This window comes from Alexandromys fortis, unplaced genomic scaffold (assembly GCF_014885135.2).
Source record: "Alexandromys fortis isolate MF-2015 unplaced genomic scaffold, M_Fortis_MF-2015_v1.1 scaffold_30, whole genome shotgun sequence".
Taxonomy (NCBI): Eukaryota; Metazoa; Chordata; class Mammalia; order Rodentia; family Cricetidae; genus Alexandromys; species Alexandromys fortis.
In genome coordinates, this window is record NW_026067922.1 from 12,168,486 (window position 1) to 12,239,655 (window position 71,170).

General features: G+C 48.9%; 2 protein-coding genes across 4 annotated transcripts in view; both read right to left on the minus strand.

Annotated features, from left to right (window-relative positions):
• Positions 1-7,417: 7,417 nt before the first annotated feature.
• Grhl1 (grainyhead like transcription factor 1) lies at positions 7,418-53,712 on the minus strand. Of its 2 annotated transcripts, none has more exons than XM_050141914.1 (16): positions 53,530-53,712; positions 49,867-50,053; positions 48,217-48,287; positions 45,059-45,449; positions 43,804-43,880; positions 41,895-42,051; positions 41,364-41,475; positions 39,899-39,993; positions 21,260-21,418; positions 16,617-16,668; positions 16,123-16,262; positions 15,086-15,123; positions 12,950-13,041; positions 12,608-12,693; positions 10,205-10,269; positions 7,418-8,969 (listed from the first exon to the last, which is right to left on the minus strand). In XM_050141914.1, the coding sequence occupies exons 1-16, from the start codon at positions 53,547-53,549 to the stop codon at positions 8,855-8,857; spliced, it is 1,857 nt and encodes a 618-aa protein (XP_049997871.1). In that variant the 5' UTR covers positions 53,550-53,712; the 3' UTR covers positions 7,418-8,854. The 2 variants fall into 2 exon arrangements, with proteins under 2 accessions (XP_049997871.1, XP_049997872.1); XM_050141915.1 differs by lacking the exon at positions 53,530-53,712 and adding an exon at positions 53,196-53,302.
• Positions 53,713-64,317: 10,605 nt separating this feature from the next.
• Positions 64,318-71,170, minus strand: part of Taf1b (TATA-box binding protein associated factor, RNA polymerase I subunit B) — an 80,088-nt gene continuing 73,235 nt past the window's right edge. For both annotated transcript variants that reach the window (XM_050141917.1, XM_050141916.1), the window contains 3 exons: positions 69,915-69,985; positions 69,183-69,405; positions 64,318-68,015 (listed from right to left, as the gene is read on the minus strand). In XM_050141917.1, coding sequence (XP_049997874.1) covers positions 67,814-68,015; positions 69,183-69,405; positions 69,915-69,985 — 496 coding nt within the window. In that variant the 3' untranslated portion in view covers positions 64,318-67,813. The remainder of the gene's footprint in view (positions 68,016-69,182; positions 69,406-69,914; positions 69,986-71,170) is intronic.

Sequence of the window (71,170 nt, forward strand, 5' to 3'; positions counted from 1 at the left end):
CACCCAAACAGCACACTCTAGATACAAGGTGGAGAGCAACTGATACAGACATATGTTATCAACTTCTAGCCGCTACATAGACAGGACACAGATGCACATGTACCACCCTCACATGTGTGCTTCCATACATGTAAACACCCCCCCCAACACACACACCATATTCATGTGTAAAAAACAGAAGCTGCAAAGGGAAAAGTGGACAATGAATGGGGAATGGATAGGACATAAGTGCTTTGCAAAGCTCGACCATGGTCTGGGAACCTGGAAAGCCACACGCGGTCACAAAGGCACAGGCTCAGGAAAGGACCCTGGGAGGCCCTGGGATCCGACCTCCAGCTGACCTCCAGGCCCCGAGCATGGAGAAAACCAAGGCTAAGCAGAGTTGGCCACGGCTTGCCTGTGTGAGATGGAGCTCTGCTTCCCACAGAGCCCTGCAGCAAAGACCGGGGGACTTTGGTGTCTAACTGAAGTTCACCACCAAGAGAGGGAGCTGGGTCCGGTACACGGAATGTGGGCTACACAGACACAGGTTGAGAAGCCACTTGGTGATGAGATGTGGCGGGGATAGAATAGACAGGCAGGGGTCTCATTTCAGAGGCATCACACCATGTTACTATCTAAAGGCTCAGCATTAAAAAAAAAAAGACAAAATATGGAAAGACATGAGAAAGCATAGCCCACACCTGTAGCGAGCAGCATGGAGCCACACCTGGTAATCAGCTCCTAATATTGGCTGGGGCCTGATAACACAATGATTATCAGCTGCTTGCATATGCGTGAACCTATGGGCAGTGCCCACCTGGCAATCAGGGATTGGCAGCCCATGCCTACTTAAGGGCTGGGAGAGGTTTGCCCGGGGAGAGAGGGGAAGAGAGAGGGAGAGAGAGAAAGTGAATAAAGTCCTGGAATAAACTGCAGTGAGAAGAGCTCCGGTGTGTCACACGTCATCCTTGCGGGACGAGGGTGGCCGTGACACACACCCAGGTTGGAAACAGGGACTGATGGGGGCCATCCCAAGCAGAGCTAATTAGACAATGCTCTAAGTAACTAAAAGAATCCAGAGAGGGCCAGTGAGGAGACACAGTGGGCTAAAAGCGCTCACTACACAAACTTGACGACCTGAGTTCGATTCCAGATCCCACAGTAGGAGAGGCTCGGCTCCTGCAAGTTGTCCTCTGACCTCTATGCATGCACTGCGGCACACGGACACCCACATTCACACACGTACATACATAAAGACAAAGAAGTTCTTTAAGACTTAATGTCCAGGTCCAAAGAAACACATCAACAGCAGCGTGTGTTCTTGTGGTATGCAGGGTGTGCATGTATATGTGTGAGCACAGAGGCCAGAGCCAGACATCAGGTATCTTTCCCCATTGCCCCCCACCTTCCTTTTAGAGACAGGGTTTCGCTGAATCAGGAGATCGCTCGTGCAGCTAGCCTGGTTGGCCAGCAAGCCCCAGGGTCCTCGAGTCTCTGCCTTCCCAGTGCTGGGATGATAGGCACAGGGGGCAGAACTCCTGAGCATCCAATCTCGGGCCCCCGTGTTTACAAGGTAAACGTACTTCACCAACTTAGCCGCCTCCCTGGCCTCCCTAGCAGCCTGTCCAGATGCCCGAGCTCCTAACTGTTCACCCTTTGAAAGCTGCTTGAACATGGCTGCCAGGTTGAGAGGCAGGCTGGGGAGGCTCCATCAGACTCCTTAACAACTAGCCCAGGCTCGAGGGAGCTATGGCAGCAGCGACGGAGCAGCGATGGGACCCAGAGGGATGCTGGGGAGTATTTGTCAGGCTGGGCACCTGCTGCTGGGAGGGTGGGCTCCCAGAGAATAAAAATGGATAAGGAGCCATTTACTGGGAGAGGACAGACATTGAGAAGGGCGCTGTGTCTTCACATCCTTGGGGATGGCGAGGAGATGACGGCTACGTCTGTGGCTGTGTGACAAGTACAAGCCCTGGGGACAACAGATTGCCTCTCGGTGAAACGGAGATGACCTTGTCCAACCACGCACGGTTTTTAGACTCTAAGGCGGAGTTGATAATGGACACAGGCTTCTCTCTCTCCCCTGGGGACTTCCTGGATAGAGGCTGCTGGCCCCTGGAGCACTGCCATCCTCCGGAGTCAGAATCCAGCCTGCGGATGTTAGCTTAGCCTTATCACCGGCAGCCGTGCAAACAGAATGAAGTGCTCCATGTAGGCCCCTGGTAACAGCGCCAGAGGAGGCTGCTGGGCACACCATGTGCTCACCTGCACCTGCAGGGCCAAAAGTCGGCTCTCTCGCGATGCCCCCGTATCACGCCGACATGTGAGTCAGGCCAGGGAAGAGCCCAGCCTGTTGTGAGCGGGAGTGACCTGAGGCTCCAGGAGGCAGGATGAGGGCTGTGGCTATCGGGGCTTCCACCTGGGCCACCTCCCTGCTCTGCTGAGTCAAGCCCCTGCTAGGATGAGCACACACAGCATTTAACTAGGGCATATAGCACCACCTATAGGCACTTTCTAGGCTAGGAAGTAGGAAGGTGGGCTGTTCGTCTGGAAATGAGATCTTTGTGAATTCCAGCGCTCCAGAGAAACAAAATGAGAATGAGTTAGATAGTAGATCAACTGATAGGCAGACTATTTATCTGTACACATGTATAGGCAATCTTTTGTAGCGAAAAAGTCCCTCTACAGGGGGGATAGAAACAACGTCTACCCTTTCTTCTAAGGTCCCAATCATAAAGCAAGGTGTGAGTCTGCTGAAGTTCACTCAGTGAGTTTATTGGGCTTCCTCACAGGGCATTGGGGAGGGGCTACACATAGGAGTGAGGTGCCTCTCTGACTTGATGGCACAGCAGAAAGTCTCCACCCAGCAGAGACGCAGCATAGGTGGAGCCCCCTCCCACTGTATCCTCTAGCTGTGCCCTGAGACCATGTGATAAGAAGCAGCTGGGTACTCGGGTGAGGGTCCGTGACCTCCCTACCTCTCTGTGAGGGGAAATAAACAGGCAATTATCTCACCTGGGTGGGGGTTTGAGAGTGGGCACAGCTGAACTCAGGATGACGGCACAGGTATGCCTGCACACGCGCGCGCGCGCGCGCACACACACACACACACACACACACACACACACACACAGAGGAAATAAGGCTGGGACCACAGAATTATTCAGGCAGAGAAGTTCTACCAACACTCATTTGCTTACTGGAGACCCAGGGGAACTAATTCAGTCTCAGTCTGGAGACCTGAGGCTGTGTATGGGGGCTGGGATGAGGAGGAGGAGGAAAAGGCCGTGCAGTGGAGTAGGTGTGTCTGAGGGCAGGAAGAAAGCCTAAGAAGAGAGAATGGATCACCCCTTCCTTTACCTCGTTCTAATTAGGATCCCAAAGGGCTGAATGGCGCAGGCCCAGGCTAGTGAGTGGTATCGTCTTTACTGGCCCACTGATTTAAGCACTACAGTAAGAGTATTTCCTGTTGTAGTTCAGTGAAGGGCTCACCTAGCCCAGGCTGGCCTGAACAAAAAAAACAAGTAAAAAAAAAAAAAGAAGAAGATCCAGCTGTAGGGTATTTTCTTAATTAGTGATTGATGATTGATGGGCCAGGTCCATTGTGGATGGTGCCATCCATGAACTGGTGGTTCTGAGTTCTATGAGTGTAAGTACCTGCAGAAGCCAGATGGGAACATGGGATTCTATGGAGCTCAAATTACAAGTGGTTGTAAGATGCCAGTGGGTGTTGGGAACCGAACTTGTGTCCTCAGGAAGAGCAGTGCACATTCNTCTCTCTCTCTCTCTCTCTCTCTCTCTCTCTCTCTCTCTCTCTCTCTCTCTCTCTCTCTCTCTCTCTCTCTCTCTCTCTCTCCCTCTCTCTCTCTCTCATTTAGTTTTTCAAGACAGGGTTTCTTTGTAGCTTTGGAGCCTGTCCTGGGACTAGCTTTTGTAGATCAGGCTGGCCTCAAACTCAGAGATCCACCTGCCCCTGCCTCCCGAGTGCTGAGTGCTGGGATTAAAGGCGTGCGCCACCACTGCCCAGCTCCTTGTTCTCTTTTTTGAGATAGGGTCTTGTAACATAGGCTTGACTATCTATGTAGCTGAGGCTGATGGACTCCTGACCCTCCCACTCCCCAAGTGTTGTGATTACAGGCATGTGCCACCACCACAGGACAGAAAGCAGTTTTTCTGGTGGTGTGTGTGTGTGGGGGGTGTCAGAATGGTGCCATTGCCACTTCACCTTCTTGTCAACTGAGTTTTCTGTCCTGCCTCATTCCCACAGTCCTTATGTCCAAAGAAATCTCACAGAGGTCTACATTAGTTGTTAACTGGCCCATTAGCTCAGGCTTCTTATTAACTCTTATAAATTATATTAGCCCATTATTCTAGTATATGTTAGCTACATGGCTCAGTACTTTTTTCAGCGAGGCAGTCACATCTTGCTTCTTCTGTGGCAGGGTCACAACTGCAGAGGAATGGGCTTCCTCCTTCCCAGAATTCTGTTTTCATTGACCCGCCTATACTTCCTGCCTGGCTACTGGCCAATCAATGTTTATTTAAAATATAATTGACAGAATACAGACCATTCTCTCACACCACCTTCTGGCTCCTGGATGGGAAGGGTCAAGCTGGAGCTGAACCCTCAGCACCTGTTCCACGCTGATGACCCTCAAGTGTAGCTTTCTGGGGACTCTTGCCTTAGCCTCATAAGGACCAGGTGGCCTTGTAACTGAGTCACCAAGGGGACAGCCGATCCATGGTTCTATTAAGATAGCCCTGGGAACAGCGAGGAACATGGCGAGACCTGGGACATTTACGAGCGTGCGCTCACTGGAAGGCTGATGTGGGAGTGTCATATATCAATCTGTTGATTTCATTGGTTAAGTTATAATAAACCAACTGCTTGGCCTCAGCTTGGAACATAGATGGGAGGAGTAAACAGAATAGAATTCTGGGCGGAAGAGGAAGTGAGGTCAGACTCTGCTCTGCTTCCAGAGAGACCCAACAGCTCTGCTGGAGCAGAGACGCCATGCTCAGCTCTCCCAGGCAACTCCAACCCACGATGGACTTAGGCTAGAATCTTCCCGGTAAGCGCACCTTGGGGTGCTTACACACATCATTAGAAATGGGCTAGTCCAGGTGCCAGAATTAGCCTGTAAGGGCTAGAGTTCATGAGCCAAGCAGTTCTTTAAATGAATACAGTTTGTGTTGTTATTTCAGGCATAAGCTAGCCAAGCGGCCGGGGTGTTGGGGACGCAGCCCCGCAGCTGCTCCATATTTCAACAGAAGGCTTCCTTGGCCGTGAACTGTGTGGAGCATCACGGTCATTGATAGGGTACTGTGCAAGTGTGCAGGTGGGAGTTTTAGCGGGATCATTAATCAAGCAAGGAAGGCAAAGCAAACTCAATGTTTATTCCAGGAAGAGCCAAGCACTGTCCCTTCTATGATTGAAGATGTGCTGTAGCATGGTTTAGTGCTGGCCTCTGCTCATGGTTGGCTGGGCACTCAACAGTAGCCACAGCCACATCAGCCTTGGAGTGGGGAAGGCTGCTGCTGAGCTAATGTATAACCTCCATTCCCGCCATGGAGTACTTTCTTTAAGGCAGATAGATACCATTGTGGGTGAGAAGGCCATGGTCACTGGGATTGGGGAGGCCATGGCCACTGGGGATGGAGAAGCCACGGCCACTGTGGGTGGGGAGGCCATGGCTACTGGAGATGGAGGGGGCCATGACCACTAGGGATGGAGAAGCCACGGCCACTGGGGATGGGGAAGCCATGGCCACTGGGGATGGAGAAGCCATGACCACTAGGGATGGAAAGTCACTTTTCTCTAGCTTAGTCAATCTTCACACATGTCCTCATTCCAAAGTCCAGAGTCCCGTGTCCCCAAGGCAATCGCCTTACATTAATATAGACCCCCTGCAGGGCTGTAACCAAATCACAGGATGAGGTTCTCCATCTGATGTCCAGCCAGTGGCTCTGCTGCTGGAGGAGGCATGGCTCCTTCCAGCCCAGACCTAGGAGCTCTGGGTCCACATGGCACCTGAACTAGGTCTCTGAATCCCAGAACACATCTTTTCCTTCCATCATCTTGTCCCTTAAAGCCAAACAAACACCATCCTATTTTTTTTTTTTTTTTTTGGCTTTGCAGATCGTCTAGAAGATCCGTAGTCAGAGCTGCAGCTCTCCGATTAGTTGCATTTAACTAGGAGTGCCCAGACGTGAGATTTCACACATCCCTATTGACAGTCCATGCCTCCACCAGTGTTCATTACTACATGGACGGTGGAGTCAGAAGTATCTTGACTCCATTAGACAACCCACTCCAGAAACTTTCCTGCCTTGGAGGAGGACTGGGGGCAGGGTAGTGGTGGGGAGAGGCATTAAATCTCCAGTCACCTTCTCATAGAGCTATGGTGTTCATTCTGGTAGCTGATGGGATTGTCTTTTTTTTTTCAATTTTTTTTTTTTTTGTATTTTGGTTCAGAGATTTGAAGGGTAGTTGCTATAGGAGTTCAGGACCGGGGGTCATGGGCTTAGAGTTTGGATCAGGAGTCATGTGCTTAAGACAGAGGAGACCTGAGCACAATCTGGGATCCCCAGGAGGCAGAGGCCAGGGATCAAAGCCTAGCTGCACTGCTGGTGACACCAGCAGGATGACAACCACACACTCCTTTCCTGGAGCACATGGAGTCACAGACATGAACAAGGTGCATCCTTCCCACCCTTCCCCGAGCCCCTCTCAGAGCTGAGTGAGGAGGGAGCCAAAGGCAGCCCTAGGGGCTGGGAGGAAGGGCTCCCACAGGGCAGTTGCCATCAACTCTGGCTCCATGCTGGCCCTGAGCCATTGAGTCATCAGTAAACCCCGCTGTGGGCACAGGCTGGACTCGGGCCTAAGGACGAAGGTGGGAAAATGTGCACAATGGGAAATCTTCCAGGGGAGTTGGAGTCATTAATTGCATCACGTTCATTAAAGGTGTATTTTACACATGGTGGTGCATGCATGCGATCCTGGGGCTGGGAGGCTGTGGTGGTGCATGCATGCGATCCCAGGGCTGGAAGGCTGTGGTGGTGCATGCATGCGATCCCAGGGCTGGGAGGCTGTGGTGGTGCATGCATGCGATCCCGGGGCTGGGAGGCTGTGGTGGTGCATGCATGCAATCCCAGGGCTGGGAGGCTGTGGTGGTGCATGCATGCAATCCCGGGGCTGGGAGGTTATGGTAGTGCATGCATGCAATCCTGGGTCTGGGAGGCTGTGGGGGTGCATGCATGCGATCCCGGGGCTGGGAGGCTATGGTGGTGCATGCCTATAATCCCTGCACCTGGGAAGCAGAACTCTGAGTCTTGAGCTATGGGCTACATAGCAAGTTCCAGGTTAGTCAGGCAATGGAAAAGGATGGAGTAAAGGAGTCGCACGGAGTAACAGGAGCTGACATCTTGTGAATCAGACATATAAAATTCAATCCCTTTAGTTTAAAACACATTCAATGATACAATTAAAACAAGTAAAATTGATTTCATAAAACAAAATATAAAATAGTGTTATATGACCCGTATCCCGTAGCTTAGAAAACCAGATATTTTGTTCACATACTTCATTAGAATATTTTTACCTAAGTATACAGCTAACATTTCTACTCATACAAATGACCTATTCTAGTTCCCTGAACCTAAAGAGACCCGCAATTGTATTTCTGTTACAGGATTTGTTATAAAATTACATTGCAAAGTTTCTTCTTAAATATTTAAGTGTGTACAAAACATTCCCCTGCCACAGTAATGTAAATCCATTAGAGCTTTCTAGTTAGCGCATGGTAGCCCCGGTTTGAAGTTCTGAAACACGGTGCTCGCAGAAGTAGGCCCGTTTTGGGGTGCATCGCTGGCTCACGATGACAGCTGTGATCCGCATGGGCACAGCTTTGCTGGCACTGCACACGCACCCCATACGGTAGCTGCAGCTGAGTCTTCCATTAGCTCCACTTAGGGTATAGAAACCCACATGGTGACGGCACTCTCAAGAGCAGGTGGCTCCGCTACTTGAGATGGTTTTTTGCTATGCTAGGGAACACTTGCTTGTGTTTAGGAAAACGCATTCCACCTGCTTGGTCCACGTTATCAAAAATAGCTTACCCTCTTCTCTGGGGAGGGTTTGCAAAGTAGATCTTCCTGCTTGCCTCCACTATCTGTACACAGAACTGTATTTATATATTATATATTTATATCAGACACGTATGTACACATTTACAGGCAGACCTTCAAAAAGATATTGCACTTATATACAACGCAGCTTTAACTGAACTAACTTCACGCTGCCACCACGTAAGTTCTTCATAAGAAAGGTAGTAGGTATGTCCAAGGAAGTCGCAAGGAGGGTTCCAGGAATGCACCCTAATAAGTAAACATCAGAAGAGGAGAAGTGGAGGGAGAGGGCTCAATTCTTTACTGCTCAGGGCTGGGCCCACTCTCCAAGGCAGCTGGAGTTAGACTGAGGTCAGGCAAGAACACAAGATCCTCAAAGACAAGCTATTCCCTTCCTGACCCTTGGCCGCCAGCAGCCCACCGCTATCACGGACAGAGGCAGATCTCCCGAGATTTGGTAAGTAATGTAGCAGACCCCAAGGTTCCCATAGTCTGTTAGAGCCGGTACAAAGTTCTCATGTTTTGCTTTCTAAGCATATGAGAAATTTAAACACAACAACGCATGGATTTCTATCACATGGGAAACACCAACACAGCATGATATACATAGCGTCATCTCCTACATGAAAAGTTCCTTCCCTGATAGTCAAGATGTTGGTGGGTGCCAGAGCTCCTCAGCTGGCCGAACTGTAAGTTCTGGAACACTCTCACTGAACTCCCACACCTGGGGGCTGAGCCCCACACCTTAAATCTCTGTTAGGGTGAGCTTGTACGACCCGCCAGCTTCTTCAATCTGTAGCTGGAAGGTGTCTTCATTGGAGTAGTGCTTCACGATGTTGTCATCCATGTTCACCAGGATCCTGGACAAAGACAGGGCGTCAGTTCCCACTGTCCTACTTGGCTCTGGTGCAAGGCTTGGATTTTCTTGTTAGTTGGGCATCGACTGTGACTTGTGGGGACACTGTCGTACCCTCCCATGAGGTGGCTGCCTCCTTCAGGAGACAGAGTGCCCCACAGTGCCTATGGTGGGGACCAGTGAGGACCACGCAGGAAGGGAACTGAGTTAAGGCTCCCAGTGGTAGAAACACTGGTGGTGTGATGGACAGGAAACGCTGCCCTAAATGGTACCCGATGTGGGTGGCTCTACGTTAGAATCAGTACAACTCAAATCCTGATGGATTACCCTTCCTGGCAAGCCACCCCCAAAGTTTAAACAAAGTGGTTAAGTTTAATCCTTCCTGTTAGAGTCATCTAGAAAATTCCTTAGCATTTGGTTTAGAAATAAGACAAAAGGTCTTATACTATGTACTCTGCTTATTCATGCTAAAGAGAACTAAAAATCACAGCTTCTGGGGCCAGCAAGATGGCTCAGCAGGTGGCGGCCAAGCCTGACTACCTGTGTTCCATCCTCGGTATCCAGGGGTAGAAGGAGAGAACTGACTCCATGAACACACACACAGACACACACACATACATACACACACATAATATACTAAAAATTAATTCCTTGACAAGAAGCATTTTTCTATAGCTGGAAAATACAACCAAGGGTGGGGTGTTCAAGAAGGAAGGGAAAAGGCTTTGGGGTCAGTCAAAACTGGTTTGAGTCACAGCTCCACATTGCCAGACCACACAGGAGAGTGGTGTGAGGTGTGTCCAGTCTCACACCTGGAGGGTGATGGGAAAGGAGGGTCCCGACACCCTTGTCAGCTTCAGCACACACCCCAAGAGTGGAGCCGCTTCAGGGCTGCCAGGCACGGGAAGTGCAAATACAGATTTGTTTTTTTAGCCCTTGAAAAGACCGATCTTCAAATTTAATAAGGAAGAGAAAGTGAGGCATGGTTTTCAACGCCTACACTCCCTGCACTGAGGAGCCTAGGACAGGAGGACTGTTCAGGGGTAGCCTGGGCTACAGAGCGTGACCATGATTCACTCTTCCACTTTCTCCCCCACAAACAAACAAGAGCAGAAAGCCCAGATTTATTTAACACTTGCATTTTCTGGCTGCTTCTGGGCTGTGTGTCGCTGACAGTGTGTTACGTCAGTGCTGAGGACAGCTGTCTTCAGGGGCACACAGAATGCGGCCATTACTCACCCTTTCTTGCACTTCTTAAATATTTTCCCAATCTTGTCATGGGGGACATCATACTTGTCTGAGATCTAAAAGAACAGAGAATAAGAATATTGTCAAAGTTTTTTTTTTTTTTAAAAAACCACACAATTATACTGTTTTCTGTTTTATCTTTTTTTTTTTAAGATTTTACTTATATGTGTACACATTTACCAATTTTGAATTTTTGTGTATGAGTGTTTTGTCTGCATGGGTGTCTGTTGTACCACACTATGCCTGGTACCAATGGATCCTCTAGGATTACGGACAGCTGTGTGCCATCATATGGGTGCTGGGAACTGAACCCACATCCTCTGAAGAGTAGCCAGTGCTCTTAACCACTGAATTATCTTTTCATCCGTGTGTGTGTGTGTGTGTGTGTGTGTGTGTTTTGAGACAAGGTCTTACCATAGCCAAAGCTGTCCTCAAATGTGTAATTCCTCCTGTCCTGCACTACCTCCCCTCCCCCCAATACTGGGTTTCTCTGTAGCCCAGGTTGTCCTGGAACTCTGCTGTAGACCAGGCTGGCCTCGAACTCAGAGATCCGCCTGCCTCTGCCTCCTTATTACTGGGATTAAAGGCAGCGTGCATCACCACAGCCTGGTTGTCAGCCTCCTGTTTTTAAAAGATGCTTAAACAAAGGGACTATGTCCTGGGGAGAGGGAGCTGGTGATTCCCCTAATTAATTCAGATGTCAACAAGTCAACTGACTGAAAGAACCATCCACAGCTAGGACCCTGTGACCAGGGTTGGCTTTGTCATCTAGAGGCCCTGTGTCAGAGTGGCTCTAGCTCCCTGTGACAGCTCCTTGACTTGTTCTGCCACCTCTGCTCCATCTAGGAGCCAATCAGCTTTACCCACTGAAGCCGGGTGCATGCCGGGCCTACCCTGTGCAGTTCATGCTGCTAGTTTGACAAATGGCACATATTCATCTTTGAGTGTTGCGGACAAGTCACACAGGTATAATCAAAAGCCAACATGGTGGGTATGCCTGTGATCCCAGCACTCAGGAGGCTAATGCAGGAAGGGTCGCACTGAGGGATGTGGGGATTACCATCACCTCGTTTGATTTATGCACCTTCATTACACTTTCTGTATCTGAGCATTTCCCTGTGGATCTCTGGCTTATCTCATTGTCCTCTGTCTTCCTGTCTGGGCAGACCACTCTATTTGGCTTATGTCATTTAGTCTGGTGGCTCCAGTGCCTACAGTGCACCTGGATAAAGCTGTGAGTGGTAGCCCACGCCTGAAATCCCAGCAATGGGGAGTCGGAGGCCAGACTGGGCTATATAAGTGAGTTCCAGACCAGCCTGGACTACACAGCAGGACCAAGGTTTTGTGTTTGTTTTAAAAAGACTTTTCAAGTGGGTTCAGCACGCTGCAGCTGTTAAGGGAGCTAAGGGGCATTTCAAATATGCATCACTTTGAGATCAAAATTTCTGTGATTTGCATGAGCTTATGGTTGGAAAGTGTCAGGAGCCATCACTGGTGCTAGGATATTGGCCAAGACAAACGAGAAAGGGGAGTCAGCATGCAGCCATCCTCCCATGCTTCTCCTGACACCCCACGGGGACATGAGCTCAGCTCCGGGGGTTGGTGGTCATCACAGGTCACACCTATACATCCTCCCAGATGTACTCTGGATAAGGTCTACCATGGTTAGCAAAGACAAGGAAGGCACAGAGGCAGGCGAGAGTCACAGGGAGGAGCAGAGAAAGACCGGGTACCCAATGAGGAGCAGAGAAAGACAGGGTCCCCAATGAGGAGCAGAGAAAGACCGGGTACCCAATGAGGAGCAGAGAAAGACAGGGTCCCAATGAGGAGCAGAGAAAGACTGGGGCCCCAGTGAGGAGCAGAGAAAGACAGGGTCCCCAATGAGGAGCAGAGAAAGACCGGGTACCCAATGAGGAGCAGAGATAGACCAGGAGCTCGAGTTTTTGTTTGGGGACATGTTTGTCTCAAATTCTCAATGTTTCTGCCCTAGCTTCTAGAGTTTTGGAAATTACAGATGCTGTATCAAGTCTGACTGAACCACTAGTTTATGGATGATGGTTTTAAATCTTCACTATTGTCAACTTCTAAGCGGTTTGCTATGTGAATTTTCTCTTCAATCAAGAGTATAAAAGTTAAACTGTCCCCTAGGCCATCACAAATGGAATTCAGTACACCTATCAATTCCTGGCTGGTCACAAGGGACAGACAGAGCTACAGTCAAGCGAGGATGCCCAGGATGGGTCAGAGGCACGCAGTGCTATACACAAAGGATGGCTGGGAAAAGAGGTCACGGCTCCAGCGCGACAGAGGAATCAGGTTGTCTAACAACGTTTGACTGGGACTGTGAGGCTCCCCCCATTTCTACAGAGGGACTGAGCTGTGCGTCCTACTTACCGCCTCCATCAAGCCCTTCAGAGACGGGGTCTTGAGCATCAGGGCGTCGAAGACTTCTTCAGCCTCCTTTCGGACATAGAGCAGCACTGGGTGGGACAGGGGAGAAAAGCAGTTAATTCACACGAGTGAAACTCACGACAACGGATCACAGGTGCTAGTTAAGATGGCCAGACACAGCCCCAGAGGGAGAGCAACACAGGCCACCTCAGTGTGAGCCCCAGGACCCAACGGCAGTTTCCCACCAACTCTCAGGGGAGGTGGAAGTCTGAAGGGTGGACATGCAGGGGGTGAGACCATGAGCTGACTGCTAAGAATTCTCATCACCACTGGGACCCAACACACCTCTCTTCGGTTCTTCTGTCCGGGTTAGCTTAGCTGGTGGAGGAACTAGAAAGTCATCTTCGGTTCCAAACGGCCCCCTTTTCAAGACAGACCTGTGGGGAAGCCAAAGCACTGTTAGGTCACCCGCTTCAACTCCGCTGGACTGCGTGAGCAGGAGAGAGGTTCTTTAGAGCTGCTTTACTTTACACTCAAACTCTTTCCATTTATTATGAGGTCCAAGCCAGACGACAACCTGGGCAGGGCTCGTCAGGCCTAGCCCACCCAAGTGACATGCTGGGAGGGCTCCACGGCTGGGCATCCCTTCCACTAACTCAGCACTGAGCGCGGGAAGGCAGAGCCACGCTCGCTGTGACATGATACACACTAGACAGGCCACTGCTGCCTTCGTTCAGCTGTAAGGAATTGTGGGTTTTATGTCTCGGGTCAGGGGGAACTCTGAAAGTTGTGTCAGGTGGACAGTTGTGGCCAAAAGGTGTGTGGTCTATGCTGCAGGAAATTCCAGGCCCACAGGTAGGACAGTCTAGCAGAAGGCTTGTGACCACAGTGTAGCTTCTAAAGGCTTCCATGGAAATAGCAGGGGAGAGTGGACAAGGAGCCTGAGAGGAAAGTGCAGGGGTCTGAGCCACTGCTGGCAAAGGCATGTGTTCTGAGAAGGGTCTGTGGGGTGAATGAAGAGACAGATGACCAGAAATAAGGACAACACAGGCCTGAAAGGATCAGTCCATCTCAGCTCCTTAGTTGCAACATGTACTTGGTGAAGGTGCCCGCAGGAGGCCATGTCTGAGACACCATGAGTGGAACCATGGCACGGGCTTAGTGGCGACAAATGCAGGCTGGGAGAGGGCCAGAGTGGAGGGAAAGCAAAAACAGGACCCAGAAAATCAGGTACAGGGGCTTGGACCTGAGATCACAACACTCAGAAACCTGAGGTGGGAACTGCTTCTGAGCCGGATGCCAGGCTGGGCCACACAGTGAGTCCTAGGCCAGCCTGGGCCAGGGTACAGCCCCATCTCAAAAAACAAACCCAAAACCGAGATGCAGGGAGAGAGGGCCAAGGAAGCCACCAAGGGCTGGGTGTTCATCTCTAGGCACTCCTGTGTGGGTAGGAAAAGGGATGCCCAAAGCAGACTCCACTATGTCTTTAAAATTCAGTCCCAAAGCCATCTTAAGGACAAGCCAGGCTGGGGTCTGTGTAGGCTGTGGCTGTACTAATAGCAGGGGACTTCTGGGCACGGAGCCCACAGAAATGAGCAGGCTCCCTACAGAGAGGAGCATCAAGACTTCAGAGGGACATCTGGGGCCCCAGTCCTGGATTCTACACACTGCCTCCTTTATGGGAAATCAGCATTTCTTGGACAAGAGACTGGTTCTGTAGGCTAGACAAGGAAGACACCAGCACTGAATACAAGTCAAAAGGACCAGGGGCGGCACCAAGGGCTAGGAGCCTCATGTCAACAGCGGCAGTCGGTGAATTCCTGTGAGTGGACGGGATGGTTTACAGCTTAAAGTGAGAAACAGAGCCCTATACTGACAGAGATCAGTGAGCAGGTTGAAGTTTGGAGGTGAATGAGGGATTTACGGGGTACAGCGTACTGTCTCCGTAGCACATGAGAAAAGGAGACATCTAAGAAGAGGCTTAGTCATACGGGCACTGTGGGCACAGGGATGAGATAAAGTGAGGGAGGACACATCTGGGGTGCACAGAGAGGCCTCACTGCAGATGTCCCCCAAGTTAAAGACACACCACACGAAGGCTCTGAACTGGATCTAGCCTTGCACGACCGTGTTACTGCACAATCATTGTGACTGCACAATCAGTGTTCCCATCCACACCGTGGATACAAGCGAGGTCCTCGTTAGCAGGAAACAGACCTGATACTCAGAACAGGAGGGCTCTGGGTCAGCTCTCTATTCTCTGACGCCCTGGCCTGGGACTCACTGTACAGCCCAGGATGGCCGCAAATCACATCTTCCTGCCTGGTCTTGGCAGTGCTAGGATGGCAGGTGGGTGTCACCACGCCTGGCTGAGAAACTATGCTTAAGTAGCTCAGAGAGGAAAAGCAAGTTCTTTGTTTTCTAGCTCTACATTTTTGGTGAGTTTGAGTGTATTAGAGTGAAACAAAATGTAAACCTTACCCTTCACCTTCCAGCTCTTCCGAGGGCATGGAGAGAACCTAAGGCCAAAGACATAGACTCAGATCACTTTCCAAACTTGTGCAGATGCTTCAAACCACACGTAAATCAGTCCCAAATGGAAATTATTTTGAATGCGACCAGCCAAACACCAAACCCTTCTAAAAGACACAATCTTGGAGCCATATTTTTCAACACCCAGAGTTTTTAGAGCTCTCTCTGACTTTGCTGACCCAGGGGGCTGGTCTTTGTGATGGAGGCTGGCTGATGTAAACATTTAGATGCCCCTACTCGGTCAGTCACTCACTGTGTGTGGCTCCTTCTGCAACAGAATGCAGAGTGGGAACAGCCGATGGGGGACGACACAGACTGAAAAAGTCGGAAATATTCACTGGCACCAGCCCCTTCACAGAAAAACCTGGCAGCCTCTAGTTCGCTCTGAGGAATTTCAATAGAACTGGAGGATTGGCCAACACCTCTGACCACTCATTAGTCCCTTAGAAATCTGTCTACTAAGTGCATGGCAGGGTCTCCTTTGTGAATTTACCCGACCTCAGTATAAAAAGGAAAGGTACACTCTCCCGAAATGCCTGTCCCACGAGGCAGGGTGTGGCTGGATTTTAAATTTAGCATGGGTAGCTAAGATATGGCTGTAGAGCACGCGGCACATGTCAATGACACCCAGTAACGGGAACTACAAGAAGGGGCCTCCAGACACAGGTATCACCCAAGCCAAACTTACAAGGCCACAGACTCAAACCCCAAATGTGAGGCCACTCTCGACACTTTTTTTTTTCACTCTCGACACTTTTAAATGAGCTACAACAGGAAAGAATACGCATGGACCTGGGGTGAAAGGTCAGCACTGCATCTCTGGGTCAGAATCATTCACCATTTGGTTGTAATCGGTATCATGTCACCTGACTGAAAGTTCCAGAGAGCTCACTAACTGGTCAAGGGGCCACTGCGATCTGACTGTGAAAACCGCCAGGGAGTCTTATGCCAGGTCGCGCAGCCTCTCTGGGCAGACTGGTACCTACATGGCTGCCGCGCTGCAGGTTAGTAAAGTGCACGTCCGGGATGAAGAGGACAGGATGGGTATCCAGATCCAGGAAGGGCTTGAACACCGTGATGTCCGTCCGTTTGTGTGAGGGAAGCAGCTGTACTTTAACGTCAGAAACTGGGGAGCAAAACCACAAGTCACCAAGAGATGATGGTTATGGCTGCCTCTGTGCCGGCGCACGTCTGTTATCCCAGCACTCGGGAGGCAGAGTCTGCTCCCTCTCTATGACTTGGAGGCCAGCCTGATCTATGGTCTGCAGCATCCGAAAAGGCCTGAGCCCACCCAAGACATGGCCTGCAGTTCTGTGAGGAAGCCCCTGCCCTCCTCCACAGCTGCTGGGGAAGGCCTTGGTGCTGGCCCTAGCATGCCAGTCTCTCCCCATCCAGCCCGCACTCTGCAGGGTCTGGGCTGCGGCTGGCAGGACACAGCTGCAGCCAGGCATTCTCTGGGAACTCCAGGCAGCGCACTTACCTTTTCTCTTGCTTTGCTTTCGTTCTTCATCCCTGATTTTCCGTTCAGCTCCCTGTAGACAGAGGAGACAAGAGCGCAGATCAGGGCTCTGGGAACTACTAGGATCTCTGGAAGTGAGTGCCAGCATAGGGTTTGCCACGTCTGCTTCCTCTTACAAGCCCACTCCTCTCACTGACTACATCATAGGCGCGTATGCAAATGTCACATGGAAACCCCTTTCTACAATTAACATATGGGGATACTTTCACAGCTTCTTCAATCATTTCTAGCTACATGAAGTCACCCATGGGGAACATTTTAGAGACAAATAAAGCAGAATTCTTCTTGATAACAGATGTAACAAGGTAAAGGCGAACCGGAGAGAACCTGCTATCACATCACACTGCCTGCTGGGGTGTGGGTACCTTTCCCCCATTTCATAGGAAAGGACCATGAAAGAAAAAGGATAAAACTTGGCCCTGTGAATGTTCTGTGTGGCTAATGTCATCACAGAGAGCAGTGGCTCTGACCGAAGACATGGTACCCATGAGCAGCAGAAACAATCAGGTATCAATCACAAGAAACAAAGCCGTCACTAGTGGTCTTTGTGCTGTGCCCTGTATTTGTGCCATGCATATCCACTGCAGCATCATGCAACTGAACCCACACAAATATTCACAAGAACTTTACTAGTAAAAAGCATGACCATTCGACACATTACAATGAAACACGGACTCGTTCTCCTTTGTCTAGTGATAATGTCTCTGGATTGTGCAGATGGATGGCTTTATAGTTAGTTGCCCAGCGAGGTAGGAACTGTTGGCTTATGTTTCTGTTAAATATCCTCCCTGACAGGAAGCAGGAAGTGAAGGGCCTCTCGCTGATCTTTGGCATCATTACACGATAAGGATCAGGTTTGAAAGCAGAGCACAAAACCTTCTGCTTGCTCTAAAAGGTGCCAACACCTTGTACATGGATGGTTCACGGTAGATGTGCAGCCTGTGTGTAAGAACGGCTATATGTGAGCCCAGGGAGACGTCTCGGCAGGTAAAATGCTTGCAGTACAATGGTAAGGACTAGAGTTCAATCCCCAATACCCATGCAGACTGCGGGTGGGCACCGCAGCCCTGCCTACTATCCCAGAGAGCAAGAGACAGCGATCATACAACCCTGGAGTATGCTGGCTAGCAGGAGCTGCCAAACTGGCGATTTGGGTTCAAATGAGAGATCCTGCCCCAATACAGGCCATAGAAAGTGTTCAAGGGAGACACAATACATCAAGTTCTGGCCTCCTCAGGCACAGACTCCCTGATAGAGAAGCAGGCCCTAGCCAATCCTGGATAGTGCTGCATGTCTCCCAGTGCCTCCAAAGAGCCCTACAATAACCTTGTCAGACGAGAAGCTCCACATCCACCCCAAAGGTGGTCTCACAGACTGATCATCACCATATCCAGAAAGAATAACAAGGAACTCAGGCTGCTGCCAAGACAAAGACTCACACTCTATTCTGAAATGACAGAACTCATCAGCTTCCAGGTACACGGGTTCAAAGAGGTTACTCCAAACACAGCCCAGACAGAGAAACATCCCCCGACATACACACAGGGTAAACTACTGTCTGTTCCCACCAAGTGGACTGGAAAGAACTTCCCCCTCACAGGGCCCTGAGTAATACCCAGGAAAACCCTGCTCAGTAGAGCAGAATAATGAGCCTGACACAGTGTGGCCCCCAGAGTCACCTATCAGATCATACGATGACATCTGAACCAATCTGTTTCCAAGAGACTTAATGAGGTCTCAGGCAAACTTGAAGAAGAGTCCTAGGAATAAAACTACCCAGCCCAGCAAGGCCAAATGCACAAGGCCAGATACCCAGCAAGACATCCAGGTTTCCACCCAAACAGAAAGGAAGTCAAATCATGGAAGTGAACCCAGACATGGGTACCAGGCACAGATATTAAGTCGGTAATGTCATTTTATTCTATATGTTCAAAAGCTATCAAAAAACTAAGCCTGGACTGAGGGGTGGCTCAGTGGGACAGCGACTACCTGGTGGGCACAAGACCCCATGTTTGCTGCCCAGGACCACAACAGAAACTGCCCAAAACAACCACCACCACCAACATCACTACCAACAACAAAACCAAACCCACCACTTGCTAGGTAGAGTCATGACCTAAAATGAGTCCAGCTTAAACTTTCTGAGATGAAAAAATCACCAGATGGAACTCAGTCATCGGCTCAGCCCTGGCAAAGGATCAGCGAACCTAGCACACAATGATGGGAACTCTCTGGAAAGAAGTAAGAAAAACCAAACGACAACAACAGGCCATTAGCGAAACTCAAAGCACTTCACGGATGTAACTGGAGAACCTGAGTGGAAGGAGCAGGCATGTCTGAAGACACAACGGCCTGACATGTTCCAAATCCAACGAAAGCCGTAAACACACAGATGCTTAGCAAACTCAAGGACACGGAGCCTCATCAGACTCAGGTGCCCACCAGCGGTGGAAAAGAAGAATCTCCCTAAGGTCACAGACAGGAAGATCTTACACACAAAATGCAGTGTGTAATGGGATGGCTGCAGCTACATCAGCAGTGCTGGCTGCAAGTCTGTACACACCTGTGAAGAGACAGACGGACCTTACAGACAGACAGACCAGAGACCCAGCACAAGAGCTGAGCAGAAGCGCTGAAGGGCTCACTCCAGTTCAGATGCAGAAAGATGTGAAAGGAAGTCCTGGGACGGTATGGGGACCACAAGCTCTTAGGACTCTCCTCATAACCCTCCAGAAATGTGCTCGGGCACAGCAGGGCTTGTCCCAAAACGTTAGCCTCAAGAACCTGCTGCCTGTTTGGGCGAAGATGACTAAGAATGCCGAGGAGACTGACTTCTGCGGGAGTGTCAGGGAGATGGTGGCTGAGTGAAGCCCAGCACTGGGGGAAATAAGCAGAAGGCTCAGGAGGTCAAGGTCATTCTTGCTTCTATATTGGGCACAGGCTACATAAGACGGCGCGTCAGAAACCAAAAGGACGAGCCAATGGGATGAGAGAAAAAGCAGTGACCCAAGTTCCGTTGGTTAGAAATCCAAACTTTGCCCACATTTCCTCTGAAAATGTGTTGAATGGCTGTTACTCCGGAAAGATGAGAAACTCATTTATCAAACCAGCTAAGCAACTCTAACAAGAGATGACACAACTTCCTTAGGAAGGAAATACATTGCCAATACAGCGAAGGACACCCAAAGCGCCTTAGTTCTAGTTCCTCTCTAGACAGAGACCAGACTCATAAGTGAGAGCTGAGAGCCAGCAGAAGGCAATCACCAGCCAGCAAATAGCAAGTGGGGCAGGATCACAGCGGACGGAGTAGAGAGTCAGGCAGCTCTGCTAAGCAGAGGCCTTATGAAGAAACCAGCACCTTCATGGCACTCAAAAATGAACCCATGAATTCCCAAGAATGCCCAGGGAAATTATTAGTCAGGAAAGACTGAATATAAACATCAGATGTGAAAAGAAAAAGGTTTGAATAAAACTGCAACTTCTCTAGTTTTATAAAAATAACACAAATACCCTGATAGCTCTTCCTACGGGTTTTTGCTTTGTCTTTGAGACTCTATGTGTGTGTGTATGTGTGTGTGCATGTGTGTGTGTGTGTGTGTGTGTGTGTGTGTGTGTGTGCATGCACATGCCCCATATACCCCACACTGGACCTCTGTCTCCCAATTCTCTTGGTCTTTCAGGTGCTGGTGCCACACATCTGGATCGTGCTGTTTTCTCTGGGCTACGGAGGAATGTGGTCAGGTGGGAAGAGCCTGACCTGGGTCACAAGTCCTCGTGCCCACCAGCTGTGACTCACTGCTTCCAGTGCATCCCACGGAAGCACCTGTGTCCATTATCTCCACACCTGATCCCGGGGCTGGGCAGGAGGTTACATGGCAAAGGAGAGGGGAAGCTGGAAGATGGGAAATGATCCTAGGTCAGCTGTGGAAGCCCAAGGTGCTCACGAGGGATCAGAGAGCAGAACAATCAGAGAGAGGCATAATGAAGATGCAGAGGGGGTCTGAGCGATCCCGTGTGAGCCACTGCAGGCTTGAGACAGACATGGTCACAAGCTGCATCCAGCAGGTGGAAAAGGCGTGGAGACAGACTGGAGCTAGTCTAGAAAGGAATGCAGACCTGCTCACACCTTGAGTCAGCTCAGTAAGAGGGAGCTACCAACAGATAATAATGATGTTGCTTTAAACCGCTGAATTTGTAATCATTTGTTAACGGTAAAGACCCTGCTCTGCAGCTGTGCCCAATCTGGCAGGCTCTGGGAGACAGCTCTGAAGGCGAAGGTCCCAGGCGCCCTCCAGTGGTCAGATGCAACAGGCCTGCCAGAGTCTGACTCAACACAGGTGTGTTTCCCTGGAGACGCAGCTGCAGGAAGCGGCTGCAGAAATCTTGGGCATGGCCTGCCTAACAGCCTCCAGGGAAGCGAGTCAGTAAAGGAGTTATTGACCTGGGCCCAGGACCGGGGCACAACGACAAAGCTTCACATTATATCATCTTCCCCTTCCTTCTACACTTTAGCTTCTTTGCCCAGTTAAGGCTAGCGGCTCTACGGAAGGAAGCCTGGGAAGGATGGGTGCATCCGCTCTTCCCCAAGCCTGCCGCTCACTCACCTTGTCACAGAAGACCTTTATCTGGCAATAGGCCCGGTGTACTGGCTTGTTGCTGCGGTTGTTATAGCTGTAGGTGTCAATTTGGATATTAAGGGGCAAGCCCTTCACGCCCTTCTGGGAAGAGAAATCGGTGCTTAAGCAGTTCACGGAGATGAACACCTGTGAAGGAAGAGAAGCCTCCGTGAGTGGCAGCTCCCGCAGCCAGTCCAGCCCGGCCTTTGCAAATGATGGACACTCAAGATGCTTGGGATTCTTTTTTTTCCTTTCCCCACATTACAGTTTATCATCATGAATGGAAGTCAGCGCAGGAACTGAGGCAGAGACCAAGGAAGAACAATGCTTACTACCTTGCTTTCTATGGCTTGCTCAAACTGCGCTCTCTGACTACCCAGGGTCACCTATCTAGGGGTGGCACTACTTGCCAGTGGGCTGGCACTCTCAGGAACCTTAGAGGCGGCGGAGGATGCATCTCCAGAGCAGTCTGAGCACAGGTGTGAGAGGAAGAGGGGGTGCATGGAAGCTGTTTATTCCCAGGATGGCTCTAGGACAAGCAGACAGTGTGGCCCTCATGGCCAAGGCCATCTGCCAGGGACACTGCAGTGTGTATTCTGGCTGCTGGGGGACAGTTGTGCGTCCTCTCTGGAGCCACCTGTGCCTCTGCTGTCACCTCAGGATGTCCGCAGCAGGCTATGCCCTAGATATCAGGACTGAACAAAAGCTGGCTTTTCCCAGTCTGTAGTTTGATTATAAAATTTACTTGCAGCTGGGTGGTGGTGGTGCAGACCTTTAATCCCAGCACTCGGGAGGCAGAGGCAGGCGGATCTCTGTGAGTTTGAGGCCAGCCTGGTCTTCAGAGTCAGTTCCAGGACAGGCTCCAAAGCTACACAGAGAAACTCTGTCTCGAAAAACAAACAAACAACAACAACAACACTCACTTGCGTCCCAGCCCACGCGCATATTCGTTTCTTTTTCTTGTGGATGTTTGGTAACAGAACCACATTGGGTCAAGTCCTCAGAGAATAGTTCAAAATCCCAATGATGTCCAAGAGTCTTTTTAGGCAGCCTTCCATAATTTAAATATAATTTGGATTCATCACGGGCCTGGGTAGATACTACCATTGGCAAGGTTTTCCACGGGTTTTAATTCTTATGCTGCCTCCTGAGCAGTCACAAACACTATGTTCTTCACTGAAGAAGGCCCCACAGAATGTGGTTAAGACATACAGAAGCTCTGAAGACATTATGGGCTGGGAGAGCCTTTGGACATGGGAGAAAATAACTCCGTAGGCCACTGGAGGACATGTCCCCTCCAGGCCGTCACAAGGCACTGGGGAGAGGGGCAGACGGCACCAAGGTCACACCTGCCCCTTCGTTACCTTTCACCAGCTTCTGAAGAGCCACTGACCCACATGGACAGTTTTTACAGGCTGTGTCACTAAGCCCAATAGGGTCAGCTCCACGGAAGAGCTGGCATGTCCTTGAGTCACGCATCAATTGGCAGTGAAGCTTCCCAGCCCAGATGCCCTCTTTCAAGGAGGAAGTCAGAGAGTGGCACACCTAGGCTCGCCTCCCTCTTGGTCACCCCATGTTCATTTTCTCAAAGTTAAAGCAAATGGAGACACTCAGTGCAGTACAGAAAACTTACTCAGAAAAGCTGGTGGAGCTCTGCACAGCTAGTGAGCATGCTCTGTTCCCCCTTTCATGGCTCTACACAGCTAGTGAGCATGCTCTGTTCCCCCTTTCATGGCTCTACACAGCTAGTGAGCATGCTCTGTTCCCCTTTCATGGCTCTACACAGCTAGTGAGCATGCTCTGTTCCCCTTTCATGGCTCTACACAGCTAGTGAGCATGCTCTGTTCCCCCTTTCATGGATCTGGGTTTGAATCTGTCTGAGGTCAAATGCTTTTCATTTCCCTAGAATCATAGGAGTGTTTTTTTTTTTTTGTTACTATTTTGTTTTTAAATGGGCAATTTCAGAGATGCAAAAGACCCTTATGCCACACAACCAGGATTTCTTCCAGTGCCTAGGCCCCAACAGTCAAGAACAGCTGTCCAGCTCAGCTAAGACACAGGCAGGGATGGCCTTGGGTTGTAAATGGGTATGTGACAGGGACTGTGTGCTACTCAGGCATTGGATGGAAGAGAAGAGGACAGAAAGAGAAGCTGGGGAGAAAGAGACTCAGAGCCACAGTAACAAGGAGCCAGTTCCAGGCAGGGTTCAAAGTGGGCTAGAAGGTTATTCTACTCTGCCTACTGGGAAAAGACCCAACACCCTAAAAAGACTGGGGACATATACAATTAGAAGCTCTGAAGATAACCCCTTATCTGTTCCTTCACCAGCGTTCCCCAGACCTTTCTCACTGTCCCTGGGCACTGACAGTCCCACCTCATGCTGGCCCTGGCAGCCTCCTTACTGATCTGGTCGGGTCCACCCGCAGCCCTCCTCTGCCTGTCCGGCCAGATCCTGCCCTCCACAGAAAACTTGTCTCTCCATACAGGCTCAGTTAGACAACCTACAGAGCTATTCCTGTGCCCACAAGAGGGCGCTGTCCTCCCATGTTTGAAGGCCCGGGAGCCATTAAGGCTGTTCTACCATGGTGAAGCGCCCTCCTTTTCCACACGACCTAATCCCACAGACATTATCCTTTGGTGGGAGATCTCGATGGAGGGTGCTCAGATGTCTCCCTCTGTCCAAACTGTTCACACTCCGGCAATATGGTATCTTGCTTCTAAAAGTTTTCTAATGATTTTCAGTAAACAAAATTACTCAATTTTAAAAAAGCAAAAACAACTTGTGTGTGTGTGTGTGTGTGTGTGTGTGTGTGTGTGTGTGCGCGCGTGCGCGTGCACATACCAGACAACAGCCCTAGGTTTCATCCTTTAAACACATCTACCACCTTTGAGACAGGCCTCTCATTGGCTGAAGCTCAGCAATGAGGCTAGGATGGTCAGGGGATCCCAGCCATCACCCTCTTCTCTGCTTCCCCAGCACTGGGGTGACAAAGGCGGAGCAGCACGCTACCACACCCAGCCTTGCCCGTGGGTGCAGGAGACCAGACTCAGGCCTGCGCACTTGCAAGACAAGCACTTTACTGACTGAGTCACTTTCCCAGCCCTACTTTCTTTGTGTTTAAAGACTAGATGCGCAAGTGGGAAGTGGCTCGTGGGATTTATGAACTGCTTTACCAAAAAAAAAAAAAAAAAAAAATCCGTGCTTTGACTTTTGACTTGATGCCTTCTCCTACATATTTAAAACATTTATATGCAAACGGGATATAGGAGGCATATATGGAACAGGGGTTGGTGAGATGATTCAGCCCGTAAAGAAAGACACTTGCCACCACCTTCCAACCTGGGGTCAGCACACAGAATCCTCATGGTGAAAGTTAAGAACTGGCTCCCTGACCTCTGACCTCTACATGTATGCTGCGATACATGCACATCCATGTGTGTTCACACACACACACACACACACAAATAAATGTGAGAAAAAAGAAATCTGAAAGGGAAAAATAATGTTAATAAGAAAAAAGGGTGAAAAAAGAAGGCAGTCTTTGTAAACAATAAAAGTTACTAAACCACTGTACATTTCAGCTCCCAGCCAAATGGAAAAATCTAAACTTCTGTCACCCTGGGCCATGTGGCACAATTCCTAACTCAGAAGTGGCTGCCTTGGAAAGCTACACTCTAGTTCCCTAATTCCAGGAAGCTTCTGACTCAAAGGGCCATTCCCATGACAAGAGGATTTCACAGTAATCCAACCCAAACCTGGCCTCCCTGCTTCCCAGCTTCAAGCCTCTATTCAAATTAGCCAGATCCCAGGATCAGGCTGAAGGCAGAGCCTCTGGGAAACAGCTCCCAGTCTTGCTTCCAAGTTCTTTCTCAGACGCATCTGCTTCCTATTTATGAACATTCTTTTCAACTTAGACTTCAAAAGTTATCACAAAGGGCTGACGCATCCTAACGCCTCCTTCCTCAGATAAAACAGCCATACCAGTAGGTAGGATGAGTCGGGAAACAGTCATACGCTCTCTGAAGGACAGCGACCTGAAGACCCCAGAGCTTACTACGCCTCACACAGTAGCATCATGGAAGAATATGCCAGGCCATCAAGGACATCCTGGGCCAGACCAAGTGATACCCACGCTGGTTTAGGCATTCACCAAAGGTCAGAAAAAAAAAAAAAATCAATACCTCCCCCCCCCATGTTTTCACTGGGGGAGGGGTAAAGTGCTCAACAGAGGTAGATTTGATCGGAAAAATCAAAGCAACTAAATTTGGCCCCACTCTGTCCTTAACTAGCGCTGTAACCCTGGTCCCTGCTGTCACGCAACCAGCCAAGGCACGGGATCTCCAAGTCACTTTCAACTCCAGACCCTTGTGATGTTCTGTCTACGGTGGATGAGAAGGATGAGCCCCAAATCTTACTGTCATTACACTGCAGATAAAATGACTGAGTCAAACAGAGGAGTCTGGGGCCACACTCATGAAGACCTGTGTTTGGTCCAGCACCCACCTAAAACCTGGACATGGCAGCTATAATCCCAGCGCTGGGGAGACAGAGACAGGAGGATCACTGGGAGGATCATTTACCGATATCAACTTTCTATAAGCACTGCTACATTAAAGGTGCCATGTAACTTCATCCCATTTGGCCTGGGAACTTGGTAGACACAAGGTCTCTTGTCTCCTCCCTCCTCCGACAAGCACTCTAGGGGAGCCACTGCACCCCAAAACCCCAGGGAGCCCATCTCTCAAACACTGCTCCACACCACAGCCATGCTGGAATCCTTCAAGTCCCAAAGCCCATTAGGGTAGGTCACATGGCTGAGTATTTGGAACACCTCTGCTTGGGTGGGTCTGACACCAGAACCGCCCTCTGGTGCTACCGGGTAGTCACATGATAGACCAGGATCACACCACCCTGTGAAGGGGATGGTCTCCTACACACTGGCATACTTCAAAGCATCAAAGGCCTCCTTCGGCTCCGAAACTCTGAGACTATGAAACCGCCTTATCCATGATGTACCTGAAAGCGTGTTTTACAGAGGTACACGCCTATCAGGCACATTCGCTATCCACAGAGCCTGCTATTCTCTACAGTCATACGCCAATCCTCAGCTACCCAAAGTTGGAAAGAACTTTTCTCAGGACGAACACCTCTGTATGAAGCAGTGTGCCCAGGCTGAGATTCTAGCAATGACTCTGAACTGCATGCCATGTGCGACCCCTGATCACACCACAGATGCGTCTGTTCCTGGCATCAGAGACATGCGTATACTCAATGCATATGTTATTATTATTATTATTATCATCATCATTTTCTTGGTTTTTTTTTAAGACAGGGTTTCTCTGCATAGCTCTGGCTGTCCTGGAACTTATTCTATAGACCAGGCTGGTCTCGACCTCAGAGATCCACCTGCCTCTGCCTCCACGTCCTGGGATTAAAGGCGTGCACCACTATTGCCCAGCTCATGTGTTTTAATAAAAGACAAAGCAGAAGGAGTGTTTTCATAGTCCAACATTTCCACTGTCTACGAAGCTGTCCAACCCAGGCTTGACGACGTTTCACTGAGTCTTAGAGCCACACTGGCTGGCTATACTCAGGGCTGAGGGGGAGCTGAAGAAGATCAACCTCCAGGTTTCTCTGCACTTAGGGAAGTAGTAAGACACCCAAACACATAAAGTAATTTAAAGAGCGATTGATTGATTGATTGATTCCGCATCTTGAACAAATAAAAGCAAAGCAAGGCAATCAAGTCTGTATAAGATAAACACTGCTCCATTCTTCCCGGCAGGTGATCAAATCGCCTTGATAGCATCACAGGGCAAACTCCAGTCTCTCAGAGAAGTCATAGGAGTCAAAGAGGGAGACAGATGGGTACATACTCAACTTCCTCTCCATGAAACACACGTGAACGCATGAGTGTACAGATACAAGCACACACACACACATGCACCACTTCCAATTCTATAGCTAACATCTGCAAAAAGGCTGCCTGACACACACAGTCCCTTCTTCAGAGAGCTGGGAAGGTCTCTACTGTGGAAGGAGCCTTCAAGGCTGACTTTTGTTTTTACACTTCCTTGTTGCTTATTTTGAGGAAAATGTGATGTTATTCAACCAATCAAAACAGTAATCTCAAAAGATCACAACTAAAGCTCCTACCCAAAATCGTTACAAGGGAAATAAAACCTAAAAAACAAACAAACAAAACCAAACCCCTAATCACAAAATCCAACTACTGAACAGGCCAAAGATGTTCTGCAAGATTCTTTTTAAACGTCCAGCCCATTTTTCTAGGACAGTTCCTCATTCCTGGTTGAGAATTCATACACTCAGAATATTTAAAAAGATCTCCAATGGTTTTGCAAAATGCAGCTTGAAATGAGGGATGTACGTTAGCCGAGGATTGACCAATCAGGGGTTTTGTCCATATGCTCTTCCACACCTCAAACTGCTGTGCAAGGACTCTCCCAGAAGCATCACGGCAGCCCCTTGATACTGTCCACAGCCCCTCCCATGTCCACCCTCCAAGGAAGAAGAGGGCAGAAGAGACACAAGGAGGCAGGACATGCACTCAGAAATGACTGCCCAGGAGCCACCTCCCAGCGGGCAAAGCAGAGGAGACTAAAAGTAAAGTTCCTAAGCCTCCAGTCCGCTAGGGGCTTTTCTTCCTAACTGCGAGCTGAGTGTAATCACGGCAAAACCCACGGGCTGTGAAGAGACTAGCCTGGCATGTAAGTTAGCAAGTGCATTAATCTGTAGGGAGAAACCTGGGAACTCTGAACCAGATATCAAATTCACGGAAAAGGGCACATCCACAAACACCTGGAATTCAAGGCTGGCCGTGGCTCACAGGTGTAGTGCTTGCCTGGCACCTGGGCCCCTGGCCTTCGAAAACCAAAACATTAGGACTCCATCAGCCAAACGTTATGAAACTTCCATGGAGTTGAGCCAGATCCTGCATGGCAGTATCGATTAATGTGGGGTTCACTACCCCTTGGTGTTCCCCATGAATAACAAAAAGGCTGGCCTTACTGCACCACGGTGACAGTGGTGACGGCCACTCCGTGTTTCTGTACAAGTACAAGGAGTATGACCACTGACTGGCACCGCTTTGACTTTTATCCCACTGAGAGATTCGAGTAGAAGGTTGCATGCTGCGGTACGCTCCTGCTGTGGGAGTGAAAACACTCTCTTCTGGCTTTTATGACGCAGTGTGCTCTAACGGTAGTAAGGATGTCACTGTCACAGAGTGGGTGACCCAGTCAACAATAGGAATCACACCTTGACAACTGGACTGACTTTCTTCTTTTTCATTTTTTTCTTTTTTGGTTTTTCGAGACAGGGTCTCCCTGTGTAACAGTCCTGGAACTAGCTCTGTAGACCAGGCTGGCCTCGAACTCACAGAGATCCACTGCCTCCGCTTCCCGAGTGCTGGGATTAAAGGTGTGTGCCACCACCCGGCCCGACTAGCTTTCTTAAGGGGCGAAGATTTTGTTTCAGGGGCCCAATTCTCAAACAGAGAAATAGTAGAACACACTGCCAGAACTGGCTCTTGGTGAGACCTGAGTGGGACAGAAGGGACCGTGACAGCAAGCCCAGGGCCCAGACCTGGGGTGTGCCTGCAGACACCAAGCGTTCTCTGTGGCAGGTGGGGATGTAGGCCAGAGGCAGGAACATAAAGAGCTGTCTCTTGCCGGGTCTGAGGGCACACACCTTTTACATGGGCTCTGGGGATGGAACACAGGCCTTCACACCTGCATAGCAAACGCGCTATCCACTGTGCTGGTGAGACCAACTTAGACATGCCTGGGAAAAAATAAACCTCAATAAGGAGTTGCCTCCACCAGAGAGGCCTGTGAGCATGCCATTTTCTTAAGTACTAATCACTGCAGGAGGGTTGTCTCAGGGTTTCTATTGCTGTGCAGAGACACCATGACCACAGCAACTCCTATAAAGAAAATATTTCTTTGGAGTGGCTCGCTTACAGTTTCAGAACTTGAGTCCATTATCATCATTGTGGGGAGCATGGCAGAGTGACGGCAGAGGTGGTGCTGGAGCGGAGAGTGCTACATCTTGCAGGCAATAAGAAGTCACTGACTCACGCTTAGTGAAGTCTGAGGAAAGAGAACTCAGAGTCCGCCCCCACAGAGACACACTTCCTCCAACAAGGCCACACCTCCCAACAGTGTCACTCCCTTTGGGGGTCATTTCCTTTCAAACCAGGAGCCCTAGCCCACCATAGGTGGTGCCATCCCTAGGCAGGTGAGCCTGGGAGCCAGGGGAAAAGCCAGGGGCCACTGCTCCTCCACAGTCTCTGTGTTAGTTCCCACCCCTAGGTTCCTGCCCTTATTTCTCTCAATGACAGAATGGAACCTACAGGTGAAATAAACCCTTTCCTTCCCAAGCTGCACTTGTTCATGGTGCTTCTTGACAGCGTGGACTGGGTCACCCAGTGCATCATCTTTTCAGCCCCAGCTTTCATTTGCTACTGGTGCTGGCTGGTTTTATATCAACCTGATAAGCGCGAGAGTCATCCAGAAGGAGGGAACCTCAACTGAGAAAATGCCTCTCCACCATCAGGCTATAGGCGTTTTCTTAATTAGTGATCGGGAAAGGGCCCAGCCCATGGTGGCTGTAAGAAAGCAGACTGAGCAAGCCATGAGGAGTAAACCAGCACCTTCTGTGGCCTCTGCATCAGTTCCTGTCTCCAGGTTCCTGCCTTGCTTGAGTTCCTGTTCTGACTTCCTTCAGTGATGTACTGTGATGGTGAAATAGAAGACTAGTAAACCCGCTCCTCCCCACATTGCTCCTGACCACGGTGTTTCACCACAGTGCAGAAACCCTAAGACGGGGATTACGTCAACGACCATTTGCGGCTTTACAGCGCAGTTAGACAGGGAGGACTACGGCCGGCTTAGTCTCCAGTGTGACTAAGTGTGGGCTCTGGAGCTGCAGAGCCCAAGTCCACCACTGCTTCTCCCGTCCCTGGGCCATGCTAAGTCCTCACATGGCGGCTCCTCTTCAGATCAGGCTGCCTCAAGTGCTTCTTTCCCACCTACATTCACAGCAGCTGCCCAGAAAGCTGCTGAAAAGCTGAAAACGCGCCTTCCCTGAACTCCCGAGAACACGGAGCTTGCCTCACTGATGACAGACCCGAGAGCAGCCCTGGCTATACCAATGGTGAGCATCATAGTTTGGAGGATCCTCAGGTCAGGCTGCCTGCTCCAATCATGCCTGGCCCCTCCCAGAGCTGCACAGGTGATTGGCTGGCTGGCTGATCAGGCAGGGACGCCAGCATTTTGCAAAGTGGCCTCTCAAGCCAGTTTTTCTGCCCTAGTGGCAAAGCACTGATTTCTGTGTGTAGAACTCCCTGGAAGGAAGTTAGAAATGAGTCACACTAGTCCAGAGAAGTTCAAGGGTGAACCAGTGACTTTGTACTCCTATACTGCGGACTGACTTCTGGGGAAGGACTTGTTACTTGTGCATTAAGACACAGTTAAAAAGTTCTAACTGCCCAATACACATCACAAGAAAAGCTCCGATGGAGGCGAAAGGAAAAAGCAGGTGGGTTCAACTGGGGCAGATGCTTTGGTCAGGTTACCACGGTAACTGAGGACAATTTGACATTCTCCATATGCACTGATCCTCGATGTCCGTGCTTCTCTCTCACGCCACACTTCCCATGGTCTCTGGCTCTCAGAGCCTCTTCACTAGAGACAGACAGGGCCAAGCTGTGAGGTTCAGGGTTAGAGGACCCTGATGGAGAAGGATAGAGACATCAGCCCTAGTAAGACCCAGCTCTCAGGACCCCAGAGCCAATCAATGCCTTCCCACGGAGAGGCACCAATGGAACACTGGAGAAGCAGGAAAGCGGGGGAACGTGAACACCCAGACGGAAAATGGAGTGGAAGGTCACCTTGATCATGAGGCATGAAGTTAAAGGTCTCTGTGTTTCAAATCAAACTGCTCCTCGCTGCCAAACTTCCTACTTGTTGCAGATAAGTCACAGGACTTAGCTGATGGCCACACGGCTCCAGGAGACACAGAGACAGCCATCTTGGATATAGTCCCAGTGGCCTCTGGGAATCCAACTCAATTTTTTTTTTCAATATCAAAACTCAACTTAGTCAAACACATAAAATATCTATAAGGTCCTTTCTAGAATGTAATCTATCTTCTAAAAGAAAGTGGAAACTATAGAGTAAGTTCAAACTTAATTATCCAAATCAGTGTAAAGATGCAAGCAGCTCCTCCTGGGGAGAAACTGCCCGACAGTCGAAATGAAAATATTGGTCACATTCCTGCCTCGCTTCCAACAGCACTAGACAGGGAAATCACTCTTTCTCTAGTACAGTTCAGTGAGGCTAAAGACTTGGATCGAAGCTGATAGGGTAGGCAAGATTTTAACTATACATCGCGACCCAGTTCTTGGCCGAGATATAATTAAAAGGGAACATTTATTGGCCTTTACACAGCTCCCCCCCAACCCTGAGCAGAACAAACAAACAAACCCGCCTCTCTCTCGGTTCTGGGCCGCCTCCACCCCCAGGCTGCGCGGTCCACGTGCAGTTAATGAGTGTGTGGAGCTGAGACGGTATCGAGACTGAGTCACCCACCGAGCAGCATCCAGTTCCACTACTGATGGGCCAGATAACCCGGTGCGTCACACCTGCTCCCTGCTCTGACGGGAGGTGACTGCACTGTCCTAATCGAGCTACGACGACAAGGACACTGTCACCAACTGCTGTCCAGCTCAGAGGGCTTCAAGGGCAGCTGAACACTTGGGTTGCTTCTCAGACTATCAAATGACCATCAAAAGAAAAGAGACAAATGGGCAGGAAGGGGTGGGGCAGGAGGGACGTGGGAGGGGAAAAAGTACTGACTAGCAGTCTTCCCACGGCCAGGAGGGGCGTTCCCTGAAGGGGAAACAAGCTCCGAGTCAGCAAGGCTGTTGCCTCAGCCCGCTTCCCACAACGCCCACACAGTGTCTCGGTTTCTGTGCCACGCAGAGAGCCAGGGGAAAAGTCACCGAGATAAAAGAGAGGCATGGAGGAGAAAACATTTAGAGGGACCTGCCTGCTCCCCTTTTCTCTGTTATGTTCGTAGGCAAGACCCGCTGAACCTAAGGACACTTGGCAGGTGCAGTGATCTGGCACTTGTTGTCCCAAATAAGCAGAGTGTGTGCTCTGAGACCTGCAGAACCGTATGGGGGCGTGACTCAAGGCAAACACAGGCCACATTCCATCCCCGCAGCACAGAACAGGACAGGTGAGAGAGCCCATGGGTCACAAAGGGGACCCGGCAGGCAAGCTGACTGCCGACCAAAAGAGTTTTCACTAAAGAAAACGGGCTAAGGGTGGAGAGTCTGTGGATTAAGGCGGAGAGGCCAAGGGGCCTGTGGGAAGGCTGCTACTCATAAGACCCCTCACTCCAAGGCTCTGTCAGTACAGAGCCCCAACTGTTCTGCTTTGGGTTAAAAGCAGCAAACCTACAAAAAAAAATTAAAACCACGACAAAACATAGGAGTGGCAGACCTGACTGAGAAGACAGAGAAAGCCACAGATGGGATTTCCAGGAAGAAACACGAGACGGCAGGTTAGGTTGACAAGTTGTCAAATGAGAAGTCTCTACAGAAGAAGCTCATTGTTTCCGAGAGTGGCAGAGTGGAGGAAGGGTAAAAATTCGCTCCACCTCCCCCGAGAAAAAGAAAACACGCAACTCAAGCAACAACACAAACGGTGTCTAAATAGACAGGGGTGCCTGAAACTCGTTCCACAGGATAAAGGTTTCACTACCAAACGGAGGCTTTCTTCAGCTGCCAAGTGTCTCCACGGCAGTCAGAGACACCTTCAGCCAGCCCTCACCCTCAGGCACACGCTGAATAAATGCTCATATTGTTATCCGTGGGTTCTAAAGCCCTGCCATGACTCGGAGTGTTTCAGTTTACAGTTAGACGGAACTTCTCCCTTAGACACTGCAGAGCACACACACTCTGAAATAACGTGGCGGCAAAGCCCCAACCCCAGCTTTTAAAGAAAGACTCTCAAAGGTAAATTGTTCCTGCGATGGCACCCAGGGCAGCGGCCTCCAGGAAATAAACGATCTTTGCATTTTAAATACAGATTGGCTCTCAGACGCCTCACTCGCTGCAGGCATGCGGCTCTCTCTTTGGCGGATGTTTTCAAATTTTTACTTTAATGAGTGTTTTAGCTTTACTTATTTACTTAGTGTGTGTTCTGTTCTGTTCTGTCAACACTCTCTCTTATTCCCTGGAGACAGGGTCTTTCTCAGAACCCAAACCCTGGCAACTCTCCCGTCTCTGCCGTCCACAACAGTGTTACAGGTGTGCATAGCCACCCCCTCTAGCAATCCTCCTGTCTCTACCATCCACAGCAGAGTTAAGATGGGCGCAGCCACAGAAGGCTTTTGCCATGGTGCTTGAATTCAGATCCTAGAGCCACCTCCTCAACCCCAACTATGTGTTTTCAACTACATATGAGAAAACCTTCGTCGTCAAATAAATGCCACACAGGTAGCTGCTACCCTGAGTGTTCCTGGAGGTGGGAGGCGAGGTGTCTGTGTAGAGACAACCATGGTCTGCCTGCCTAGACTCTGAAAATTTCTTTGCTGAAATTTATGTGGGAGACAGGGTGTCAAAGGAGAAATATGGGGGTGTGTCATCTCCTTCCACCATGTAAATCCAGGTGGTTGAGCTCAGATGGCTAGGCTCTGTAGCAAGCCATCTGCCCACGAAGCCGCCATGCTGGCCCTAGTCCTTCCCGTTAAGAGTAACAATGCTTCCTGATGGGTCTCCACTTAGGCAGCCCAGCGAGCGGACTTGAGCTGTGAGTCCCCGGCCCATCATTTCTCTGCAGTTACAAGGATGACGTGTGACTCATTTCTTTCTCCCCTCCTGCCCTCCCATTCACACTGGAGATTTCAAGTTGTGAAACAAACCAAACCTGTCCCAGCTTAATGCACCCAAACATGGCACCGCCTTATTTTAATATCACCCGATGGATGCTTCACTAGAATGGAATCCCTTTAAATGCAAGCAATGTGTTCAGTCCAAGCACATTAAAAAAAAAAAAAAACCACTCTCACAATGAATTCCAAACATTATGCTTAGACAAAACAACAATCTCAGAAGCCATGCATTACACACACATGCAAAACATCAAGTTCAAGTGACAGGGTGGCCACACCCTTTTACAGCCTCTGGCCTGGATAGTCCCTCCCCAGGAACTCCACCGCTCTTGTGGAGACCAGGAGACAAAAGGAAAGGTGTCACTCCACCCAACACAAGAACCTTCCTGGTAAAGCTCAAGGTAGGCGTCAAGTCATTGTAATCCTCTCTCTTCTGTAACATGGCCTTTCTATGACAAACACCTGTGCTCCAGAACAACCGTCCAGAGTCCTGGGAGCCCCTTCTCAGAGTAGCCGATTACAGCAAACAGTGAGGCCTACAGTCGGACCCCACAGCTTTCCTAGGGACAGGCTACTGTGCCGCTGGAAACCTTAGGCAGCTCGTGCCCCTGCCCTCTCCCTCAGCCTAGGCCCTGCATGGGAGGAAGCTAACTGGAAAGAGTTGAGCCGTGTGTCAACTGAGCTGTCACACCACAGTTGGGTCAGCCCCTTCTGGAGGTCTGATGGCATGTCACAGAGAACCAAGGGCCTTGCAGGCGCGTGGTGTAGGAAGACCCAGGGCCCAGGCAGCCTCAAGCCGTGGCAGGCACAACACGCAAAGCGTACCAGGCTCTGTGCAAGCATTCCCTGCTGTCACCCCACCCCCTACGCACAGGGGCCTGGCCCACGACGCACAGGAGCTAGCTCTTAGGTATGGGTAGTTTCTGGGCAGGACACGTGAATGCAGCCATGACATACTCTACCGCGTAGGCTGGCCATTTAGATTAGCACTAGAGAAACGTACTGGCTAGATTTTGTCCATCACATCCTTAAACCGTTTGTTTAACATTCATAAAGATCGCGTCTCCAGCAAACAACAAAGAGATCTGGAGCTACGCTCTGAACCGCTGCCATCTTCCTCTTTGCCATTCTGTCTGGTTGGTTGTGACCAGAGCCACTCCCAGGCTGCCGCTAGATGACCTTCCGTGGTGCTGCTGTCCAGGGCCAGTTGCTTTTCAGTTTATAATTTCCATTTCTCTGTAGCTGACTAGCATCCAAAGTAAACTTATTTCTCAGCAGTGAAAGTGTTCTCTAGAGTAATTTCTATTAGTGAGTCTGCAATGCTTGTCCTACCAGCGACAAGAGCTTCAGACAATAATACCCAGCCTGAAGGACTTGCTATCCACTTCAGGGTCTAGTATTGCTCCTCAGGTGCCTGGCTTCACCAAGCTGCAGCAAGATCCTGAGAGGCTAAGCTCTGCTGCATGGCACCGGATAGAGCGCGAGCATGGCAAGGCACCCAAGCACAGCACAGCCCGCGAGTGACGGCACAGCCCCTGAGTGACGGCACAGCCCCTGAGTGTCGGCACAGCCCTGAGTGACGGCACAGCCCTGAGTGACGGCACAGCCCCTGAGTGTCGGCACAGCCCTGAGTGACGGCACAGCCCCTGAGTGACAGTTAAGTACAGGACTTAGTTCTCCCCCTCACTTCTCACTATTTCTTATCTCTTGGCTTCTCCCTCCCTATCACTAACTGAATCTCAGTGCTGCAGTAAACACTCAAGGTTTATGACCCAAGCCAGATAAAAGCAGACTCCACGAGCTCAGCAGATCCACAGTTCTTCCCTCTTGCTCTAACTAATGCAGAATAGAGACCCGGCTGAAACTTCTGTCTCCAAACTTCATGTGTAAAGTAAACGCACACAATTTTCCCTCGACATGGCGATGTTATATTTATACTTAAGGTAGTAAGCTACTTCCCTAAAGTCCATTTAACGCTTGACCTATGATAAGCTGTGGTCGTAGGGGTACAGTCTGGTACCCCAGACCTGGAGTTAGGAGTCTGAGGCAAGCTTGCTAGTAGCGCCAGGCACTAGCTGGATGAAGCCTGGCTCCTGTAGGGCAGAAGGAGCCTGCGGGCCCAGGGGGAATGTTCAAGCAGCTGAGCGCACCCACTCTGTTGTATGCCTGCTCCTCATCTCCTTCCTCTTCTTCTTCTCTGGGTGAGAGAGCCCTCTGCCTTTCCCACAAATCCTACACTTCAGCACCTCGCCAACATTTGAAGGTCCAAATGCAGATGCTGCCGCTTCCTGCTGAACTATGTTCAGGAGCCCAGCTTGGCTACACGGAGTTAGGGAAGAAATCGGAAAGGCTGCCTAGAGAAAGGTCAAGGGCTGAATTGTAACCTGTCTATAGACTTCTAAGTCTTTAAAAAGACAAAGACATCTGGCTGCCAAAGAAGTCTATCACTAAGCGGCACTGACTGGCCTTGGACTTGCTCTGTAAACCCTGGTAGATTTGCCTGCCTCAGCCTCCTGAGTGCTGCTATAAAAGGCGTGTGCCACCACACCCAGACATTCCTAGTTTTCAAACTTCACATTCTAAGTCTGCTTTAGAAACAAATGGCTTCTCCCTTAAGGCTTCCATGGCACCAGGAGGTTCCTGCTTACATCCATGAGTTGCGCGCGCACAGGCACACTGAGTGGAGCCCAGCCAGACTGGAGCTGTGTCTTCCTCAGCAGTGCATGAGTCGAGACGTTCAGGATTTACCTGTTTGTTCTCAAAACAGTGACATCAAATGAAGAGGCAGAAGCCCATGAACAGGCAGGACTACTGGGTCAGAATTCTGGATTTACTCATGCTGGCATGCCGGAGAGTGTATATTACCATTAGAAGTCAGAGTAAAGCAATGCCATACATCTCCCACCAGCCTGCTGTCTGCGTGGGAGAATCGGGAATTAACATATACTGGGCTGGAGCATAGCTCCCTGGAAGAGCGCTTGCCTAGCAAGCATGAAGCCCTGGGTTTATTCCTCAGCACTACTAAGAAAACAATGAGTTAATTAAAAGAGGAACATACCTCAGTGAGAACAAGAAAGGGAGCCATTTAAGAAGGTAGATACTTCCATAAAATAAGTAAGTAAACAAAGCATCCCAGCTCTACAGGATTCTGCACGCACACCTACTCACTCCAGCTACCTCAAGGCATTAATTACCTTAAGTATGAAAACAGAAGCACAGACTTGGCTGGGGAGAGCAAAGAATCGACTTGCTAGATTCAAGCATACGCTTGAAACTGATGTCTGGTATCAGCTTCAAAAGGGAGCAGCCTCATTAAGAAATGGCACACCACCATGTCCCGGGAGTAGGAGAGGGCTGTGCGCAGACTCTGAGTGGATAAGAGGAGGAAGCCAGCTCTGACTCTATGTTAGCGCATTAGCGGGGCTAAGACTCTCCAGGAGCACTTCTCTCTGGTGCAGGCCCCTGTCAGCCTGCAGCACAAGGCCTGCTGGCCCTGTTTTCTCAGTCTTCCTTGAGTGACACATCAAAAAAAAAAAAAAAAAAAAAAAAAAAAAACAAAACAAAACCAGAGCTCCCTGCCCTTACGCAGGTCCTTCCAGCCCAGATCTCCAAGGCCCTGACAAGTGCTTATTAATGCCAGCCACACCCAACAGACAGCAGAACTGGCCTCAGCAGCCTTTTGCTTTTTCAAAGGTAGTAAAGGTGCAAAAAACAAACACAAACAAACAAAAAACAAAACCAAACTCCCTTGAGCTAGGGACTGACAGATCACTGCAGTCAGAAAAGAGAACTCAGGCCAGTATTTCTTTGCTGCTGCTCCACAGGTTCCCCGTGTGAAGCAGGAAGAACTCAGGAGCCTGAGACCAGAAGCACCCAGAGGGCAGGGCCAGCTCCTCTTACCTGGCTTCTTAGAAACCACACACTAAAGGTAAGTCCTATTGTAGTTTTAAATTCAAAATAACTGAGATAAACATACAGGAAGTGGTGGGCTTGCTTCCCCCAGCAGTCCCTCTAAAACTGAACCCAGTACCCAGCTCTGGATGAAGCAGCCAACTGACATTTGGATATTGTGGTGGGGGCCGGCCGGAGAGCAGTCACAGCCCCAAGAGTTTCTATTTTTTTTTTTGTTTGTTTGTTTTGTTTTTAAGACAGGGTTTCTCTGTAGCTTTGGAGCCAGTCCTGGAACTAGCTCTTGTTGTAGATCAGGCTGACCTCGAACTCACAGAGACCTGCCTGCCTCTGCCTCCAGAGTGCTGGGATGAAAGGCGTGCACCACCACTACCGCCCAGCACACCCAGAGTTCCTTGCAGACCATCTCATACAGTGGAAGGATGTCCTTTGCCTTAGATACAACCACCATGGCACAGCGGGACAGTAGAATTAGCTTCACGTGACTCCCAAGAACCTCATTATTTGATTCCTTTTTTCTTTCTTCCTTCTTTTGTTTTCTTCCTCTCGAGATAAGGTCTCGTTATGTAGTTCTGGTTCTGGCCTGGAACTCACTATGTAGACCAGGCTGTCTTGGAAATCACAGAAATCCATTTGCCTCTGGCTCCTACGTGCTGGAGTAAAGGCGTGAGCCACTATACCCAGCCACATGATTTGATCTTTAAAAGAAACTTTAAACAACAGAAGCCGAAGCCCTGGTGACCCTAAGCTTCTAATGTCATATCTTGTTGCATGAATTAAAAAAAAATCTTGTTTTGAGGGGGAGCAGGCATGAGATGCTGGGGATCAAGCCAGAATCTCAGGCATGCTTTATAAGGACTACGCTCTCACTAAGGACTAAAATTCTTGCTGAATAAATAGAAGAATAAAAAGGTGAGGGTGAAAAACGGAAGAAAGGTGATCAAACTGTGCACGGGAACCCTGGGAGAAAAGCATGACTAATCTTGCAACAAAAGCATGAGATGGATCTTGCCCAGCACCTGTCCAAGAGTTTCTGGGGCTCAGTCTGATTTTTAAAGGAACCAGATACCAGAACTCTATATTTTTTATTTTTGTTTTTCCAAGACAGGGTTTGCCTGTGTAGCCCTGGCTTTCCTGGAACTCACACTGTAGACCAAGTTGACCCCAAATTCAGAGATCAGACTGCCTCTGCCTCCCAAGTACTAAGATTAAAGATGTGCACCACCACTACCCGGCAAAACTCTAATAATTTAATGAAGCAAATGGAGAGAGTGCCATGGGAAGGGAGACACAGCTTAAGAATATGCTTCCTTGTCCCTAAGAATCCCCTGAAAAACCCCAGAAAATCGCCCAAGGGACCGTCTGAATCAGAGGCGACTGAGCACTATAAAAGCATGAGGCAGAAGAATCGTTCGGCTGTGTTTGTTAAAATGGGAAATGGACACCGCTGGTAACTTGGATTTACTCTTTCTGCAGGAACCCCACCTGGCTGACGGGATGCTGTTGTACTGATCCCTATGTCACTGTGGACAGAGGGCAGGGTGTGTGCCACTCTGCAAATGAGGAAGTGGGGCCAAGTGAGGGCCAGACAAGAGGCACCTGCGGATGACAGCTCCACACACCGGAGCCTGTGCTGAGGGACGGCGAGAGAAACGGCTTTGGAGGAGGGTGGGGACTGGAAGGACAGTTTCATAACTACAGCTACAACACAGAGCAGAGCAGCTGTGAAATCGTGACGCTCCACCCCCTTTTCACACAGCTGGAGGGGATGTGCCCTGGACATTATGAAATACCTTCGCTTCATCGCTTATGTCCCAGGTGAAGGAGATGGCGTTGTAAGCGATCTCTTCGATGTTGCTAATGGTGTTGAAGCTTTCTTTGTAGTCGGCTACATGAAGCAGTGGACAAAAAAAAAAGAAAGTCATAGCTGTTAGTGTCAATGTGAGATCAGAGCAGGCCAAGAAATGCTCAGTTTTCGGCATTAGCCTCTGGACAATTTAAATAAGCATTTTGTTGGGTTGAAAGAAATGCTGAAATAAAGGAGGAAAAAATAATTCCAGGACTCTGTTTTTTTTTTAAAAAAAAAAAAAGAGATAAGCTTAGATATAGTTATTTCCATATCATTGGGTCAAAATTAGGAAGTGTAAGTCTAAAAAGCTTAAGCAATGGTCTTAAGGCCCCAAAACTGATCTGCAGAACCAAGGTTAGAACTCAGTTCTTCTAAGCTGGGTGTGGAGGCACATGCCTATCATCCTAGAAACTAGGAGGTGAAACAGGAAGATTTTGGTGTGAATTCAAGGGCAGTTTGGGATGTGCAATGAGTTTAAGACCAGCATGAACTAGACTGAAAGACCTTGTCCCAACGAAGAGAGAACTCGGCTCTTCCGATTCTTTCTTTTTTAATTATTTATTTATATTTCATGTCATTCTTTTTTTTGTTAGCATGTATATTTGTATGAGGGTGTTGAATACCCTGGAACTGGAGTTACAGGCAGTTGTGAGCTGTCATGCGGGTGCTGGGAATTGAACCCGGGTCCTCTGGAAGTGCTTTTAAAAGCAAGTGCTTTTAACCACTGAGCCATGTCCCCAGCCCCAGCTCTTCTGGTCCTTACAGAAAAGAGAGCTCAAGAACTCCAGAAGATAAGGAAACAGGAGCCACAGGTGGATGGTGGCATTGTGTGAGACTGGAAACGGGAAGGGGACAAACGCTTTGTAGGGCCATACCCTGGGTATCTACCACTGGGTTATCACAGACCAGCGAGATCAGCAACCTAGCTCAGGGCATAGCTGGAGAAGTGATTTCCTTTTGCACATTTGGAAATCTTATCATTATCTCTATATAAACCCCAGCAACTCCTAAAGAAGGCATCACTGCTCCCCAAATGTGCAGACAGAGTGGGGGGCTATCGCTCGGCAGCTGGGTGCTTGTCTAACATGTGTACAGTCCTGGGTTTCATGCCCAGCACAGCAGAGAAGGGGACATACAGAAAGAGAGGCTGAAAGCAGACACTGTGTTAGCTGACTAAAGTGCCTGGTTCCAGTCACATGGCAAACCATTGCCTGGGCACAGACCCCGAGCAGGAAGTGAGGACGGAGTCCTAATTCCAGGAGGCACAGGACACTGCCTGGAACACATCTGTGGCTGGCATCAAAATTCAAATGCTTTCGGCAGGAAGTTCATCACTGCCAAAAATAACTGGACTTGGCAGGCGGGGTACTCGAGCCTCCGAGAGCGAAGGTGGGTTTCTGGTCACTCACCGATGTCAATGCACCTCTGCTTGGCCGTGTGCTGCCGGGAGTGCCAATACTTCCAGTGTCTTAGTTGGTCTTCCCTGCTTTTGTCTTCAGCAAAAACCACCATGATCACGCTCTGGGAATGAGAATATAGCCCAGCGTAAGGTCAGCAAGGGGTGAGCAGCTTCAGGGAAAGTCACTGTTATGAGAGCTGACAGGGCTGACCACAACACTGTGGAGGACTAGAGACATGGCCCAGTGGTTAAGAGTACTTGCTCTCCCACAGGACCTGAGTTCTGTCCCCAGCACTCACATCGGGCCTCTTACAACAGCCCTGTAACTCCAGTTTCAAGGGAGCTGAGGCCTCTAAAGGTATCTCTAACATACACAAACACTCACAGAGACATAAGAATTAAAGTAAAAATAATCCTTAAAAAACAAACAAACAAACAAAAAACCAGCCCACAAGCCCTGGCCCCTTCAGACCTGTATTCAGTTTCAAGGGCCTAGAAGTATTAGGGTTTTCGGGAGAACAGAATCAGGTACAGAACTTACTCGAACTTTGCTGATCGGGTGGTGGATCCCTTCACTGCTGCTCACTTCCTTCAAGGTGACAGGATAGAACTGCCCTTTGTTCAGGTATGTCATAGTGCTGTCCCCTTGCTTCTGCCGAAGTGACTTGGAAGCTTCGAGGGTATACTCAAAGTTGTTCCTACAGGACAAAGAAGCAACAGGTTTCTGGACCAGTCTCTTGGAAGCTTCTGGTACACCATAATCCTGAAGTATGTGCATGCGTGCGTGCGTGCGTGCGTGCGTGTGTGTGTGTGTGTGTGAAGGGGATTATTGAGACTGAATAGCACCAGCAAACATCCAGCTGACTATGCCATGTTAAAAGCAGCACTTGTCCCCTTTTATTAATAAATAGAATCCTAAACACAAGTGTTCAGTGACCAGAAACCCTCACACAGTGGGCTACGAAACACTGATTAGATGTTCTATGATGTAATGTCAACAACTAGACATCTGGATGCTTGTGCTACAAATGACATCAGGAACTGGACAGGCGGAGACAGGAACCTCCTGGGGCTTGCTGCCAATCTGGTCTTTATGGAGCAGAGGTTGCAAACGGGCTGGGAGCACAGCACTTGGTCATGTGTCTGCCAGCACTCTCTGTAGCTTCCACCTGCACCCAGACAGGTACTCCATGATTGCCTACGTCTCCTGTTACTTTACACAACCGCACAGAACCTTCCTAGGCTGATGGTCAGTCAATTACACCTATACTTTTAAATAAAGTTTTATTAGAATGTAGCCACGCCACCAGCTTATGCCTTATCTGAAGACCCCCTTTCCATTACACAGCTAAGCTGGCTAGTCACAAAACTAGAGAGGCTGTCTAGCTCACAGCGCCTAAAACTACCTAACTCATCACAGGGAAAGCTTAGAAGTTCTATCCCAAACCATAATGTCTGTGAGCTTATGACCCTTGTACCCTGGGATATACTTATAAAGGAAGTATAAATCCCGCTGATCCAGAAAACCAAGGGCCTTACATTCATTTATGTATTTATTTAGTATGTGTGTGGAGGTTCCCTACTTCCATCTTGTGGCTCCTGGGATTGAACTGGAATCAGCAGGCTTGGCAGAAAGCACCTTTACCCACTGAGCCACCTCACTGGCCTTGTTTTTTTTTTTTTTTTTTTTTTTTTTACTGCAAAATAAGATGCAGTTAGGGGGGCTGGAGAGATGGCTCAGTGGTTAAGAGCATTGCCTGCTCTTCCAAAGGTCCTGAGTTCAATTCCCGGCAACCACATGGTGGCTCACAACCATCTGTAAAGAGGTCTGGTACCCTCTTCTGGCCTGCAGACATGCACACAGAATATTGTATACATAATAAATAAATAGATATTTAAAAAAAAGATGCAGTTAGACACATAAAATAAAAAGGAAATTCTAAACTTTAAAAACAATCTTGAGGTGTTTGTATACTTCTCATGAACCTAGAAAATGCTCCTGTTTCCAGAGTAGGGTGTAATTTTGCTAAGCTAAAAACAAGCTGCCAGGTTGGAAAAGTTACACTTGTTTATTTCATCAATAATAAGAATAATAAGTCCTTCGTCAACTTATTCACCCCTAAACTGTCATCTCTCTGCGCACTTTAGGGAACAGACAGCCAGTGATTTACCTTCACCCCATCTCCTTCAGAGTCCAGCCCACGTCACCACAGAAGGGAGCCAGGGAAAGGAAAGCACCAACACCAGGAAACGAGGAAGCCGAAAAACCAGAGGCCCAGGGCATCGTTGCGGGAAAAGCTCCCGACCCAAGGTAAGGCCACAGTTGGCGGAGTCAGAGGAAGGCAAAAGCATGCCAGAGTCACCTCAGATTTGTCAGGACCAAAGCACCAAAAAGAGAAGTGATCACAGAGACTGAAAATCCAAAAGTCAGGTAAGAAGGCAACTATTACCCAGAAACATTGTCAAACACATAGTCCTCTGAGTTCATGCCCGGCATCCGGAGACTGAGGTCCGAGGGGAAGAAAACCTGAAATATCAACGCAGTGAGGCACGACCATTTAACTGTTATCACGGTTACTAACGACCAAGGTCTGGTATGGATGAGGTGTGTGTGTAAGGTCACCCACAACTCTTTTGAGGCATGTTTCAAAATAAGAGTTTTGAATCTATAGAAAAATTTAAATTAATAAAAGTTATAAAAAGTATAAAAATATACTAATAAAAAAGTTATAAAAATATAAGTCTGGTGGTGGTGGCTTGCACCTTCAATCCCAGCACTGGGGAGGCAGAGGCAGGCAGCTCTCTGAGTTCAAGGCCAGCCTGGTCTACTGAGTGAGTTCCAGAACAGCCAGGGCTACACAGAGAAACCCTGTTTTGAAAAACCAATAAATAAATATTAAAAGTAACTATCTAATTTTATATACCATTCATGGGAATGATCACAGACAGACAGATAGACACACAGTGCCTGCCATCCACTCTGTCCCTTTCCTTATCTCTCCCACACAACACATGTTCGGAGTCTAGAATCTGCAGCCACAACACAAGGGCCAAGAGTCAAGTTTGCACCCGGGCTGTGCAAGCCTACTACCCTTTCCTGGAAAGTGTCCGTTTCTACCCCTAGAAGACCCTCCGGGGCAGTAAGATCTGCCTTCAACACCCTGAGTGCCAATGTACCCCCAAGTGACGTCCGCATGCCTTCCAGTCCCCAGAACTCATAGAGCGTCCTGATGACTACCTCAAGCTCTGGATTAGGCGGTGAAATAAACAGCGTCCGGTGGAGACACAACAGGGCTGCCACGCTAGGCGAGCTTCAGGAGCTCGCCTGGGTCTAGGATGCGAGCTGAAGAAAGCTATGAGAACGCAGTTGTGGTCAGGGGGAGATTATGCACAGGCGCTCTCTCTCTCTCTCTCTCTCTCTCTCTCTCTCTCTCTCTCTCTCCAGCAAATCTCTTAGCAGAAACCATAATTGTTAACTCAGCTGTTGGTAAGATTACCCATGTGCCCTTGATGATAATTTTTGTATTTGTAGGTTTAGCTTACAAATTATACCTACGGGCCTTTCTCTTAAAAAAAAAAAAATCTTTTTATTCCTGATCCACTCACTCTGGGCTAAGTTTCAAGCTTACATAACCAGGAAAAGGTGGAACCCAATACTTAGACAAACACGCCGCTGTCTTAGGAAGATGTTTTTGTCTTTTGTACCTCCTGAACGCCCTCCTTGAAGGTCTCCGAGAAGGTGGAGTCTGGAGTCCTCCGCTGAGCATTGGGCGGCTGAGCACCAGAGCTGAATTGGTCAGTGTTGAGGCTCCGGTCAAAAACCACCACACGCTCGGCGGGCTCAGGATGATACACCGTCGGGGGGATTCCCACAGTAAAGCCGTGCGGCTGGATTTCTGTCTTGATGGAGTGGGTAGGCATGGTTGCTATGGAGACAGTGACTGTTGTATCGGGAGATGTCAGGTGGCCTCTCTTATCAGTGCCCAGCTGGTTGCCATGGGGGAGGACAATGTTGAAGGGCACATTCTTCAGCACTTGCACCCTGTTTTCTCCAGCAGAAAGGAGGGGCTGCTCCGCCACATTTGGCATGTTGTTTCTTCAAGAAAGGAGAAAGGACATTGTATGTTCAACCTTGGTGCTGATGCAGGGCTTGGAGGATTTGGGAGGAGCAGGTGATGGGGCTCCAACCAGGGATTCATGCACGTGGAGCACATGCTACATATGACTCAGCGCTCTGATGGTCTGGGTTCCTCACAGCAGCAATACCCTAGACAGAAGCCGACTCAGCGGAAAATGGAGGAAGGACCCATTCCTGGTGAAGACCTCACAGCTTCAAGCAAAACCCAAAGCAGCTGCTTGTGGTGGTGCATGCTGGTAGGATTTGCTGAAGGAGGCAGAGGCAGGAGCATCACAAGTTTGAGGCCAGCCTGGGCTACACATAGGGGCTGGAGAGATGCTCAGTGGTTAAGAGATCTGGGTGTCCTTCCAGAGAACCTGGATTCAACTCCTAGTACCCATGGTACAGCTCACAACAGTCTGTAACTGCAGTTCTGGGGGATCTGACAACTTAACACTAACTCACATAAAATAAATTTAATTAAAAAAAAAAAAACCAAAGCGAAAGCACAATTGCTCTGACGGGGCTCGGAGTGCTGTTCCAGTACAAGCTATTCTCGGTAATTCTAATGTGGATCCTCATATTTTATTATAAAACCTGACACTGTGAGTTCATAGACTCCAGAGTGAGGCCACCTGGGTTCAAACTGTGTGTCAACTAGAGCAAGCTATTTTGTCTCTCGGGCTCCATTCTTATCTGTGAAAAGAAAAAACAATTTGTCCTAGGCTTGTGTCTCTGTTGCTGTGATAGAACACTATGACCAAAAGCAACTTGGGGAGGAAAGACTTGCAGGTCACAGCTCATCATCAAGGGACACCATGGCAGAAGCCCAAGGGGACCAGGGAAGAACAATGCTTACTGGCTTGTCACACTTGTTCAGCTACCTTTCTATATAGCCCAGGACTACCTGCCTAGGGACGGCCCCGCCCACAGTGGGCTGGGCCCTTCGACATCAGTCAGCAATGGAGAAAATGCCCCTTTGATGTGCCCATGGGCCAATCTGCTGGAAGCAATTCCTTAGCTGAGATTTCCTGTGCCCGGGTAGGTCTGACTGGACAAACAAACTGATACAACAGTGGGCATCCGTCCTATCACATGGGTGCTGGGGTGGAATTCAGGGGACCACACCTGCACACAGACACTCACAACTAAGTGCTGCTTCACTTTCTAATACTGATGCTATCTGGCTTCCCCAAGGACAACTCATTAGCATACTTAACAATAGATATTTTATATAAAATTAACTGTTGTTTAATATATAGGTAATAGGAATAGTTTTAAAAATAATGATTTTTGAGTATGTGTGTATACACCTGTATGTGTATACATGTATGTGTGTGTGTGTGTGAGAGAGAGAGAGAGAGAGAGAGAGAGAGAGAGAGAGAGAGAGAGAGAGAGGGAGCGCGCGCTATATGGCAGCCTGCTGAGGTCAGAAGTCAACTCTATAGCGTGTTTCTCCCTCTACCTTTCTCACCTGGTTCTGAGGATGAACGTTACAGCTGTTGAGGCTGGCAATGAATACACGCCGGCTTCTACCATTTTACTGTGCTCAAAAAGATTCATAATAAATAGTAAAATGAATCTACAAGTAAGCTGCTCTCCAAGAAATTGTGAAGTTTTAGATCACAATATGGAAAACATTTATGAAACAAATCACGTGTCATAAATGTGCACTTCCAAAAACGATCTGCAAGCGGAACCACAGTCACGGTAAAGAAATAGTTACCAGGTGTGTGAACTATGAACTGTTTCTCAGTCCTTAAATCATGTTCTGTCCCCTTCCCCTGAGGATGGCATCTGCCTACCACAGCCTAGACTGGCCTTGAACTCCTGCTTCAGGCTCCTGAGGATTACAGGTGTATGCTAACATGCCCGGCTATTTTATTTTTTATTACTAATAAAACAAGAGTCAATCTAAAAGCTGGTTTTAGAGCCAACAAGATGGCTCAGTGGGTAACGGTGCTTGCTACCAAGTCTGACGACTTGTGTTCGATACCCGGAAGCCACAGAGTAGCAAGAGGGGACTTTCCTTAAGCTATCCTGTCAGGCACGCACAGCGGTATGCATCAACATGTCCATGCACACAGATGAGATAAATAAATGTAAAATGTGTCTTTTAAAATGTTTCCTGGCCATAAGATTGAGTTGTAATTAATTTACCGAAGTTTTAACCTAAAATGCCTTCAAGAGGAGTATGGACATTAATTCACTAAGTTTTACTAGGGCAACTATTCCAGAGTCATTGCTATGTACCTTTTCTTTCCTTTCTTCTTCTTCTTATTTTTTTGCTTTGTTTTTTTCTTTATGCAGATGTGGCGATTGAACCCAGGACCTTGTCCATGCTAGGCAAGTGTTCCATCACTCAGCTGCATCCCAAGGGTTGCTTTATCTGACACGGGCTTGCACAAGAGTCCAGGCTAGCTGGAGCTCCCGAGCCTCCTGTTTCCGCCTCCCAGGTCCTGGGTTACAGGCACGTGCCACCACACCCAGGTGGCTTTTAGACTCTTGCTCCCTGTACCATCCTCTTTAGAGGGTCAAGCATGTCAGGCTTTACTAAAAACATCCCTCTGGAGGAGATCTTGATGCTGGCTTTCTAGGCAAGGGAATGCTGCCTGCAACAGGCTCTAACTCTGAGAAGGCAGTTACTCTCCACGGTCTCTCCTACCAGGCCCTTCTGGTTTTACTTGGCGGGTCCTGCCCACCTCTTCACGTGTGCACACCTGTGTGCACTGGCCGCCGCACTTACCTTTTGCTGTGCTCTGGTTCCGGGTGCTCCCCCTCTGGCTTTGCTGCAGATGACCTGCGCTCTCTGGGAACCTAAAGCATTAACAGCAAGCAAAGGGATTCAGTCCTTATCCAGGGGAGAAGCCCTCACCTGAAGGAGCAGCCTTTATCTCATCTCCTGATGGGCTGCTGAGCACAGATCTGCTCTGAAGGCGCTAACAGCCTAGTCACTGTGGCGAGCAAGGGCGAACAGACTCAGTCTGTCATGGAGTAAGGGTTTCTTTCTCCTTTATTTAAGAAATATTAATTATGTGCTTTATATGTATGAATGTTTTTCCTGTACCTACATCCGTGTACCAAATGAGTGAATGGTGCCAATGGTCAGAAGAGGGCAACGGATGCCCTGGAACTAGAGTCACGGACAGCTGTGAGACACCGTGTGGGTGCTGGGAACTGAGCCTTCTCTTCGGCCCCATTCTACTCCTTCTATAGCTCTCTTTCTTTGCTCCAAAATCAAAAGGCAGACAAACGACACTGGACAAACTGTGCACCGACCCACCGGAGACATGGTCCAAACGGTGAGATATGTGCGGGCGAGATATCTGTGGTGCAAGAATTCTTCCATATCTCGCCACTAACAACAAAACAAAGGTGCTTGGGAGATGGCTCAGTGGTTAAGAGTGCTCACTGCCCTAGCACAGGAGTCTGGATTCCAGCACTCACATCCGTCAGCTCACAGCCACCCCTAACTCCAGCTTCAGGGGATCCCTCTCCCTCTTCTGGCATCCCTGGGCACCTGCATTCATTTGCAGACACTCTCCCGTACATCCCCGTACATATACACCTAACACGAAACTAAGTATTGTTGGATTTAGTAGCGATCTGTTCTGAAAGCATTGCTAGTTATTAAGTGATAAAACAGAGGGTGATCACATCCAAGACGCTCAAAGTGCCATCTCTGAGCATCTGCCATGGGTCAAGCCAGGGAGACAGCAGACACTGCACAATTCAGCACCAGAGAGGACAGTCTGTGGCAGGAACTGGGCTGGAACCCTAAATGAATGTATCCTAAGTTGCCGGGCCTGAGGGTCAAAGTAACACACAGGCTGTCCAGTGTGACACAGGTCATCAGTGAGTGGCAGCTGAATTACTAGGACTCTGTGAGGTAGAAACTCATACACAGTACACGACAGTTAAGGCTAACTCAACTGTCTGGAGACAGACAAGATAAACGTGTTCTCATTTTAGAACGGGGCCCCAGAACTGAAAATGTGTGCATTTTCCCCAACCAATCCTACGGCTTTGTGGAAGCAGTTACAGAAATGGCAACTGTTTGCCCTGACTACCCGGCAGGGAAGAGCCGGGTCAGCAGGCAGCCCCTTTTCATGGCACTAGGAACCAAGTTTGTTAAAACGCTCGAACTGGCGGGAGACCTGGCTACTACCTCGTTTACAGCAGCGTCTCCTTCAGCTAGGGCCAGAGCAGCCATATAAGAATCACCCTTTGATTCTATGATCGCAGATGCTCAGCTTTGAACCACAGAAATCCCGAGTGCTCATTAAACTATTTATAAGCCACTCAGCCCGACATTCGGCAAAGGACTGTTTTACAGGCTGCTGAATCAGGTGCGTCTGGGAGCGCCATGCCCGGCCGTCCAGAGCCCGCGACCCACCTTGTAGTAGTCATAGAGCAGGCCCAGCGCGGCTGCGCTGTCTTCATCCCCATTGATGCTCATCATGGCCTTGGTTGCTGCAGTGAGAGGGTTTTCCAGGAAAGACTTCCAAGCCTCATCTTCACTGGTATAGGAGCGCCGCTGCGGATAAAGGGCCTCGTTCTGAAGGACCAGCACTGGCCTTTTGCTTCAGAAGAAGAAAGTCAAAGTTAAATCCACACTTCCCACAGCAAGACAACTTACAAGCCGTTAAAAAAAAATAAAACCAACAAAAACCAAAACTGAACAGTTTTTTGACAGTTCTATAAAATAGGAACACGGCCCCGTGCTAGGAGGTGATTACAGGTGGGGGCAGCTCAGTGGCAGGACAACTGCCTACCATAGGCAAGGCACTGGGTTCCACCTCCTGCGTTATAATGAACTAAATACCCACACCATTTGAAGACCTGCCTGAAGAAAACTCAATAAAGTAAATGAAATGGTGTCCACGCTCCTCTTAAAGGCATTTTTGAAATAAATAAAAACATTCAGAAAATTCAGGTTTGCAAATTTTGATTTACAAAATGCTTCCCCAAAAGGCATGCTTTAAATTGCCTTGTGGCCTGTGAGCTACACCAATGACCCCAATAAGTCAAATGAAGACACATTCAGAAGGCAGGGCACACCCGAGGACCACCGCCAGAGACCCCGAGAGGATGCAATTTGCCCAAACCCACAAATACCCCCAAGAAGACACGGCTATGCACATATCCTAGAGCAGGAAGGTATGGAAAGGCGTGGATACATCTCAAACACACTCGGGCTAGCGCCCTCCTCCAAAGCCCACACAGGCTCACCGTGCTGCCACACGTGACTTCCCCTTCCCCCTGCCAATGCCATGACTTAAAACAGCTCCTTCCGAGAAACAGGGACGGGAAGAAAGGACCGAGAGCAGGAGGGACATTTCCCTTAATCCTTCAGGGTGTATGGGAAAGTTAGAAGACTCTACTGTTACTAGAAGAAGGAGCCTGGAATGTAGCCAAAGGGGACTATAAATCAATAAAGAAGCATAATTTTCTGGCATGGGAGTGGACTGCTTATCTTAGAGATAAATACAACCTCCAACAAATGAAGCCATCAAATGAAAATCAGCCTTCCTAAAAAAAATAGTAAACAAATCCGATTTAAAAATTTTTACGTGGGCCCCGGTAAGATGGCATGGGCAGTAGAGGCACTCACTCTTAAGTCTGAAGGCTTGAAGTTCTATCCCTGGGAAGAGTGGAAGGAGAGAACAGATTCCTCCTGCAAGTTGTCCTCTGATTTTCAAACACACACACACACACACACACACACACACACACACACACACCAAACAAATTGAGCAATTAAGAATCTTCCTTAGCTGATGACATGGTTTGGCTGGTGAAGGAACACAAGTTACATCTCCAAGACCCACATGGTTGAAGAAGAGAGGGAACTTGCCAAAACCTGTCCTCTGACCTGTGTGTGTGTGCGCGTGTGTATGTGTGTGTGTGTGTGTGTAGCACACACACAAACCTATACAATAACATAAATAAAGCGTGGAAAACACAATCTATCCTAGGCTTTAGGATTTGACGGCACAGCCCAGGGGCTGAACTGTGATCTCTCCTCAGAGTCCAGGGCTTCCTGGGATTAATCCCCAGTGCTCCCCCGCCCCACAATAAATAAAATCTTTATTAGTTTTTCACATCAGGCAAGGACTATGTCATGTTAACAGTGCAGTTTGTGGGAAAATTCCAGAAAATCAATGGTGACTTTAGCGACGCTTTATAGGAGATTTAATTTAAATGATTCAAGCAAACATTACCGATTCCAAAAACTGGAAATGTCAACAGTCTCAACAACTGCTCGCTCAGCTGGTACTATTTAGTAAGTCAACAGAGAGGGAAAAGTGGAGCATTGACTTTAGCGAGGCGAAGCAGCCCTTTGTGTGTGTGTGAAGGGAAAAGAATGGAGGTGTCTGGAACGTCCCTGAATGATGGCTGTCCTGACAAGCAGAATTCTAGGCTCAGCTCTCATTGCAACACACGAGTGAAATATGGAAATGGCCTAGAGGTGACCCTATCTTTTCTAAAAGTGAGTGTAGAAAGTCTGATTATCTTTTCAAGTAATCAGCAAAGGTTAGGGCTTGGCAGTCACCCAAATCCTTCAAAAACAGATATAGATTTTAGGAAGAACAAAAAAAATGACAGGAAAAAAAGAAAAAAAGGAAAGGAAGAAAGAAAGAGGAAAGAAAGGAAGAAAGGAGGAAAAGGAGAACATCTTTGAAAAGGGGAGGGAAAACTCAGTCTGCCCTCAGCAGGCAGAGCTGATTCCGAGCCCATGTTCTTTAACTTGTGCCATGAAGACAATTCTAAGGGCACACATCTGGAGATAGGTTTATTAAAAATTGAAATTTAAAAATAGAGAAGACGTATCTTCATAAATCAAGTTCTATCCAAAGAAAGATAAACCCACAACATGGTGTTCTCCAAGCCTTTGGGTCCTGAGTCCAGTGGTGGTAAGGTACCCTGCTGAGATTCCCTGGTGTACGGCTGAGCTATTATTAATAGTCTAATAGCTACTTCCAGAAGATTCTGACAGCAGTTGGCTCTTCAACAGTTGTAATGCTAGTTTTTCAAGCTTTCCATCTTCTCCCATCCCATCCTACACTGATACAAGCATCAAAAAATAAATATTTTCCAAGAGGCTTTATGTCTGCAATCAACCTGAAGGCATTTTATATTTCCAAAGTATGCCTAAGGCCAAGAGGTTAGCGCCAGGACTTTTGCCTCCTCAGTAAGTAGAGAAATAAACAGAAGAACAATTGCAGCCCACTTCTTCATGACCAGCAAGCTGCTGTTCCAGCCCTGAAGGTTCATGAGTGTTTTCAAATAAGGCTCTCTTCAAGAGAGCCGAGCACTAACTGAACTGCATTTTTTTTACAAGACAAGATTAATCTGTTGCTGACTGCACACAGAGCCAACTTCCTTCAGAAAACAGGCACGAGAAAAACACAGCTTCATCAAGCAACTACGAAGCCAATTCTCTGCTCCAGATTTACTGAGCTGAAATAGACGGGCTCTGTCTTTTAGGACATCTTTATATTTATAGAAAAGTCGCAAGTAAAATCGAGGACTATCCATGCGCCTTAGTCCTGCCAACGTCCGATCACATCTTACACCACCACTGCACATTTCTCGCTCGTTTCTTAAACCCCACACTCCAAAAGACAATCCCAATTCTAAATAAGTCTCTAGTTTATCACCCTGCTTGTAGTTTCTTCCTCTGGATACTCCCGAACAGCAGAAATAGTCTTCTGTAATTACCAACGGTGATGCAAGGGCCCGAGAACACCCACAGCCGTTTTCTCACACAGCAGCCGCAGCGAAGAGAACGCGCGGGCAGCGGACACTTCAACCTTCCCCTAGATCTCTTGCTCCCGCAGCTCGGCAGGTGACAGCAGGCTGCCCGGGGTCCACCCGTCCCCACCGAGCCATGGGCGCGGGGTTCGGGAGACCTCGGACGGCGGGGCCGAGGGCCGGGTGTCCCCCCGCTCGCCCCGCCCCGCCCGGCCTCGAGGTCCCCGGAGCCCGCGCCGTGGCGGCGGCAGGTGCGGTGGCCCCCGGGCCCTGGCCGGACTCGAGCCCGCGCCTCACTCACTTGTCGTACTCCTGTGTCATCGCGCTCGCTCGCCGCAGCCGGGCCGCAGAACTGGACTTTCGGGTTGGGACAGTACACCCGATCCGGGGGGGAGGAGGAGGCGGCGGCGGGCGGCGCGCGGCGGCAGGCGGTGGGTCCGGAGCGGCGGCCCCGACGGGTTGGGTTCGCTTTTCTCGCTCTGAGCCGGCTCGGCGCGGGCTGCGCGCACTGGGCGCTAGGCTCGGCCTCCCATTGGCTGGCGGCGCGCCAGTCCAGGGCGGGGCTTAGGAAACTGGGGGGCGGAGATCGCCATGTGATTGGTGGGATGGCGGGTGGGGGCGGAGTCTGAGGGCCGGGCGGGAGGGCGGGGGCCACGCGGTGCGCGGCGGCGCTGGAGAGCTTGCGCGCCGCTGGCCCCGGTGGCGCCGGCCCGTAGTGGCGCCGGCGCCGCGAGGCTTCGGCGCGCACCCGCGTGGGCGCGTCTCACCTTCCAGCTCTCGCTCGCGGTCACTTCCCCGGCCCCATGGCCTTTCCCTGGGAAATATCTTGGAAAGGGTTCTGTCTTTGCTGCTGTGCAGGTTTGGAGTTTTCCTGCTGGTCCATTTCTTAGTGTACACTGTATGTGAGCCGTACGTCTACACGGCCTCTTAATAGCCAGCTCATTTTCCCCCAGACAGCGGTCCCTATTTATTGGGCGCCTATCTCGTGTCAGTGGCATGGGGCTACAATAAGCCTTCTTCCCAAGCTCCAGACCCCACATCTCTACTTGCCTCTTTATCCACTTGGACCTCCATTTGGGCTTCAGCATCCTCGCCTCCTAGCTGCCTGTGTGCTCTCTCTGGCCAGCTTCTGGTTAATTTCCACCCTCTTCCTCCTATACTCTCTTTTCCCTGATGGAATTTTTCCCCCCTACGGGTCTGCCTCTTTAACCTCAGCCTGAGGCCTACTACAGTCCAGACACCGAGGATAGGGCAGAAACGGAGCTCACAATTTCCCCTGCTTCCTAGAGCATCCTAGTTTGGGAGTCACGGTGATTCCTTTGGTGTACCGAGAGGTGGCATGCTCTGCAGAGGTGAGGAGAGTAAGGTGGATGGGGGCTTAAAGATGATGGTAGTGAGGTGTGGGCATCTAAGGTACTCAGTATGGGTGGAGGCACAGCCATGGATGGGGTAGCCCGGGCATCAGCGTGTCCACTGAAGGCCTGGGAGAGCCGAGACCAGAGTAACTGGGCACGGACAGCAACTGTAGAGTTCCGCAGGCTTCTGTGAGGTCTTAAAGGAGGAAACTTTGCCGAGGGCTTGGGGTATGGCGTAGACAGACCTCATTCGTGCTTTAAAATAATCTGGCCATTGGAGGGTGGGGAACCAGTAGGAGACAATTTCAAAACTACTAGGAAAAGACAAACAGTAGCCAGAAGCGTGGCCTGGAGTGATGGGGCTGTAAGAAGTGTATGAATTCTAGGCGTAATTGTTAGCAGAACTGACAGGATTTCCTGAGTACGAAAGAGCAGGTTAAAGAGTTTCATGGATAGATGGTGTGTGTGCACTCCCAGGCCTCAGGAAGCCGAGGCAGGGAAGCTTTCCAGTTTCAGGCCAGTTCCAAAGTAAAATTCACCCCCGACAAAAAAGGAGGAAGAGTTAAGAGTGACCAGAAGTTTTGCAGCCAAGCAACTGGGTGGTATGACTTTGTCTCCTGAGATGAATGACTGTTGTCCCCTGAGGTGGTGGGGGGCAGCAAACACATACATTTAGGGGTGGGCAAGGGTCCTGTTTGAGATGTGTTGGTTTAAAGCCCAATTGTCATGAGTAGATGATAGATACACAGATAGATAGTAGACTGGAGTCCAGGAGGAAAATCTGGACCGAAATTTGATCTCTGGGCATGGTCACCCTGAGGGTGGAATTCAAAGGCTTTGAAACGGCTGACCCTCCAAGGCAGGGAGGAGGAAATAGGATGCTATAGACCCTGGGTCCCCGGAGCCTCTGACAGCAAAGGCGTGCGGAGAGAAAAAAAGCCAGTAGAGGAGACAGGGCAGATACAGGCTGAGTGTGGGGACCAGTGAAAGATGCTGGATCAAGAAGACCAAGAAGTAAGGTGTGTTCTTGCTAAGGACTGAGCACATAAGGCCACCTGTTCCTTTGTCCTGTATTAACCTCCCTCTCTTCTCCACCAATGTCGTCTCACTTCTCCAAGGCGTTAGTGCTCCTGTTGGTAACCGTAGCTGTTTCCAGTCTCTGTGCCCAGCCCCGGTGCAACACTGGGGCCCTACTGCCTGTTCTTTCTTTACGTGATAGTTCTATGTTTAAGAAAATTACAGAGAGAGAGAGAGAGAGAGAGAGAGAGAGAGAGAGAGAGAGAGAGAGAGAGAGAGAGAGAGAGAGAGAGAGAGAGAGAGAGAGAGAGAGAGAGAGTCTTCATACTCTTGCCAGAGTGTCCCTTCATAAGCTTATGTTGCTTCCAATAAAGCCCACCCTTCCCAAGTCCGCTGCTACCCTGGAAGTTAGCAGACTCCACCCACTTCACTCACAGACTCAGGAGTACTTCCATTTCCCTACCCAGAATTCCTGAGCCTTGGCCCAGTGAGCCAGCCATCCTGTGTGACCCGCAGTGCCTCCAGCAGACTTCCAACATTTCCCATGCTCCATTTTTCATGTGCAAGATTGTTATGTGAGCTCTTCTAGAGAGGGCATTGTTCTGTTGCCGTGTGGCCCCCAGCACTGGCATGTTCGTGGAAATGTCCTGGAGATGGTTATCAAATGGCACAGTTCTCTGTAGGCATCCAAGGCCCCACAGTCCGGTCTCTTCTGGCCTACCTGTGGGACTGGCAGATTGGCTCTCGATAGAGAGGACACTGAGGTGAATTGGTCCATTGGATCCACTGTCTAACACATGGTAGGTGCAAGACAAACAGGAACAGTGAAGACATGTTAAGTCATAAAGTCAGAAACAGAGCAGTGTCTAATCCCACTGGGATTAGATCATATAGATGTAGTGATAAACATATATGGTCTTAGGTGTGATGGTACACAGCTGTAATCCCAGCAGTCAAGGAGGCAGAGGCAGTCACCCTCATCTATATAGTGAGTTCGAGGCCAGACTCATGTTTGTAACATGAGACCCTGTTACAAAACAAAAAAACTGAAAAACTTAAGACTAAGTTTTAGTGATAAGTGATAAGACTATCAGTAAACTTCAGGATAAGATTATTCCCCATTTCTTTCTAATACATTCTGAATTTCAAGTCCACATCTGTGGGCTGTTAGCATTATGTCTTTATTTTTACTTAATTTTTTTACACTTATTTATTTAGTGTGGAAATGAAAGGCCATAGCATGCCCATGGAAATGAAAGGCCAGCTTGTGGGAGATGGTTCTCTCCTCCCATCATATAGGTTCCAGGGATTGAACTCAGGTCATCAGACTTGATGACAAGCTCCCATACCCACGGAACCATCCCAAAGGCCCTTAATTATACTTCAACATTATTTTTAATTATAAAAATAATAGCTACTCATGGTTAAAGATAAAGAAACTAGTAAGCAAGGGAAGGAAGACATTTAAGCAATGCAGGCGAGCTGGAGTCCAAATGGGCTCCTCTGTCCCCATCCCCATTCTCCTGAGAGAACCACTTGTAACTGTTTCTCTGTGTTTCCAAATTTTTCTGTGAATGAAAGCATATAAGGTTCTTACAGGGACGAGTTTCTGCTTCTCACAGTTTCCACAACTTTTGTGTCAGAGCACTGGAATTGATTTCTCTGAGTGGGTGTGTGTTAGAGACTGGTGGTCAACAATAAATTTTCCCTTACCCTTCAGAATCACAGCCATTCATGATAAACATCCTCCCAAGTACGTTTCTGCTCAGTAGGCCAGGTATAGTCAGACATAGGGTAGATTCCAAGAATTGGAGTTGGTAGGGGAAGCATATGCACACTTGGAATTCTCAAATTAACGTTTTTACTATTGTACATGTGTGCACATGTTTGTGTGGCATGGTGTATGTACATCAGAGGACAGCGTGATGGAGTCAGTTCTTTCCTTCCACCTTTACGTGAGCTCCAGGGATGAAACTCAGGTTCACAGGCCTGTGCGTCAGGCACCTCGTCCACTGATCTAGCTCTCACCAGCGCACAGGGAGAATGTATTAGATTTTTTATGGACATTTTTTCCAATTAGCCACTCAAACTGGCCAAAGCCATGATGGTGCCAACACCAAACGTTGTCAGAGAGCGCTATGAAAAAAATACTATCTTACTGCTCTGAACTGCGTTTTTTAAAGTTATGAGTGGGGCTTATATTTTTGGAGGGGCTTCTTAAACTTAAGAGTGGAAGCCGGGTGGTGAGAGCACATGCTTTTAATCCCAGTACTCCAGAGGCAGAGGCAGGCGAATATCTGGCCTCTTGGAGGCAAGCATGGTCTATAGAGCAAGTTCCAGGACAGACTCCAAAGCTACACAGAGAAACCCTGTCTCAATAACCAAACCAAAAGAATGGGGTAGTATTGTTGGTTTCTGCTTTGTTCTTCTGAGATAGAATCTGATTATATGGCCCCAAATGATCTATAACTTCTGGGCTCAAACAATTCTTCTCCCTCAGGCTTCTGAGCAGCTGTGTCCAGGCATGTAGCGATGCCTATAGAGATGCACCCAGCTGCAGTCTTATTTTGTTTCTTTGCTACTGTCAATTTAACTTGGAGGGATGTGCTTGTTGTTTTTCAGACGGTCTCACTACCTACCTCTCGCTAACCTCAAACTCATGATTCTCCTGTCATGGGCTCCCAAGAGCTAGGGTTACGGAAGTGTCACACCATGCCCAGTCAATGGCACTGTTTTAAAAAGAAGGTTGTATCCTAAGTGATGGATATCAGAGTAGGGGACCCATTGCATCTCCCTCCCTGTGGTAGCCATGGACTCTGGAAAAAGTGTGACAAGGTTGCTCCTGCTGGCTAGTGAGGTGTTTTTAACATACTTACTTCTCATCCCGCTCTTATGTCCCAGGGCTCTAAGAACAGTTTCTGTGATCAAAATTACCCTGGACATTGCAGTTCCTTCCCAACCTGGCCCCCAACAAGTTTCCTAATTGACACCCCAGTTAAAAGCTTCCATTACACTCTATTGCTCTGCCCCCGTTACAGTGTCTGGTACTGTGGTTCACACATGCTGAATTTTAGCCTTTTCCCTGGCTGGGTTTAAACCAACCTGCTGTGCCACTAGAATTGCTCCCAGGGGCTCTGATCACTGCCCCTTCCTAGACTGCACCTCTCAGGTTGCTCTGCCTTCTCATTAGTGTCTGTCCCATGTGACTGTTCGAGATCAGGATTCAAGTTCTAGGTCAGCATCACAGTTTTACCCCAGGTGGCTATGTCCCTCATAGTCCTGAGTTTCCGTTTGGAAAGCAGTAGTGAGTGTTGTGGCGTTAACTGGAATGGTGTGTTTCCAGAATTTCCCACAGGGGCGTGTGAGAGAGTGCATGACATGAAAGCAGAGGGGATGCTGGGGGAATGACGTGAGCTAGCGAGAGGGGGCAGTAGAGGAGGAGCAGGAATTGAAGTAAGGTCGAATGACACATATGCATGAAAATGTCATAATGAAACCCATTACCAGATGTGCTAGCTTTAAAAATTAAAGACACAACTAAACCTAAACACCAGCCACCCCCAACACACACAAAATGAGCCGGGAGGTGGTGGCACACAACTTTAATCGCGGCACCCAGAAGACAGAGGCAGAGGCAGGCGGAGCTCTGTGAATTCGAGGCCAGGCTGGTCTACAAAAGCTAGTTCCAGGACAGGCTCCAAAACTACACAAAGAGGTTTTTTCTGTCTTCCTCTTGAAGAGGCTGCTTTTGTCTCTTCCCACTTCTCCCCTTCCCCCCTTCTGTTTCTCTCTCTCTCTGCCTCTCTCTCCTCTTCTCCCCATTCCCCTCCATAACCCACTAAATAAATATCCAACCTCAAAAAAAAAAAAAAACTACACAGAGAAACCTTCTGGAAAAAAAATCCCACATTTTCCGGCTTATGGACATTTAAAGATGTCTTCTTTCTTATCTGAAGATCTTGAGGTTGGTAGAGTGTCGCTCATGGTAGAACATGCCCAGAAAGTGCCAGGACTGACATTCAGTCCCTGATAGTCATCCTCCATCTCAACAACAAACATATTCTAAGAGCAGGAACCTACGTTCTCGTCCCGAGGCACGCCACCTCATTGCCTCACAGCCGCCATTTGTGCGCTCGCTGCTTCCTTCTGGGATTTGAGTCCTGATGGCAGGCTGGTAAAGGAAAGGACATCTCAAGTGGCTCAATGATAATGGCAGAGTCTCTGCATCAGATCTCCAACCGCCCCACCCTCTGCCAGCCTGAGATGAAAGACTTTCCACTCTGGAGAACAGGGTGTGGGAGGCAAGGAAGGCTGACTGTCCCCACTGCCTCCAGCCCTGAGATGTCGGAAGCTGTTTAACCTCTGAGTCCACCGTGGGCAATCAGATTATTATCACTCTTTTTAGTAAAGCCTTTTGCTAGTTTTTAAAGAAAAAATGTCACAAATTGGGAATAGTGGGACATACCTGTAATCCCATCACTTCCAAAGGCTGAGGCAGGAGGCTTAAGAAGTCAGCACTGTCGGCTGTACAGTAAGACCCTCTCAAAGGAAAAGAAAAGCGCGATGCCCCATACAGTTCCCGGCATATAACAGGAGCTTAACAAATGTTAAACTTACAACCTCCTCACTTTTCCCTTATCCTCGCATAAGCTGTTTAGAAGATAAAAACTTTACCTCTTATTTAAAAAGAAAAAAACCCCACAAATGTCAGGCATATTAGCACCAGTGGTCATTGGCCTTCCTCGGGGAGTGTCGAGTGTCCAGCATGATCAGGCACCCCCCCGCCCCCAGCTTCTGATCCTTAAAGCTCTTTGAGGTAGTCTGAGGTCATCTCTCATAGATGGAGAAGCTGCTGTGGAGAGAGAATGAGTTCCAGGGTCTCAAAGCCAGTAAGAGTGATGTGCACCCCGACATCTTGAACCCCATACTTTCTAACAGGTTTTGATATTTCTACCTGAGATTCCAAAATTAACCCATGGCCCCATTGTAGAGCAGTCCGGACACACTGAACATGGCAGAGCTGTGGCCAGCACTTTCTAGTGACAGTATCTGGCTTTGGAGATGGCGTTTGGTGGTTGCCTGAGCAGAGTCTCAAATCTCGAGCTCCAACGACTCTCAGGATGGCATCTGTTTCCTCATCCATCCGCTCCACTTTCAAATGTGACAGTTGCCTTGAACACGCTTGCTGAAGGTTGGTCCCCTTCCCCCATCCTGTCTGCCAACCGCCAGGTCTAACGCCAGGTGAGTTTTGTCAGGTACCTGGGACTTGGTCCAGACTCCAGTCACCAAGAAGTCATCTGTGCGCCTGTTTGTGAATGGAGGCAGCAGAGGTGCAGTGGGATGGGGCGTCACCGGCTTGCTGGCAACTGGGAGAACCAGGATACCGCGCATTCTTTTCCTGTGGCTTCACTGTCAATTGATCGTTCCAGCAAGGGCTCGGCAGTTGCGACATAGCTACCAGAAAGCCCTAGGCTTAGGAGCGCAGGCCTTAACCTCCAGAAAGCCCTCTCACCTATGACTAACAGGGCATAGGCGTAGCCATCAGATTTGCTGCCACTTGAAGAAAACACCCAGGTGGGGTCTGAGAAGCTAAGCTTTGCTTTCTGGCTCACACGGCCACATTTGCTCCTGGAAGTAGCAGTCCTAGTGGGAACTAGTGGTCGTATCTCTTTGATACAAAGTATTTATTTTATTTAAATTTATTTAAAATTGTGGGAGCATCACATACATCCTAGTGAAGGGGGAGACAACCTTGCTTTGTAGCTGGAGAACAAGCAAGGGTCGAATCATTGTTCAGAGTTCACTGATCCGGATCTTACGGGATTTCCCTGCTGACAACTTCCTTTGCTTGAAAAAAAAAATCACATATTTTTGCCCTCAATTTTTATGTCCTTTCTCAACCACAAAACCACCAAGTCCAATGTCTGGGATGTTGAGTAACTTCTGTAGTGCTAATTGGAATAAAGAACTACAGGCTGAAGAAAGGGGTAATCGAGGGCATTTTGCAATAAGCATCAGCAAGGAAAAGCAGGAGCCAGTCGGGAATTTCGTGATGGCTCTCCAGGGCAGGCTTGGTCTCGGTCTGCACAAAGTGTGAGCATTTGTAGTGTTGCTGCTTTGGATCAGCTCGCCCAGCAACACTCAGCTTAAATACCCTTCAATCCTAGATTTAAAAAACATTCTAAATTACTTTATCATTTTATGTATACTGAAGTTTTGCATATATGTCTGTGCGCTGCCAGTGTGCTTGGTGCCAACAGAGGCTAGAGGAGGGAGGTGGAGCCCCTAGAACTGGAGTTACATATAGTAGTGAGCTGCCACATGGGTGCTAGGAATTAACCCAGGTCCTCTGGAAGAGCATCTCTCCAATCCCTCCTTTAACCCAATCTTACGAGTTCCTCCAGGCAGCATATGACTTCATCTTTAACCTGCTCTGAGCTATGGTGGGGTTAGCCAATGGTGGGGGGCTTCTCTGCAGCCTGAAAACAACAGAGGACCAGTGAATGTGTGTGTGTGTGTGCGCGCGCGCACGCACCAGTGAGAGAGTGTGCATGCATGCTTGTTTCTGAGTATAGAACCCAGGGTCTTACACATCATCTCTGCCACTTTGTAGCATCCCCAGCCAAGTGAGTGGGTGTGTGTAAGCTGAGCAAATTCACAGACAGTACAAGGAAAATGCAGACAGGATCGCCAGCACTGTGACCCCAGCTACTCAGAGGCCTGGGTTCAAGGCCAGCTTGGGCAAGGTAGGAAACTCTTTTTGAGACAGGAAGAAAAAAGAGCTAGAGCTGCAGCTCAGTGCTAGAGCTCTGCCTTGGACGTGGGGGATTCTGACCTGAATCACCAGCCGAGATGGGAGACTGCGACCCTGCAGTTCTGGGGAGATGCATGGTGAACAGAGAGAACCACAGTACGTCCATTTGTACTTAGTTGTGTGGTGTGTCCTAGGTGCCCGTCTTTGAATGCCGCCTACACTCTTAGGAATTCTAGTTCTTGATGAGGACACGCTGAGCTGACCTACCTGGCTTGTGGCACTGGACCCATGTGTGCACAGCCAAGCCCACCGCCACTCTCCAGTTGCTCTGCCTAGGGAACCATAACTGCACAAATGTCATTCATTCGCTGACCGTGGTGTGTGCACTGGGCACAAGGAACTCTCCTTGGGGAGCTGAGCTGGGCTGGCGGAGGCTGGCTGTAGACGACATCTAAGTAGGGTTCTCAGGGAGGAAAAGCTCTGAGAAGAGTGAGGACATCCCTGACAGCAACACCAGCCCTGGCAAGAGCCTGGAGGAACGAGATGTCATGGCTTGTCTGAGCTGAGGGAGCGTGCAAGGCAGGAGATAGGAAGGAGTACAGGAGCCATGGTCCAGTGACGAGCCACTGGGCCTCTAGACAGCAAGGAGCCATCAGAGGATTTGGAGCCCCAGAGTGCTAGTAAATCTATTTTTGGAAAATTACTGGCCGAGGAATGATAAATGCCTGGAGAGAAGGGAGGTTTTGCAATCCCCCTGGAAGAGAGGGGAGCGTGTATCTGAGCTGGGCAGTGACACCGTGGGGCTGTGTCAGGCTGGATGGAGACTAGTGCCGCAGGCAGGGAGGGCTAAAGATTTGTTGCTGGTGTGAGTGGGAGGCAGGGGACATTTCTGAGGGAGATGAGATTTGGGGTGAGGGTGAGGGCAGCTCTGAGGATTCTTTAGATTGGGGCAATGTTTTCATCCACACCAGGTAGCCGTCTGAGTGGATACAGCTGCCAGACTGTGGAGCCAGGATGCCTGGGATCAGATCTTGACTCTCTGGCTCTGTCTGACCCTGAACAATCAATGAACTCGGTGTTTCAACATTTGCACTCATAAAATAGTGGGGTGCCACATCATGGTAGTTAAGAGGCTGATCATAAAATAATGGGGAGCCGTGTCATGGTAGGTAAGAGGCTGAGCAGCTCTCAGGAGCAGGGCCTTGGAACACTAGGCAGGAGACAGCTATTTAACAGCCATGAAAGTAATGCCCAGTTCACCTCTCTAAGAACTCAGAGTATTCAGAACCAATACTCAGAACACTATTAAACAATGCCAAGTGCCCTGCAGTGACTGCTGGAGTGAGGAGCAGTTAGCGATGTCCCCCTTAGTCATTACATAGCTAGAGCACCTACCAACATCAGGATTCTCTAAGGAGCCGTAAGAGATGAGCCTGGACAAGAGGACCCAGGCAGGCTGTGTTAAATGTGCCAAGTAGGACACTGGAGGTGCCGAGTGATGGAGAGACAGGAGTAGTCAGGCACCAAGGAGCAAAGCCAGGGAAGAGGGTACAGGACGAAGCACCAGGGAGAAGGTGCCCAGAGGCAGGTCCTGCTAAGGGACATGTGCAGGCGGTGGGCATCCTGTCCACTCTGCCCTGCAGGGTGACTCTGGGATGTTCCTTATCTGTGCCCCTTCTGATGCAGGACTGCACTGTGCAAAGCATGTCAGCTAGACATAGGAACAGCTAAAACTGAGTCACAAGAGGAAAACCGAGCCAGCTTTAGAGGAGTTGGCTGCGGTGAGCATGGAGGGAGAGGACAGAGCAGTCCAACAGGCGGGGGTCTTTCCAGAAAGACTTTTTCCAGAAATTCCAGAAAGGTGGGAATTTTATTTATTTATTATTTATTTATTTATTTATTTATTTATATGATTTATTTATTAATTATGTATACAGTATTTTCAGTATTCTGTTTACATGTATGTCCGCAAACCAGAAGAGAGCACCAGATCTTATTACAGATGGTTGTAAGCCACCATGTGGTTGCTGGAATCGAACTCAGGACCTTTGGAAGAGCAAGCAGTGCTCTTAACCACTGGGCCATCTCTCCAGCCCCATCTGGTGGGAATTTCTAAGAGAAAACTAAGAACACCTTCCATCCTCCCACTGATTTAGCCTTGGGGTTAGTTTTCTTCCCAAGACCTCCCTCCCTCCTTCCCTGATATTTAGACAGGCCAGCCAGTGAGCCCTGGGGACCCACCCGTCTAGGTTCCGATCCAGCACCACAGTTACAGCTGAGTGCTGCCGAGCTAGGGTTTTCTACCTGGATGCCGGGGATCCGAACTCAGGTCCTCATGCTAGTGCAGTAGGCGCTTCCACCACAGAGCCACACCCAGCCCCATCCTTTCCGCTTCAGGTGATACGGAGCACTTAATGCACCTCCTGAGAGCAGCGGTGGTGACAAAGGCAACCATATACAAGTGGCAGGCTGGCTTTAGGAGGCCTTGGGGAGCTCACGAGCCCCACTTCCCTGCAGAGATTCATAAGGCATGCACTGGTTGTTCCAAAAGGAAATCACTCACCCCAGAAGAGCAAAAGGCCAAGTGAGCCAAAACACAGGGCTCTTCATTTACTGAGTCCTCTTGGTCATGTGTGTTAGCAGATCAACCTGGCACACTAAGGCGGCAAACAACTGGACACACACAAGAGCTCCTTGAGTGTATTTTGTGAGAGACTAAACCGTGTGAATTTACTCAGCTCTCAAGAACACAGAGGCATTTTAAGTTAGAAACAATAAAACTTCACCAGCTCCACACTTGGTACAGACCTCCACTCTTCACTGTCTGCAGCATTCAAGTACCTCACTTGTACAGCAGCTGTGCCTGGAAACTCAGTCTTCTGGAAGACGGGGTGTGCCGCCCTTCCCAGTGTTTTTCTATGTGAACACCAAGCCACAGATGTGCTACAAATGGGGCTGGGGTGTGGGGATAAGAATTAGAGACATTGTACAGGCGAACTCACCATGCTGGCTGCCAGGTGTCGGGGCTCTCCCCCTCCATTCCAGAGTTGAGTGGTTCCTCTTCTAAGGGTCAATGGCAGGCAGGCTTTCTACGTGCCCCCCCCCCACCACACTTCTAGGGGATGAAGCACTTCACCCACTTGAAACCAACACTGCAGCCCCACAGTGATGCCCACTGCTCCTGTGTATGGGATCCAGAGCTGCACAGGGGGCACTCTTGCCAAGTCTCAAACTACCAAAGAACACACATATTTTAGTGTGTGTGCGGGGGGGGGGGGGTTTACTAAGAATAGGCAGCAGTGTGTCGGCATTCTCGTGCACATGCTCGTGGTTGTGTACTAAAAAATGGTAACAGGGTCAAAATTCACTGGTAAGATTAATGCAGGAGAGCTGGGATGTTTTTGTTGCATCGTAGGCTGTATCAGCTTTGAAAACGTTTACATTTCTGAGACTGCCATGTGCTGCTCTGGACTGTGGGTCCCTGTGCCTAAGAGTCAGTGCACCTGGCTGCCATGTGAGGCAGGTCAGGGCTTCCCCTGCACGTGCCATGTGGCCATCTTGGATCTACCTTCTTCCTGATTAGTTCGGAGCTAAGGACCGCCACAGTCCCAGTGATGGAAGCAGAATCCATTGCTGATAGTGATCTCAAAAAGTCCAAGACCATACAAAAGAAAACTCCAGAATGTCCCTCATGAACTGAGAAGAGATTTTAGCCTATCAGCTGTGCCTCTAACCGCAGCTGGTTCAGAGGCTGAGACAGGACTGAGTCAAGGCCATCAAAATGTTGTCTCTAACAAATCTAAAACCACATTTCCCAGAAACCAAACTTAATATATAAAACAGATGGTGAGTCAAGGTGAAGGGAGTGGGGTTGATCCAATATTTAAAATTCAGTCAATGTAAATGACTACATGAGCTGACCAAACGAGACCACCAGATCATCTCAGAGATGCCAAATTTGTTTTAAAATGACAGGACTCATTACTGATTTCTAAAACAATACCTGAAACCAGCAAACATAAAAAGATTTTCCTTAGGTTTTTGTTTATATTTTTCCCAGAGCTTCCCATGATAAACTTGGGATAAGAATTCTTCTTGTGGCCTTGAATGACATGCTGTCCTCTTTGGCCCTTCTCTTGCACCCCGACATCCCTAGCTGTTCTTGAACCTGCCGGCCTTTGTGTTTAGTTCCTCGGTGATGAGTGATCTTCCCTGAGATGACAAGCTGGTTCCCTCTGCTGTGTTTCATGCAAGTTGGTGTCCATTCTAATGTCACCTCTCTAGATGGTCCCTCTCAATAGTGCTTTGTAGAGTATCCCTTCTTCTCCCTTGACAGTCACCTCATTTGTTTCTGGTTGGTTTCATTCCCCATTAAGACAGACCACTACCAGCTCCACTCAATCCATGACCCTTAAAGCAGGCCACATGTTCAGTGCTGTACCCTGGGCCTAGACTGTGACCAGAACATGGCATTTCTCAACAAGAAAGTAAATGAATAGGAAGGCCCAACTTTCCACAGCCTCGCCATGATACAGTCTTTACACCACATGCCAGTTGATCACGTGGAAAACAACGGCTCATTCGTTATTTCTTCCCTCTAAGTGAGCTTGAGTATCATGCCTTTTCAGCTTGGCCTTTGAATTGCCCCGTTTTTCCCCGGTTGCTCTGCAAGCACCATTGCTGTATCAAATAAACTGCTCCTCTGCCCACTGTGTGCGCAGACACGCCGCCCGGGTGCTCCTCTGCCCACTGTGTGCTCCTCTGCCCACTGTGGCTCAGACACGCCGCCCGGGTGCTCCTCTGCCCACTGTGTGCGCAGACACGCCGCCCGTGTGCTCCTCTGCCCACTGTGTGCTCAGACACGCTGCCCCTGTTTGCCATTTGTCATGGTGATGCTGCTCATCTTCTCTTGTGGCTTCCAGTTTGAGATAAGCTCAGGTCTTCCCCAGACCCAGCATCAATCATCCTGTGTCCTCAGCATCCTTACACATGTGTAAGTGAATACTTACACTGTTTAGATCTTTGACCCACCCGGGATCAGCTTTATAAATAAAGTGAAACATAATCTAATCTAAGAAGCAAATTCAAAGCCAGTCACGCTGGTGCATGCTTGCAATCCCTGATTCAAGATGGAGATGCATTGAGGCCAGCCTGGGCTACAATAGTGAATTCCAGGCTAGCCTCAGCTGCACACTGAGTTCTCGGTCTGAACTAAATGGCTAATTCCCATCTTGGAAAAAGAAAGTTGAGCTTTAAAATCCAATGAATACAGGTTTCCAGGTGTCATTTACACAATTTTTTACTTTCCTGAAAAAAACATTTATGAAAATAATTCAAAGTTCACATATTTTACAATGCATATAAAGATATATATCAATATGTATATGTATAGAATAATGTGTTTCCCACAATTCCCTAAGATCCGATGTTATCCTATAGAGCATGCCCTTCTCTGGTTCTCAGTGTCTTCTTACTTTTTTGGGTCTTGACCTCCTTTTTGATTCATTGTATTTTTTTTCAAAAAGATTCTTTTCAATTAAGCTCACTTCTTCATGGAGAACAGAAGTCTTTATTCTTAGTAAGAACGAGAAGATGTTTAGTATAAACTGGTAACTCAGAGAAAAGTTTGACTCTTCATAGGTTGTCACATGTTTACAGTAGCTAGAATGGGAAGGAAAAGGAGGTAAATTATCTTAAAATAGTAACTCAGAAACTCTGGCATCCATCCACTGACACCCCCAAATCCCTCTGCCAGTATATATGGTTAAAACAGTATTATGACTTCAAAGGAAACTTGGGAAATTTGCTGAGGTCCTTAATTATATGAAGAGAAAATTCTTCACAGTGTCTATGGTTGCTATGCTGGGGACAGGAGGGGCTCACTGTACCAGTCTCGATTTCTAAAATGTTTGGTCTAGCCCGTAGTTATGTTTAAAGACAGGTACACACCCACCCCTGGGTCATCATTCTGAGCAGTGTGATCCATGTGTGTGTGGCCCTAAGTTCCCAGGATTTTGCTGTCTGTTCATTTGTTTTTTAATTAACGAAGAACCTACGACCCCCACTTTACTATCCTAACTACACTCTATGTCCATCCTTCCATCCACAAGTAAGTGCAGTCCTCGTCCTCATCGAGGAAACCTCTCTTTGCAATAGATGGGGCCAGTCCAGAAAACTACAGCCAATCAAAATGCAGAGGTGTGCAGCCCAGTCCTAATGGAAACATTTACAAAGTACTCCTGCACCTCAGGCTCAGGGCACTCAGCAGAGGAGGGGCAGAGATGTAAGAGGCAGAAGACCAGGAATTTGCTATGAGACTATGTCGTCTAACATCGGAAGCTATACCCATAAAGTCTTACAACTGCCTAAACTCGAGCTGAACAGGACAATAGACATGCCAAAATGGATGGGGAGGAGAGGAGCCCACGAGGCCTCGACATTGCCTCGAACTACAGGCATAAGGCATGCCGAGAGCAGGGAAAACAGTCTTCCCCAGAGAACAACACACCACTTGGTTAAGCAATAGCAAATGGTCAGCCCTGCAAACATACATGCACATAACACTATAAAGACTGAGCAGGGTGTACTTATGTATTTAGGAATACATATGTATATACATACATGTATGTAACAGTGAAAAAGGGGGCAAGATAGTGCATCTGAAAGATAGCAAGGAAGGGTTTTGGAAAAGTCTGGAAGGAAGAAAGGGAGGTATGAAATAGTGTGATTATATTATAACTTCATGGAAGAAAAGAAAGGGGCACTCCTCAGGCAGAGCAGGAGGTCTCCTCATGCCTCATGCTTCTGGAGTGTTGAAAACATACATACCTTTTGCAGAATTTCTGGGTACTGAGCCAATACAGTGAGTTCTTGGTTATCAAGGACTGGCCTTTCGTTATCAGGAGTCCCTGGAGGCTATGTCCATGGAAACAAGGGCTATCGGTGTCTCCTTCAGTCCAGCTGAACTGAAAACTTGAAGGGGCCTTCTTTTCCACCACAGGTGTTGTGCCGAGCAGGGCACTGAATTGCTTCTGAAGATTCTTCACCATTTCTGCAGGTGGAAGGCAGAGGCAAAGGTCAATTCACAAGTAAGCCAGGATTTGTAAGAATGGACTAGTGTTGGCTTCTTAGCCTCTGGGGTGGGGGGGGCAATCTAGTCTCCAACTCAGGAGCCGCCTCCCTCCATATTCTGAGTGCACACTCGCACCCAGCTGGTTTCATAACCGCAGTAACATGCGGGTGGCCTTAGGTGAGGCTGGAGCTGCGTGAGGGGCCTCAGGAAGTTACTTAACAATGATTGAAGAAGAACACCAGACAATCTCAGGGCCAGTTTCCCAACAGAGCTCTCGCAGTCACAGATATTGCTGGGCCCTTAAGCTCTGCTGTGAAGACGCAGGCAAATTCCCGGATGTCTATGTGGTTTCTCCTTTGGCAGGAATTAGACACGAGCACATCCCCATCGAGTGGGAAGTGTGTTTATGCATTGGCTTTCCATGTGCAGACAGCTGATACTACCAACTCTACTGCTACCTGGTACCCAACAGGAACCAGCAGACTCACCTCTTCTCTTATACGCGACTGACTTGTCGATGTGCGAACGGTAGATCGGTCTTTTGGTTTTCCAATAATATCTAAACACGGTTGGAAAGAAGTGAAACAGAATGAGGGACAAACGTCCACACAGTTCAGAGACGGAGGCAGAACCTGAAGCTCAGTGGCTCCAGGCACTTGTCTACATTCTCTCAGGGCTTCCATTTCTGCAGGAGTCAGGGACCCTTTAGGCGCCACTACACAGCATGCAGTAGAGCTGTTTCTATCACCACACACAACCGTGCTGTTTACTCTCATTGCTTCTTCTCCTGCCTTTGCCCCAAATGCTCATCTCTGAGTGCTGTCCTCAGGAATCTGATTTGGAACCTCATACAAAATAGATAGTGATTGCCAGTCTCTCTGGCACACATTCTCTTCCTGGTGAGAAGAAGGAATGGCCCAGATTCTAGCATGACAGACTTAAGACCATCCCTTCGCCTGCAAAGGCAACCTCCTCCTAGGGGAAGGGCAAACAGGCGTGTTCATCGCAGAGAGGTGCTGGCCTGAGCTGGTCCACAGGGTCCCCGACCCGCACCCCAGGGCAAAGGCTAAGTGCCATCTGGCATTCCCGCAGGTGACTGGTGACATAACCACCTCTGGCCCAGGAGAGGCTGCTGGTGTGGGACAAGATGATGACATGCTTCTAAGCTCACGTTCATCCTGCCTGTGCTACCTAAAGGAGGAGACTTCTAGAAATCGCAATAAAAGTATTTATCTTGATTCAGGCCTCTAAAAGAAAAAAAAGACACCATGGCAGCAGAAAAGGACACGGAGTCACGGGGTCTGATCTGCTTCCTCCAGGGTCTAGCAGCCCAAGTGACCACGTAGGCTCTGGAAGGCAGAGGCTCTCTTATATCCTTTATACCCTCTAGGGCATACAGTAGGCATTCAACTGAAGTGTCGTTAACAGTAGATGGGATGGCTGGGCAGTGGCGGTGCACACCTTTAATCCAAGCACTCAGGATACAGAAGCAGGCAGATCTCTGTGAATTAGAGGCCAGCCTGATCTACAGAGCAAGTTCTAAGACAGGTTCCAAAGCTAGAGAGAAACCCTGTCTTGAAAAACAAAAACAAACAAACAAAAAGAGATGGGATGGCACTCTTTAGGCATTCAAATTAAATATTTGTTTATTATAATGGAATAAATGAATAAATGAACCAACAACCACATTTAGCTTTTGTGCTGTTTCCTACCCTTACAGGACTGTTATGGGAGTAATTTGTGA

Coding starts and splice junctions, on each gene's coding strand:
- Grhl1 (XM_050141914.1), bottom strand. CDS start 53,549: ATGACACAGGAGTACGACAA. Junction 41,476..41,894: donor ACCCGATCAGCAAAGTTCGA/GTAAGTTCTGTA, acceptor TCTCATTCCCAG/AGCGTGATCATGGTGGTTTT. Junction 21,419..39,898: donor ACATAAGCGATGAAGCGAAG/GTATTTCATAAT, acceptor CTTCCTTCACAG/GTGTTCATCTCCGTGAACTG.